This window comes from Theobroma cacao, chromosome 10 (genome assembly GCF_000208745.1).
Source record: "Theobroma cacao cultivar B97-61/B2 chromosome 10, Criollo_cocoa_genome_V2, whole genome shotgun sequence".
Taxonomy (NCBI): domain Eukaryota; kingdom Viridiplantae; phylum Streptophyta; class Magnoliopsida; order Malvales; family Malvaceae; genus Theobroma; species Theobroma cacao.
This window is the reverse complement of record NC_030859.1, coordinates 18926267-18998355: the sequence shown is the minus strand read 5'-3', so window position 1 is coordinate 18998355 and position 72089 is coordinate 18926267. Positions and strand designations below refer to the sequence as shown.

At 33.2% G+C, this 72089-nt stretch overlaps 5 protein-coding genes and 3 pseudogenes across 6 annotated transcripts; 5 read left to right on the top strand and 3 right to left on the bottom strand.

Moving 5' to 3' along the window:
* Positions 3534–5506, bottom strand: LOC18587213 (annotated as a pseudogene).
* Positions 9404–11501, bottom strand: LOC18587212 (annotated as a pseudogene).
* LOC18587210 lies at positions 26783–29323 on the top strand (annotated as a pseudogene).
* Positions 31927–39168, top strand: LOC18587209 (putative amidohydrolase YtcJ). The gene is made up of 15 exons (XM_018128567.1): positions 31927–32035; positions 32158–32324; positions 32664–32765; positions 34089–34161; positions 34677–34783; positions 34872–34995; positions 35547–35741; positions 36163–36248; positions 36400–36507; positions 37028–37123; positions 37211–37309; positions 37453–37527; positions 37895–38026; positions 38147–38262; positions 38660–39168. Exons 1-15 carry the CDS (start codon positions 31957–31959, stop codon positions 38832–38834), a joined length of 1734 nt encoding a protein of 577 aa, XP_017984056.1. The 5' UTR covers positions 31927–31956; the 3' UTR covers positions 38835–39168.
* Positions 41600–46379, top strand: LOC18587208. 2 transcript variants are annotated; one of them, XM_018129583.1, is made up of 9 exons: positions 41600–41880; positions 42665–42949; positions 43327–43386; positions 43488–43506; positions 43627–43697; positions 44346–44464; positions 44550–44647; positions 45564–45688; positions 45773–46379. In XM_018129583.1, exons 1-9 carry the CDS (start codon positions 41656–41658, stop codon positions 45932–45934), a joined length of 1164 nt encoding a protein of 387 aa, XP_017985072.1. In that variant the 5' UTR covers positions 41600–41655; the 3' UTR covers positions 45935–46379. The 2 variants fall into 2 exon arrangements, with proteins under 2 accessions (XP_017985072.1, XP_017985071.1); XM_018129582.1 differs by having other exon boundaries at positions 43488–43697.
* Positions 47387–49354, top strand: LOC108663650 (vegetative cell wall protein gp1-like). Its single transcript, XM_018128887.1, has 2 exons — positions 47387–47392; positions 47479–49354. Exons 1-2 carry the CDS (start codon positions 47387–47389, stop codon positions 49198–49200), a joined length of 1728 nt encoding a protein of 575 aa, XP_017984376.1. The 3' UTR covers positions 49201–49354.
* Positions 52798–56894, top strand: LOC18587207 (protein SHI RELATED SEQUENCE 6). The gene is made up of 3 exons (XM_007010906.2): positions 52798–53692; positions 54167–54472; positions 56460–56894. Exons 1-2 carry the CDS (start codon positions 53161–53163, stop codon positions 54454–54456), a joined length of 822 nt encoding a protein of 273 aa, XP_007010968.1. The 5' UTR covers positions 52798–53160; the 3' UTR covers positions 54457–54472; positions 56460–56894.
* On the bottom strand, positions 59300–64404 carry LOC18587206 (phosphatidylinositol 4-phosphate 5-kinase 6). The gene is made up of 8 exons (XM_007010905.2): positions 62674–64404; positions 62326–62493; positions 61902–62067; positions 61444–61560; positions 61143–61336; positions 60558–60679; positions 60408–60462; positions 59300–60048 (listed from the first exon to the last, which is right to left on the bottom strand). The coding sequence occupies exons 1-8, from the start codon at positions 63789–63791 to the stop codon at positions 59760–59762; spliced, it is 2229 nt and encodes a 742-aa protein (XP_007010967.2). The 5' UTR covers positions 63792–64404; the 3' UTR covers positions 59300–59759.

Here is a 72089-nt window from a genome sequence, read left to right as displayed (position 1 = left end):
CTTACTCTACATACACCTTCCAAGTGCAAACAAGAGTTACGTAAGGAAACAAAAAATAGGTTATCGAAAAAAGATTGCAAAAATTATAAGGATCAATGCGCAATAAGTTGACATGAATGTTAAACAACAAAAAGCACTTGTATTCCATGGGAATTTCTTCATAATTTCATCGTAATATACCTAGCGAATGAAGTTAGTATTATGGCGTTAGCAATCTATGGGATGGTTACATTTCTAAAGGTTTTGGGACATATCAAGGTAGTAGTAGTGAATTTCTTTGAGCAAGTCAAAAACAAAATCAATCCATCATTGACAATTTTAGTAGAGATTTTTAAATAGCTAAGCTACTATCGACAGAATGGAAAAGGGCATTTGATCATATGTGCGTAGCTATTGCATGTATGGTTTAAGAGCAACTTTGAGTGTGTAAAGAGTAAATTTCGAGCACCATACCTTTCTACCAATGTTCCTATTAGCAAGTTTTGCAAGAGTGAATGGCTTATGAAAAAAACAAGCATGAATCTTGAAACTACGAAGCCTCACAAGGCAACAAGTGGTATGGAAGGCACATGGATGGCATTTCAACAATGTTGTATAGTTGTGGAGACAAGATGTCAATTCCCCTTTTGGGATTATAAGGACCAATCAATTATGCTCCATTTATGGTACAAAGACAAGCTAGATTTGAATAATTTTGTTAGAAAGATAAGCTTAAAATAAAACTATCAAGAAAGGGGTGAATTGGTTGTGAAAATGAAAATTCTCCCTTTTTCGAAATGCTTTGAAGATGAAGCAAATATTTGATAAAATAGAACAACAAAACAGAGTATGAACAAATAAGTAAAAAACAGAGAAACAAAGAGTACTAAACAGGACGTTTATAGAGATTCGGTCTTCCAATGCCTACGTCCCCTCCTTTGATAGCATAAGGAGTTTGAATCCATTATCACCTTACCTTTTCAATAAGATCAAGTGTAACATTTACAACATGCCTTTTAACAAAATCAGGTGCAACTTTCACAACATGCCTTTTGCAAGACCAAGTGTAACCTCTACTAAGACTTTGCCTTTTTTACATTCAAGCATAACCTTTACACAAGATATAACCTTTTAAAGGATCAGGCAAAACTCCTCTACCTTTTGCTTAGAGGGATAACCAATACAACATTGGATTCTAAAGAATTTCTAATTCAAAACCTGTAACAAGGTTGATAAGGAAGTTTAGGATTAAAAAGATTAGAGCTTTCTTAAACGATATGAATGATCAAGGAAGGTTTAAGCTTAGAAACTATTAGCTAAAGGATAAAAATGTGATCTTCAAGTTTTGCTCTTGCTCTAAAATAGGATTTTTCTACTCACAGTTCTTTCTCTTGTTTTTTTGCTCTTTTCTTCTTCAAAGATGATTCAAATTTGTTCAAGTTCCATACTTTAATGTTCTTAAGGAAGGTATTTATAGCCTCTATGATTTCTTGCTCGTTAAAGTGATTTAAATCACTTCTCACACATTCCAACCAGCTTGCATAATTTTGTCACATATGAAGAATCGATTCTTTACTCTTGAGTTGTCGATTGTTCATAAAGTCGATTGTCACATATTAAGTTGTTGGTTCTTAATTGTGGTCTAGAGCCAATATTTGAATTTAAGCTTGATTTTTGGCACTCCAATCTTATCTAGTTGTACCATCTCTTTCTTGGTCACCAAGTTTCTGAATCTTGCTTTTAGTGCTTCAAGAACCTTATCTTATCCATATAGAATCGATTCTTTCTTCTTTGTATTTTTGCCTTCTGCATTCTATCCCTTTAGAATCGATTCTTTGTCCCTGAGGTGTCAGTCCTTTTGCATTCGAAAGTATGGTTATACATGAGGAAAGATTAGCACCCTCTGACGCCTGCTCAAAGAACAATACCAATTAATCACTTTGTATCCTATTTTAGCCTTACTTATCGATCTTAAATCTAATTATGTTCTTACTCCCTTAGTTATCATTTATTATATTATATTATTTATCATTAAAAATAATATGTGTTATATATATATATATATATATATACACACACACATAGGTTAACTTAAATTAAACAAAGNTATATATATATATATATATATATACACACACACATGGTTAACTAATTAACAGAAAATTAAAAATCAATATGGTAGTTAGAAATTAATTATAAACGAAAAATGTCATTTGAATTATTCTGATGATGGGATCTTTTTAGGGAAGCTAATAGAAACGAGATATCTCAAGAAATTTCCAAAGTGAAAAGAAATTCTTAAACTTCACCAAAGAGTTGAGATAGTCTGAAAAAATTTCTCCAAGATGAAGATTTCATTCACACATTGACAAAAAATAATAATAATAATAATTTAATAAACAAAAGGAACAAGGAAAATAAAATATATAAAATCCAAAACGAAATAAGAAAAGAGAAACACTAACATAATTCAATGTTGTTATTTGTAATAATAAATATAAAAGAAAAAGGAAACTTGAAGGTTCAAAATCTATGCAACAAGCAATAATTTAAATCCTAGGAGAAAGTTTGAATAGGAGAAAGAAACAATAATTTAGACAAGCAACAAACAATATGGAAAACAGAATAGGAGAAAGATAGAATATACCATGAGAGCAACAAGCAAGATCTGTGCAAAAATCAGTGGCGCAAGGTGGGTGAGGTGGCCAAGTGGATTTAGGCATGTTTGCTTTTGTTATGTTTACATACAATAATTTGCTCTCTTATTTACTACTATTTTTGCCTAGTTATTCAAAAAGAGTAAGACACTCGTTCATGGTAAGTGACTCCTACGTTTCCTTGTAAGAGAAAAATTACAGCCAACTTATAATATAAGGCAAGAGCTTTAATTATTTTTATGACCCCACAATTAATATGATAATTTTGTCCGAATTAAAATACTTATTGTTAGTGATCTTGAATTTGAAGACTTCTCAACCACAACAACTTCAATATAATCCAAATAATTTCATACTTTCTTTTCCTTATTCCTCTCTAGCTTGATACACAAAATTCAAAAGTAGCATAGAGCCAATTTAAGTTTTTTCTTGTACATATTTTCAAAATTTTATTCATGACATGTTCTATAGCACATAACATTATCCTTGCTATCTAATTTCCTTTTGCCAATATCTTACATCTTTATTACTTTGTACTAACAATTTTTAAGATTGAAAATGAGTAAGGAAAGAAGGAAAAAAAGTTTGGAGATATAAATATCATATCCTTTCCATTCAAATTATATATGTCACATAAACCATATTTTTTAAAAAACAAATCAATACTGGTAAACAAAATAGCCCATTCATAAAACGTTTTGACATTTGGAATATTTAACATTTGAGTTGAAATGGTGAGGAAGTTATATTCTTTTAAGAAAAATGAAATCTTTTTTGCTTAAGATTTATTACTAACACAGATGGATTGACCTTGAAATACACTCAAAATACAATAAGTAATTGATACACTCCAAACCATGGCAAGCAGCCAAATAAGTTCATCTCACTTCCATCAAATCAAATATTAATCTTCCTAGCTACAAGGCAAAGAGCATTCTTTTTATGCATAACAACACCAGGTATCACATCAAAGTCCAAGTCATCCTTGTTCATCCCAAACGGCATTTCCCAATCAAATTTGTAAAGAAGATTAGCAAGAGCAAGCTCCACAGTTGCAATTCCCATATGTATTCCAGGACAGCCCCTTCTGCCAGCACCAAACGGTATGAGCTCAAAATCTAGTCCTTTGTAATCAATAGAACTGCCAATGAATCTCGCAGGATAGAACTCTTTAGGGTTTTCCCAAGCTTCAGGATCTCTTCCTATAGCCCAAGCATTGACAATAACTAGTGTTTTCGCAGGTATTTCTTGCCCCCCAATATCACACTTCCTAATTGTTTCCCGTGACAATAATAACGGAGCTGCTGGTTGCAATCTAAATGTTTCTTTTATCACGGCTTTAAGATATGGTAAACCTTGAATATCATCTGCATTTACAAAACCATTGTTTCCGATCAAATTTCTGACTTCTTCTTGAACTTTCTTCATAGACCTAGGATTCTTCAATAGGAAGGTCATGGCCCAAATCACCATTGCGGCACTAGTGTCAGTTCCCCCAACAAACATATTCTGCATGAAAGGAAAAAAATTGCATAAGGTTATACTCTTAGTCTGAAGTTAGAAAATAAAAGATAATAATAAATAATCAAGAAAATTTTATCTACAACCCTAAATCTTTTAAGAATGTTTAATTTTCATCATTGACCTAAAATTTTACATTAATTATTTGCAACCTTTTTAAATTATTTCAAATCAATCATCATTCCCTTAATCAATAATCGTTAGATTCTTCACAAAATTTAACACATAAGTGCCATGTGTATTTGAATTGTTGATGGAGTTAACCTCGTGGACATACACGAGACTGATGTGTCAAGTCGCACAAAGATTTCAGCAGTTGACTGATGGATTGGAAACAATTTAAAAACATTACGAATTGATAAACATGAAAATTTTAAATCAATGGTGAAATGAATCATTCTTTAAACGATCATACATTGCAGATAATAGTTACTTCTCAAAAACAAAAGTAAAAGTTTGAGTGAAGATTGAACCATTAGCACAGCTTTTATGTGATCAAAAGTGAGATCAACTTGAAATGCACGATCCTTCCGAATTTGTAGTAAAACATTAATAATGTCCTCTTACTTAGGTTTTGACCTATTGGGATCAAGATGGTCATTAATGAGTTCTTGATAGAATCTATCAAAATCTTTGAAATTTTTTTCAAGACGATCAAGTAATCCTGATAGCCTATCAACCCAACTCATGAAAGGGAGAAAGTCAGAAACGAAAAAGCTCCCCAACATGGCTTGAGTTTCATTAAGCAACCCACAGAATCTACTTCTTTCATTCCCTTCATCGTCATACCTCTTGCTGAAGGCTATTCTACAAGTTATTGTACTAGTAACATACATCAACGACTGACTCAAATTGATTGGTTTCAAATCATCAGATGATTTGGATATTTTTTCGATCATATGAGAAATTTCATCTTCACGAATCGGATGATAAAGTAGCACTCTATTACGATTAAAGAGATGAACGATGCAAATTTTTCTAATCTCTCTCCAATAAGAATTATAAGGTGAAAAAGCCAAATCTAAAGCATTGTAAGACAACTTGTGCTGGCCAAGGAAACGAGGTCTGCTACAAAAATCAAGGTCATGAGTTTGCAAGATGGCTTTCGCCATTTTTGCTGAAGAAAAAACTAGAGTTGGTCTTAGACCAAGTTGCAAACGCATTAAAGGACCATATTTTTGAGAAAGCTTCCAAAGATAAATATGAGGGGCTGGTGAACTAGTAAGCTGGAGTAAGTTACCGATGAAGGGAAGACCAAGGGGGCCTGGAGGCTTGTGTCTATGTTTTCTTAGAAAGAAGAGGATCAAGATAGGGAGAGCTAGAATAACAAAGAAAAGCAACAATCCCATTGTAAATTTGTTAATTTTTAATCTAGTAATTCACTCAAACTTGTGAAGATCCAGAGGAAGGAGTCCCCTTTATATAGAGTTAGCCCAAACTCAGGTCCATACATTTGACATTATTTTGGAGAAGGAAACGTTTTAAAGTTTACTAGGAATCAATGAGCAGATTCATGCATGATATTAGATAGTCTACCATGCCAACCCTACGTAAGCATATGCTTTGTTCGTATCGCTATCTTTACATTGCTAATTTCAATTTTTGCCAAAAATGGTAAAATGATATCAGTGGTTTCGATAAAGGACATAAGAAAATCAGAATTCTCTAGATAAAGGATGAAATAGAGTGAGCTGGAGTTTCAATATACATCATGTGTATATGTCCATTTCTGGTTTATTCATGCTGACCCTAATGCTTGCACGTACTATTTTGGTAGACTGCCACGTGACTACTGACCTGTTCAACATCCATTTGCTTCATGGTTCCACAGAAGCAAACGTCTCTACATGTTGCCTTGCATGTCTATTGTCTAATCTATCATAATACTTGTATTACTACTTTGAACAAGTGTAATCTCTCAGCAGTGATGGACTCAGAATTTTATAAGAAATGTGGTTAAAGAGTAATTATATAAAATTATAGATTAAATTAATAATTCAATTTGAAACAAAAATTAATCATTTTTTAAATAAAATTAAATTATAATACAAAATTTCTAAAATTTGGATTTAAGAAAGATCAAAGTTAGGCCAATTAATGGTTTTAAACAATAAGTTAGATAGCTTATTACTATTCCAAGACAGATTACTTGATTTGATTAAAGGTGGTAAAATTATATATCTTAAATTTTATACATATAATAATAAAAAATTAAAAACTAAGAGTCAACACCTTCGGTCCACCCATGATCTCATCTTAATATGTTTGAAAGTGTGTGTATAAATCAATGAATGTAAATGAAGAAGTTATGTGTTTTCTACACCCTATGTGGATCCTGTTTACTCATACCCAAAACAGAAGCTACATTCAGTAGCCATATACCTCTTTTCCTCAAAATTACAACAATTTATTAGCAAGGAATTAGTTGACTGTTAGGGTTCAACATCCCCAAATTGATGATTGCTTAAAGTCAGTTTAGCTTCTTCATCACCTAGTAACAACTAATCTGTGAGGCTTAAAGACATGCACAATACTAATTGCTCAGAGCAGGAGTTCATATCACATGAAATATGAGCAAGACTTTTAAAAATTAGAGGAAAAAAAGCACAAAAATTAATGATTATGGTGGGTGCTATTAGTGTTTTTTTTTTTTCTTCTTCTATGGGTCAGAAATTAACTAAAAGAACGTCTGTGGGGCTTTAATTTCTTCATGCAATGATTTTTGTTTTTTGCGTAATAATTAAACAAAGATAGTCAAAGACGAAAATCATCAAGAAATTTATCACTTGTCCTTAGTTTAAATAATTAAACAAACGCCGCTCAATAAGATCAGGTTGTGATCTCTTAAACCAGATGTTTTATGCCATAGGAAGTCCATGCTAATCAAGTAATTGACTTGCAATGGCATTGCTGGTTTATTCGGCTTAATAAATTGCTTTTCAAAAGAAAAAAAAAACATATTTTAAATATCTCTGACAAAATTTTCGTACTAAGTCAATTTTATGCAATTGAGGGAGTGCAAAACAAACAACTGGGTAACTGTAGGCTATGACTTTTGTGTATCAAATTAAGACAAAACTTGTCTATAAGAATTTCAATTTTTAATGTAAATTGGTTCCTTTTCTCATCGAAAAGATGTTTCATGTTTATGATACTTAAAATCTTATTGAGAGATCACTTGGGTTTATGTTGAAAAACAGATAAATTAAATTGCATCTAAATCTCTTCCATATTGTTCTTACATATGAAATCATTTGGGTATCAAATAAAAGAAAAATATCACATTGAACTTAAACAAGTTTGTAATTTAGGGTTGACAATAAATATCATATATAAAAGACTATACGATTACATTTAAAAAAAAAATAAAAAGCTCTCTTTAGTAAGTTTTAAATACTCAAACTCGGCTCATTCAGCCACTCGAGTTCAACTTGACAGTAAATTAGTTACTTGTCAGTATTTTGAATCGGACCTGACTAACTTATATTATATTATATTATATATATATAGTAAAATTAATAGTTATTTATGGTTAGATGTTGGAGACCCATCTTGGACCCTTCCAATGCTTTGGTTGGGGTGAAATCTTCCTCACCTTGACAGCATTTGAGAAAACACGCTTTTCCCTTTGAAGAGGCTCCGTGGTCGGGTTTTAGTAATAGTTGAACATGATGATTTTCAGTTTTGGGTTTTATATATTTTATTTTTTTGGTTCCGTTTTTGATTGAATTATTTTTGTTATTATTTTTTATTAATGAGTTAATGAAATCTTCGTTTTGGAGAAAATTTCTTAGACCATCCTAACTCTATGGTTAAGTCTAAGAATTTCTCTTCAACTAGAAAATTTTTCGAGCAAGCTCATCTCTGCAAGCCTTCCAAAAAAAATCTCATCTTTGGAGTAATTCAAATAAAATTTTTTATTTATAATTAATTTTTAACTGCCATATTATTTTTAATTTTCTATTAATTAGTTTATCATATATACATGCATATATATATATAAAAGATAAAATTTAAATTAATTATTTGAGTTAATGGAGTGTTCGAATATAAAATTAGGATTATTTCAACACATTAGTGAAATCCTAATTAAATTCCTCACCTAGGAAAGTAGACTCGGAAATGTGACTCTTCGCATTCCCAAACAAAGTTCCATTAGATCAACTCAAATAACAAATTTTATTTTTTAAATTTATTATTTTATCATATTTCTTTTATAAGTATGTCTTTTTAAAATTTCTCTTTTTCTAATACATTAATCTAATATATTATGCATATTTTTTCATATATATATATATATATATATATATTATTTTATTTTCTACTTCCCACTATTATTTGTCTAATTNTAATATATTATGCTATTATTTTTCTATATATATATATATATATATATATATATTTTATTTTCATTCCCACATTATTTGCTAATTGAACCAGATACAATGCAAGGAAGTCATGTGCAGGCAACATCTCCTTGCCAACAAGGGGAATTCTTCAAATAAGATTGATTGTCCTCCTAACCAACTGTAGGGACATTGATTACCAACTGTAGGAATTTGTCAAAAATCTGTGAATCCTCCTCTTCCTGGTGTTAATATCCTGACAGTGACTTCAGGATTGTCCTTTTCAATTGTTGATTTAGCTACTTCTCCATTCTTTCCTACCAATTCAGGCCATGTGACTTTGTGTCCTAAAAGAAAAAAAAATAATGTAAATATTTATTACAATTTATTGTAAGTGAACTTCAATTTGAAGAATTTTTAATCTCAACAACTTCAATATATATATATATATATATGATCCAAATAATTTCATGCTTTGTTTTCATTAATCCTCTCTTGCTTGATTCACAAAATTCAAAAGTAGCATGGAGCCAATTCAATTTCTTTCGTACATATTTTCAAAATTTTATTCATGACATGTTCTAATATAGCACAACACATTATCCATCTCATATAATTTCCGCTTGCTAATTTCGTACATCCTTATTACAATTTACTAACAACTTTTAAGATTATTACTAATTATGTGAAAATATATCCTTTCATTTCGAATTATGTCACATAAATTATTTTTAAAAAAAAAGGTTCATTACTATTTAACAAAATACCCATTGCATAAAACGTTTAGCCATTTAGAATATTTGACATTCAAGTTGAAATGGTGGGTGGGGAAATCATATTCTTTTAAGAAAATGAAATCTGTTTTGCTTAAGATTTATTACTAACACATGGACATTGACCTTGAAATACACTCAATACACAATATGTAATTGATACACTCCAAACCATAGCAAGCAACCAAATAAGTTAACCCTACATGCATCAAATCAAACATTAATCTTCCTAGCCACAAGGCAAAGAGCATTTTTTTTGTGCATAGTAACACCAGGTATCACATCAAAGTCTAAGTCATCCTTGTTCATCCCAACCGGCATTTCCCAATCAAATTTGTAAAGAAGATTAGCAAGAGCAAACTCCACAGTTGCAATTCCCATATATTTTCCAGGACAGCTCTTCTACCAACACCAAAGAGTATGAGCTCAAAGTCTAGTCCTTTGTAATCAATAGAACTGCCAATGAATCTATCAGGATAAAACTCTCCAGGGTTTTTCCAAGCTTTAGGATCTCTTCCTACAGCCCATACATTGACAAAAACTAGTGTTTTGGCAGGTATTTCATACTCGCCAACATCATGCCAATATCACACTTCTTAATTGTTTCTCGTGGCAATAATAACAGAACTGGTGGTTGTAATTTAAATGTTTCTTTTATCACAGCTTTAAGATACGGTAAACCTTGAATATCATCTTCATTTACAAAATTATTTTTTCCAATCAAATTTCTGATTTCCTCTTCAACTTTCTTCATAGACCTAGGATTCTTCATTAGGAAGGTCATGGCCCAAATCACTGTTGCAGCACTAGTGTCAGTTCCACCAACAAAGATATTTTGCATAAATAGGAAAAAATTGCACAAGGTTGTATTCTTAGAGTGAAGTTAGAACAAATAAATACAATAAGTAATCAAGTAAATTTTATCTACAACTCCATATTTTTTAAGAATGTTTAATTTTTATCCTTGACCTAAATCTTTCACATTAAATATGTGCTATCTTTTTAAATTATTTCAAATCAATCCATCCTTCCATTAGTCAATGGCCATTAGATTCTTCACGGAATTTGACACATAAGTGCCACGTGTATTTGAATTGTTGATGGATTTAGCCATGTGGACATACACATGAGACTAATGTGTCAAATTGTATAAAGATTTTAATACTTGACTGCGGAAGGATGGATTTGAAACAATTTAAAAAAATTTCGAATAGGTAAATATGAAAATTTTAAATCAATGATGAAAATAATCATTTTTTAAAAGATCATATATTGCAAATAATAGTTATTTCCGAAAAACCAAAGTAAATGTTTGAGTGAAGATCGAACCATTAGCACAGCTTTTATGTGATCAAAAGTGAGATCAACTTCAAATACGTGATCCTTCCAAATTTGGAGTAAAACATCAATAATATTTTCGTGCTCTGATTTTGACCTATAGGGGTCAAGATGTTTATCAATAAGTTCTTGATAGAATAAATTGAAGTCTTTGAAATTTTTTTCAAGACGATTGAGTAATCCTGAAAGTCTATCAACCCAACCCATAAAAGGGAGACAGTCAGCAACAAAAAAGCTCCCAAACATGGCTTGAGTTTCATTAAGCAACCCATGGAATCTACTTCTTTCACTACCTTCATCATCATGCCTCTTGCCGAAGGCTATCCTACAAGTTATTGTACTAGTAACATACATCAACAACTCACTCAAGTTGATTGGTTTCAAATCGTAAGAAGATTTGGACATTTTTTCAATCATGCGGGCAATTTCACTTTCTCGAATCGGATGATAAGGTAGCACTCTATTATGATTAAAGAGATAAACGATGCAAATTTTCCTAATCTCTCTCCAATAAAAAGTATAAGGTGAAAAGGCCAAATCTAAGGCATTGTAAGACAACTTGTGCTGGCCAAGGAAACGAGGCCTACTACAAAAATCAAGGTCATGAGTTTTCAAGATGGCTTCGGCCATTTTTGCTGAAGAAACAAGCAGAGTTGGTCTTAGACCAAGTTACAAAGACATTAGAGGACCATATTTTTGAGAAAGCTTCCAAAGATAAATATGAGGGGCTGGCGAACTAGTAAGCTGGAGTAAGTTACCTATCAAGGGAAGACCAAGGGGGCCAGGAGGATTGTTTCTATGTTTTCTGAGAGAGAAGAGGATCGAGACAGTGAGAGCTAGAATAACAAAGAAAACCAACAATCCCATTGTAAATTTGTGAATTCCTGATCAAGTAATTCACTCAAACTTGTGAAAATCCAGAGGAAGGAGTCCCCTTTATATAGACTTTGCCCAAATTTAGGTCCAAACATTTTACACTACTTTTTAGAAGGAAACGTTTTAGGAATCAATAAGCAGATTGATGACATGTACCAAACTAAAGACTTATAGCTAACCAAGTTGTGCTTGTCATATACACGTACCAAACTAAAGTCAGAAATCTCATATCTCATAGAGATCATTGCTTGTGAAATTCAAGACTTTTACACGTACTAATAATTCTAATCAAGTAAAAGGACGTGCTTGGGGCTTTAATTTCTTCATTCAACTATTTTTTTTTTTGTAATAATTAAACAAAGATAGTCAAATTTTACTACCCGTATAATTGGGTTTGAGATGGGTTTGGGTTCTAGTTTTACTCTCTGTATTAGATTCGAATAGGATTCAGTCACCACCCCTTAGGTACAAGCTAATCGAACCCAATTACATTGATATCTTGGTTTAGGCAGGTACCGGCCCTGATCCTGAACCCTACACCTATTTATATAATATTTTATTGTTCTTTATATAATATATATAATAGATAATTAAATTAAATATATAAAATTTTATTGGTGTTTGAATTTGAACTTGTGTAAAGATGAAAAAAACTCCATATTTTTACCAACTTTACGAACAATTCATTTTGATAGAAATTTATAAATATATTAATGATATATGATTGTTAATCAAATTATTAATGTGATGTCATTAATGTGTTTAAATTAAAAAACTATTAGATTATTAGTTATGTTTAAAACAATATGAATAGCATATCATATTATAAGGAATATAATTACTATTAGATATATACTTTAATATAAATATATTTACTTTCTATTTTGTATTTTACAAATGGTATAAATTATAAAATTATTAGTTATAATAGATATTTATATATGTATATATATCTTTGTTCATGTAAACTTATAATAATATATATACCTAAAAAGTGGCTGGGAGATTAAAATAGTTTTGTAACTTATTTTTTTTTAATTGCATGTAATTAAGGACAAACCTATAGAGTTAATTAAATTAATTCATGAAAGTATGACTATTGATCAACTTGTTATGTCTTTTAATATATATACTTTATATATTGTGTTAATTTATAAATAATATAGCTACTATTATATATATGCTTTTAATTTAAATATACTTACTTTCTATTTTATGTTAACGTTACATAAATTATAACTTTTGAAATTATTAATTATAAATATATATACATTTGTTTATATAAACTTATACTATATAAACTTAAAGAGAGGTTGTGTGACGTGCACATGATACAATTATGGAATGTATGATATAAATCTCAATAAATATCAAATGAAAACCTCTTATTGAGAATATTTCCTGAATCCACCCACCACACCGGTGGAACTCGAGGATATTCTCTCACTTAGGGAATTATTCGAGAAAACTTACCTTCGATCACAAGCTTATCAAACAAATCTCATCATTGGGGTACTCATTTGTGGATAAAAATGATATTTTCATAAATGCAAATCCTAGTACGAGTAAAGACTTTTTTTAAGAACATTCTTTAAACCATCTCATCTTATTGATGGAACCCGTAGGTATCCTTTCAATTAGGAAATTTTTTGAGGGAACTCGCCTTTGCAATTTTCTCGAAAAGTCCCATTATTAGGACCACAACTCGCATACAAAATATATTTAAATGGATGCAAGGATATATAAATGATGTAATGCTGACATGTATTAAATTTTGATATCAATCGTCATTTATGTCATATATTTAGTATTGTTATTATTTTTTTGATTTTATTAATCTCTTTTTTTTAAATAACATTTTATTTGAATTAAAATATTGAGACTTAAAATTAAAACCTTCCTATCATACTGGTGGAGTTTAAATAAAATCCCTCACTTAAGAAAATTTATCCGAAATTGTAACTTCTCACGTCTCGGGTAAATATTCCATCATCGGTTATTTGAATAATATATATATTTTTTATCATCAGTTTTTTAACTATCAGTCACTAACTTTAAAGTCATTATATTCTATTATATATATATATATATATATATATATATATATATATATATATATATNAGAGAGATATATATATATATATATATATATATATATATATATATATATATATATATTACACACCCAAATTTAGAGAAAGGAGTATGTTCCTACACATATATTTCTTTTATTTTACTAATCTATATATTTATCTTGTTTATTTAATATTGTTTGACAACACTAATATTAATTTTATCATTTTCCTCATGTAAATATTTTTCTAAAAATAAATTTAGGAAACAATATTAAAATAATGTATATAAAAATGCAATCACATAAAAGAACTAAACATATAAAAGAAATGGCCCATATAGACTAAATGCAAGTAATCCAACACAAAAACAACCCAAATAGAAAAGCCCAAAGAAAATCATACCCTTTGGACTCTTAAAGCCCAAGTTCAACCGGATCTTGTCAATGGTGTGGGTTCAACCCAATCAAAAAAATTGGGCTGCCTACTTTCTCTCTTTGGGTGGGCCAACTCCAAAAGTCTAGATTCAAAACTTCTTTTTTGGGCTAAACGGCATCATTTCTGCTTAGAGCCTCCCTGAAGCAATGCCATTTAGGCACTACATGGCTCTTTCTTCTTTGTGATCCCACTTTCGTCAAACGATGGTGTTTTGGACACCTTATATTTAGCAAACCCAAATATAACATCTTTTTTTCAGAACCTTTGTTTGTTTTTCCTTATTGTTTCACTCCACCATGTGGCTCTCATTTTCTAAACTCTTTCCCAAGACGATGACAGCCTAATCCTCTTACTCTTACGACGTCGTTCACCATCACTACCACCAAAACCTTACCTACCTCTCCCTTTGGCGACACGGCCATGCAAATCCTCCAAACCCTCAACCGATCCTTCTCGGCTTTTGGGTTTTTTTTGTTCCTTTTTTTTTATGTTTATCTTTTAATTGGTATGTCTATGGTTTGAACTATATTTTTAATTTCACTCTCTCTCTACATTTTTTTAGTTTTTCTAGCTATCTTTTGATATTGTGGCTTTAGAGTTTTTGTTCTTGGAAGGGGCTAAGGTTTTTGGCAGCTTGATAAACTAAGGATTTTTAGTTTCTAGGGTTTTTTCTTCTACGTTCTTGCCTTCAACTTGTTTTTTCACTCTCTTAGGGTTTCTCTCGAATCCTCCCTCTCCACCGAGAGAACAAAAGGCTAGCTTTATGGCTACCCTTAAGGGTGTTGGGAGGTGGCCATTTGTGCCCCTGTAGCAGCCCGCACTCATTTTTGTACAGTGCATTTGCACTCTTCCGTAATTCACACTTAATGTCATGAGCCAACATAGTATGGGGCCATGACAAGGTATAATTGTATACGAGATTAAATCTTTTGTACCTTCAAGGGAGATGTCTCTCTTTTAAATATTATAATAGTACTTGCTAGTATATTTAGAAATGCTTGTTAAGTTTTTAAGAAAAATATCTTTAAGGAAAGAATGTTCTTATCTCACGCCTTATAACGGTTGTTGATGATATATTTGTAAAATCTCGTTAACTTTTTACAAGGGGTGAGCAGTTGGAGGATTGTTAGGCTGCCTCATCGGTAAAAAATTGTTTGTAGCTAACCATCTAAAATTACCCATATAACCTGACGATTGAGCATCTTGGTCCTTTTATACTCATCTCTATATTAATAAAACATTTTCATTACATGGCTCTAATGGTTGCATATATTGAATTTGTTATACTCTATGATTTCAATGTTGCATTTCTTTAAACTAATTTATGGCTATTATTGATGTTTGCTTAGATATAATCAAGTTATTAGCTGACTTGTGTGGAAGAGTCCATCTAAACACTACATAAACTATTGCACACTTAAGCAAACGAGCGTAGTTCGTGACAGTTGATATCAGAGCATGGACGAGACATGCTAAGTGAAAGAGCAAACATGATGACCACGCAAAATGCACCAAAGGCCTATCTGAAAATTGATGAATTAAAGGTTGCGGTGATCGTAATAAAAGCTCAGATGGTCCCACGTGAGGAAATAGATAAAATTGAGACAGTCTAACGAGAACTGTCCCAGATGATAAATACCTTAAGTGATGAGACTATGTATGTGTTAAGTACTTTCTAAGGTGAGTTTGGAGAATTAAAAACTCAAGTAAATCTCTTTATTAGTGCTGCAGGTAATATTAGTGCAAACTTAGGAAATCAAGGAAAAAGGCTAAAGTGCTAGAGCGTAAACAATACGAAACGGTCAAAGATGCAAAAGAGTTGAAAAACTTCTTTTTTGATATTGAACAGTACTTTCAAGTTGTGCACATAAAGGTGGATATGGCCACAATATATTTTACTAGGGATGCGAAGTTATGGTGGTGTTCTAAATTTGTTGAGGGCAAGTGCAACATCAATACTTAGGCAGACCTTAAGTGAGAACTGAAGAATTAGTTTTTCCTTAAGAATGTAGAATATATGACTTGAAAAAAGCTATGAAAGTTGACACAAACTGGGTTAGTACGAGAACTTGTGAGGAACTTATTTACCCTAATATTATATATTAAGGACATGACTGAGAAAGATAAGTTGTTCTATTTTCTAGAGGGTTTGAAACCGTAGGCAAGGATGAAGTTATAGCGAAAAAAGTTGCAGGACGTGACTTTACTGATGCTAGCTACTGAACATCTTACTAATTATAGTGATAACTCAAATAAAAGGAAGGACCATCCATCAAGAAACAATAGCTCGAGCTTTAACAGTGGGTTGAAATTTCTAAGAGTTAGCAAACCCTCGAGTGGGGAAGAGAAAAGAGACCACTCGTTAGGGACACATCCCAACTAAGAACAACTAAACCATTAACCTTTAAACCTCAAGCCCTAATGTCTTGCTTTCTATGCAATGAACTTCATCGGGTAGCCGACTGCCCACATCAAGCAACTCTTAATACAATATGTATTGTTAACATGGAAACACCTCGACTACAAAACTTAGTTGAGAAAGTCGAGGAAGAACTAACGTGAATGGGTTCAATGCATTCCTTAGGTCATATCCGAATGGATATGTAGAAGGTGAAGGCCATCAAAGAGTGGGCAACTCCTAAGAATAGAACTAAACTTCATTAATTCTTAGGGCTAGCCAACCTATTATTGAAGATTTGTGGAAACGTATTCAAAAAGAATGGCAGTACTTACAAAACTGCTTAAAAAGGACAAAAGTGGGATAAACACCTCAATTCCAAGAAACTTTCGTAGACTTGAAGGAAATAATGATGACAGACCCTGTCCTAACACTCCTAGCTATTGAAAAACCTTTCGAAGTACGAACAGATGCGTCAGACTTTGCTATTGGAAGGGTATTACTGCTGTAGACACTGTAATTTTGCTTAGACAAACAAAAAAATTTAACAATTAATTAATTAAATAATTAGAAACGAAATAGTAAAAAAAGAAAAGAAAAAAAAAAGTAACTAGCAGGGCGCGGACGCACCCTGCTAGTACCAGCCAGGCACCACTACAGTGCCAGACATGAAAAACTCACATCTGGCAGGGTAGTGGAACGAAGCCCCTGCAAAAGCCAAAAACCAAGCTTGAAGAACAGGTATAAAAACCCCACTATAGCACAACACGCTAAAGAGGGGAAATCAACAATGAAACAACCCTAAAAAACCCCTAGCAACCTACAAATCAAAAATACCCTAAGCTTTCTAGCAGTCAAATTCCACAATCCACAATAAAAAAAATACTAAAAAAATAAAAAAAATCATAATAAAATAAAGCAAGTGACTATGTCATTTTGGGAAGTAGCTGATCGACGGTGAGAGAGAGCTTTTGGGCCGTCAGTTTGTGAGAGAGATGAGAGGGTTTAGATAACCGATCAAGGAGGAAAGTCTTGGGGTAGTGCTATCGTTTATAGGACAAGGTTTGGGTTTGGGTGCTGCCGGTCAAGGAGTGTTAGAGCTTGGGATTTTGCTGCCGTCGATTAGAAGAACGCGATTTAGGGGGTTTTGTGCTACCGTAGGATAGGGAGAGAGAGTGAGAGAGCCGATCGGTGCCAAAGGGAAAGTTTAGTCGTGCCGCTAGTTAGTTCGAGTAGGGAGAAACTGGAACGACACCGGGTTAGGAGAGAGGAGCAGTGTCGGGTTAAGAGTGAGAATGAAGGCTTTTTTGGTTCTATCTGAGCCGCCGATGGAAGGAAGGAAAGAGAGAGACATAACCCGTGGGTAGCCGACGAAAATAGAGAGAGAAAAAAAATTCCCAAACCGTCGGCGTCGAGAAGAAAAAAGATTTAGGGAGAGAAGGGAGAAACACAGGTCATCTAGAGAGAGAAACAAGAAGGGAAAATGGGAAAAGGAGAGAGAAGGAAAACTTAAACTTGTTTAAAGGGTTGTAAGACGACGTTGTTGTGCCAAGGATTCCCTTCCATCGCCAAACGACGCCATCTTTGTTATCTGGGAGCGATCACACCAAGCTTCAAACGGTCCCACTCCGAGGTGGGCCAGGTCCGACAGTAGTCTGGGCTAACCAAGCGCGATTAGGTAAAAAGCCTTATTCTTTTTTAGATTTGTGATGGATTGGTTGTCATGTGGGCTACCTCACTTCTTTTTTTATTAAGCTTTATATTTAGTAAGTTTAAATGGTTTGAGCATGATATTCGAAATCCTTTTAATAATATGTTAGAAGAATTAGATGGACAGAAAAATGTGAAACAATAATGTTAATAGTAGAAGGTAATAAAAAGTTTAATTATTTCTTACTTACCACAATAAATCCTTTGTTTTAGGACAAATATTAATAGTTTTAATAGTATATTAATTGAACCTTAAGGTACCATACTATTAACCATGGAAAGAATACAAAATCATACCGATGATGAGATGATTGGTCGGGACGCGAGGAGTCGCAATCTCAGGCTAATTTTTCCTAGGTTCGAAATCCGAATTAAGGCCCCACCAGTACGATGGGAAGGCCTCGATTTTGAGATTTCGAGATTTTTATTTAAATAAATAAAAATTTTGCTACATAAAAATTAGTTAAAAATTAAAATATATAAAAATAGATGCTATATTTAATTTGTTCAAAAAATAAAAATAATAATAAGAAATAATTAATTTCACAATCATAACATATATTTCTATTGCATCATGCATACCATGGCATATAGGTATTTTTGCTCACGAGTTAAGTCTTGATGATGAGATTTTTCGAAAATTTTACAAAAGTGAGTTTCTCTCGGAAAGCTCCTTAGGTGAAAGGATGTCCTCGGATCTCACCAGTATGATGGGAGGGCTCGGAAAATATCTTTAATAAAAGACTTTTACTCATAATAAGTTCATATTCACGAAAATATAACTTTTGAAGAAAAATGTACGATAACCCCGATGATGGGATTTATTCGTCGAATTTGCGAAAGCGAATTTCTCATATAATTCCCTAGGTGAGAGAATACTTCCGAATCCCACCAGTATGATAGGCCGATTCGGAAAAACGTCATCGATAAAAGATTATTCGTTCGACATTTTAAATCTCACGCCATGCATTTCATCATGCCTCACATTTGCATTTCATTCTAAAATCAAATAAAATAATTTAATAAAATAGGAGATAAAATAAGTGAATAATAGCTAAGGAAATATAATAAATTTGAAGATTAAAGCCCCATTGGATAATCTAAAAAATGATACTGTTCATGAAACTGGCATCCCGAAGGTGCTAATCATTCTCTGTGCGTAACTGTACTCTCGAACCTAAATCTAAAAAAATGTAGATCAATTTAAGATTATTTTGGTGAGCTTAAAATTAATTTAAGACTTCGTCTATTAGAATCGAGTCAATAGGTGGCCAATCACACCTAGAAAAAAGATTGGTGGCGACTTCTAGTTTTTAGAGTTTTCACTCCCTTCTGGTGGCCGGGTTCCTAGACTTGCACGTTACGACAACTGCAAGAAGGACATCTAGTCGCATTTGAAAGTCGAAAGCTAAATAAAGCTGAGAATAGATGCATGGTGCAAGAAAAAAAGCTCTTAGCTGTAATTCATTACTTATGGGCATCGAGACACTGCTTACTAGGGTCCTAATTCATGGTTAAGACAAACAATACAACAATCAGTCAGTTCCTCACTCAACTAAAACTCACAGTTAAACAAGCAAGATAGTAAGAGTTCTTAGTCGAGTTTGATTTCTACTTGTAACATAAGTTTAGAAAGGCTAATCAAGCGACAGATGCCTTAGTAGAAAGGTTGAATTCATAGCTCTCAGAGTGATAACTCTAATCATAACAAGTAGAATAACTACAGACATCTGTAACCTTATTGAAAAGAATTTGAAACGAAATCCCTAAGCCCTTACCATCATGAAATTAGTAGAGAGCAGGAAGTCCAAGTATTTTTGAGTTGAAAATGGACTCTTACTAACAGAAGGTCCATGGATATTTGTCCCAAAAGTTAGAAAGTTGAGACAAAAATTGATGCTGGAATGTCATGACACTCTATGGGTAGGACATCTAGGTTGGCAGCACATTGTGGTATTACTAAAACAAGATTATTGTTGGCCCTATATGTAGGAGGATGTGATGGATTATACCAAGACATGCCTTATTTTTCAACGGGACAAAGTGGAGAGACAAAAGCCGACAAGAATGTTTGAACCACTACTAGTACAAAACTGTGGGAAAGCATGACTTCATAGTAAAACTTCCTAGGGTGGGAGATACGACAGTAATTTTGGTAATAGTGGATCATTTTCAAAGTACAATACATTTATCTCGGACAAAAGTTTGGCTTTATAGAAGAAACAGCTTGTACGATTGTTAAACATGTGGTAAAATACCAAGGTGTTCCTAAAAGCATTATTAGTGACAAAGATCCAATGTTTACTAGCTTTTTTTAGAAAGAGCTTTTCAAGCTGTTGGGGTCAGAACTCAACATCTCCTTCAATTATCATCCACAAACAAATGGTCAAACAGAACGATTCAACAAACTGTTGAACGAATATCTGTGACACATTCTACAAGCAAACCAAAAGAATTGGCATAATCTGCTAGATGTGGCTCAACTATGTTTCAATTAGTAGAAAAGCTCTGCCACAAACAAAACCCCGTTCTAAATTGTCATTAGGCAACAAGCTAAACTTCCCCACACCTTGATGGAATCCTATAGCGGAAATAGCCCCCAAGCCTTTAACTTAGCTAAGGAGTGGAGATAGAACACTGAGATCACCCAAGCTTATCTAGAGAAAGCCTTCAGCTACATGAAGAAATGGGCAAACAAAGATCGAAGAGAGCAACACTTTAAAGTGGTGGACTTTGTCCTAGTAAAATTGGTACCTAAAAAACTCAAATTCTTAAGGAAAAGAGATAGACGACTAGTGCGAAAATATGAAAGCCTAGTACTGATTACGATTAAGGTGGGGAAGACCTCCTACAAGATTGATCCACTCAAGTGGATGAAAGTGCAACTAGTGTTTCACGTCAGCAATCTAAAGCCATTTCATGCAAATCCAATAGATGCAAGTAAAAGTCAAGCCACGAAATGTCCCCCATTTAAACATTGTAATAATGCTTGCTGGCGTATTTAGAAATGCTTGTTAAGACTTTAGATAGAAGACCTTTTAGGGAAGGAATATTCTCATCTCATGCCTTGTAACGATTTTTTGTGACATACTTGTAAAATCTCGCTAACTCTTTATAAGAGGTGAGCAACCAGCGGATTATTAGGCTACCTCACTGGTAAAGGTATATTTGTAACTAACTATTTAGGGTTGCCTCTATGTCCCGACGATGATGTATATTGGTCCCTTTGTACTTATCTCGATATAAATAAAATATTTTCTTCACATGGCTCTAGTGGTTGAGTATATGACATTTGTTATGCCCTGTGATTTCAATATTGTGTTTCCTTAAACTAATTTGCAGCTATTATTAATGTTTGCTCAAATATAATCAAGTTATTGATTGGCTTGTGTGGAAACATCTGTTCAAGCACCACACGAACTATCGCATACTTAAGCGAAGGAGCATAGTTCGTGACAATAGATATGACTTTGTTGCCATGCCCAGCTGGGCATTCATCTTTTTCTTTCTTTTATTAATTTTTTCTTTTTTATTTTTTTGATTTTTTCTAATCTTTAATTTTGGTTATTTTTATTTTTCTTTTTAAAAAAAATAGTGTCTACAAGGAGAAAATATAGTGAGCTGGAGTTTCTATATTTATCATGTATAGATGTCCATTTCTGATTTGTTTATGTTGACCCTAATGCCTGCATTCACTACTTTGGCAGATTGCCACATGGCTACTAACCTGTTCAATATGCATTTTCTACATGGTTCCTTAGAAACAGGCACCTCTACGTGTTGCCTTGCATGTCTATTTTCTAACCCATTATATCGATTGTATTACTACTGTGAACATGTGTAATATCTCATGTATTGACTTATTCTGAGGAGTGGCTAAAAGATGATGATACAAGGTAATGGATTGAGTCAATGATATAATTTGATGTAAAAATTAATCATTTTTAAAATAAAATAAAATTATAATATAAAATGAGTCTAAAAAATGTTGAAGCTAGCTAGTTAATGGTTCTAAACAATAAGTTAAGCAGCTTACCACTATTCAAAAATAGATTGATATTGGTTTGATTAAAAGTGACGAAATTATATATCTCAAATTTTATAAATATAATAATAAAAAAATAAAAAACTGAGGGCCACCACTCATAATCTCATGTTAATATGTTTAAAAGTTTGTCTGTATAAATCGACGAATGTAATGAAGAAGTTGTGTGTGTTCTGCACCTTTACTGATCCTTGTTTTTCATACCAAAACAGAAGCTATTTTCAATAGCCATATACCTCTTTTCCTCAAAATTACAACAATTTATTTACAAGGAACAAGTTGCATGTTAGGCTTCAACATCCCCAAATTGATGGTTGCGTAAAATCAGTTTAGCTTCTTTATCATCTAGTAACAACTTATCTGTGAGGCTTAAAGACATGCACATTAATAATTGCTCACACCAGGAGTTCATTCATATTACATGAAAATATAAGCAAGGCTTCTAAAAATTAGAGGAAAAAAGGCATAAAAATTATATTAATGATTATGGTGGGTGCTATTAGTGTTTGTCTTTTTTATTTTTTCCCTTCTTCTATGGGCCAGAAATTAAGTATAAGAACGTGCGTGGGGCTTTAATTTCTTCATGCAATGATTTTTTTTTTTTTGTGTGTGTGTAATAATTAAACAAAGATAGTCAAAGACGAAAATCATCAAGAAATTTATCACTTGTTTTTAGTTTAAATTATTAAACAAACGTTTTATGCCATAAGAAGTCTATGCTAATCAAGTAATAGACTTGCAATGGCATTCCTGGTTTATGTAGCTTAATAAATTGTTTTTAAAAAAAAACATATTTTAAATATATATTTCTAACAAAATTTTCATCGAATGATTAGTACTAGTCAAATTTATGCAATTGAGGGAGAGCAAAACAAACAACTTGGTAATTGTAGGCTATGACTTTTGTGTATCACAGACAAAACTGGTTTAGAATTTCAATTGTTAATGTAAATTGGTTCCTTTTCTCATCAAAAAGATGTTTCATGTTTATGATACTTGAAAACATATTGACAGATATGTTTACAATATTTTTAATGTAAATATACTTTTCTTTAGTTTTTTAGAATTTTCCTTTTGTTAACTAATTAGGAAAACATCTAGTATTCTTTTATTAGTATCTATTTCTCATTTCTTCCCTTTGATTTTGACATTTGCAAATAGTTTAAGTAGCTTGTAAACTTTTACTTTACCGTCAAAATTAAGTACAACCTCCTTAACTTAGGGTTTAGTCGTTACAAACCAAAAGAGTAAAAAAGAGGGGGAAAATGAAGTTCAATTTTCTATATATTTTGTGTGGGTTTTGGCAAGTTTTGAAGCTACGAAAAATCTAATTTTGACTCGATATAGTTTGATCGGGTCAGGCCGAATCTACTCAATTTTATTCTTTTAACTTATTTTTATTTTTTTAAAAAAAATTCAATTTGAGTTTAACATGATTCGTTCATTTAACTATTATTTGTTATTAAAATATTTAAACATTATTTATATTATTTATTAATTTAATAATCTAAGTGAGCCGAACCAAATTCAAACCTAAAATTTCATACTCAAAACCTTACATTTCTTCCACATTTGACAATCTAGAATTGGCCTAATTAATTAGCTAAATTGCTATAATTATCAAGCTAATTTAATCACCTCTAATTTGTAGGTAGGCCACTTATGGAGGATTGCAAAGGGGATAAAGGACAAGAATATAGGTCCAACATTGCTCGCATAACGTGGATGATTCAGATGAAAGAAAGGATGAAAATGACAGAATACTTAGTTCTCTTTCAATTTTAGTGTATTTTAAATTAAATTTAAAATTTCTTGTATAACTGATGATTTTTTGCTTTTAGGATGACTTTATTTTCATACACGTTATTTTCTTCTGTCACGTAAATTAATCACCTTTATTAAAGTTATAATAGCAAAGTCGTATAATATACGTTCACTTTCTAATCATGTCTAATATAAACAAGCTATACATAACATGATCAAGCATGCAACTCAACTTTCCATAGCAAGATTAAATAGCTAGTTTATCAACATCAAGTGTGCTTATATTTACATTACCAATCTCATGGTCTAATTACCAGCAACATACTTCACCACATTTCATCATACATATTTAACAAAATTTACCATTTTCGATTATATATAAACACAATGGTTTGGTCTTCTAGGCAACATAATTAAACATCATTTTCCTTAACAATATAAGCATTTATATCAATATTTTCCAAGTCATATTCTAAGTGATTAGCATCATAAATTGTTCAAACTAAATCACCAAATAGAGAGGATTTTGAAATAGACGCTTGTTCCCATGCAATACATAGTAGTATGGATATTTAAATATACTTCCATATTCTTAACATAGTTTTGAAAGCATGCTTTAAAACATACATTTTCAACGATCTAAGACTCAATAACATCTATTCAATATCAACAAACATCAAATAACCATTGAGCATTTGAACCTCACTTTTCATGCATTTTAATATCAAAACTAGTTTTTGATGCAACCGATCCACAAGTTTGGTTGATTTTTGGCACTTAGGTATTTGGTTTATTGATTTGTGCATGATCTCCCTACATAAAGAGTAAAGTTCGAATCTCTCTTCTTCCAAAGAAAAAAAAAATCGATTGATTTTTTCCTTTAATATTTGGTATTAAGAAAGTGTGAGCATGTTCCCTACAATTTGCCTAATTAAATTACATTATAGTGTTTATTTTATAACAAACCATTGCAATGTAAAATTACAATACAATCTCATTATAGCCAATGGATGCAATATAATTACAATCCAAAACCAATGTAACCAAATTACATTGCACTCTACAATGTTATTAAAAACATTTTTACCTTTTAACTTTGTTACTTTGTTAAAAATATTTTATAATATTATAATTTATTTTTTTATATAGATTTCAAGGATGTATTTTTATTATTTTCAATAGTCATAGTAACTGTCAATAAAATTTATATTGTCTTTTAAAGAGAAAAAAATTAAATAAAATATATAATATAGAAAATTATATTAAGAAATGAAAATAAAATATATAAGATTATAATAACAAATAAAAATAAAATATATAACTTTAAAAATATATTTAAGAGATGCTATTACAAAAAAAAATAACAATAAAAAATAAACGTATATTTAAAGTTACATTTTAATAAACAGGGGTACTTCTGAAAATTAGCATTACATTCTCAGTAAAATACTTGTAAATCAATCGTGTTATCTTCCCTGCATTTTAATAATTACTTTGATTATATACCAAACATTGTAATGTTATTTTTCTTACAATCATATTACTTGCAATCACATTACTTGTTAAGAGTGTGCAGCAGTCGGTTGCAACAGGGCAACTGACCGCAACCGTCGGCTATTGTAACCGATGGTTACAACTGACGGTTGCAATAGCCACTGTTAATTGTTCTGATCGACCTCGTCGGCGGATCGGCTTGATCATCTCGGGGGACTCTTTCCCCTCAAACCGACCGATTAACAGACCGACAAGCACTTTTTTACTTTAAGGGGGAAAATAAAATATTACATTTCAATAAACCCACCCCCTCCCCGCCCTTTAAAGCAGCAACACATCTACAAGTTGCTGCTATTCTTTCCCCCAACCCCTCTAATTATCCCTTCCCTTTTCGCCTCTCCCTCTCATACTAAACCCTAAACCAGCAAGCACCAACCAAGTTAGTTCTCTTCCATTCTTCAACCGGTGCTTTAAATGTCAGTCGGTTGCTAACAAACATCTTTCACAGCCCATGGATCCATTATTATTAATCATCTGTTTTGGTGTTTCTTTTTCTGTTTGAATCCTTCACAACCCAAGTCACACCATAAAAATCAACCCAAAATCGACCGAACCGAAGCCTCTTAAAATCGATCGAAATCAACTTTTGATACAATGCAATTCGATCGATTAGAAGAGATTAATTTTTTGATCAATTTTACAAAAAACAGAATTGAAAATCGACCGAACCCACTTTTACTCTCTCTTATTACCTGTAATCACATTATATTGTAAAATAACAAACGTCACGTAAATTCTAACTCGTGACATTTGATATCAGAACAAACTTGAATGTTCATTGATGTGAGGCCTCCATGAGAGATACAAAAGTCGGAATAGTATAAGAGTCTCTCTCTCTACAAGTAAAAAGTCAGTGCAACAGGAGCATTACACAATTGAGTGAAATAAAATGTCACGAATCTCAAATCAATGAGAGATAATGGGATGGGTCTTTGATATATAAGCATGGGTTTCCTACCACCTATCAAACATGTCTTTTGGATTAAGAATGTAAAACCGTGATTTATAACCTTACTTAAATACGAGGTTGGATTTAAATTCTAGTTCGCGACAAAAGAGTGATGTTACAATACTTAAAAAATCTATTGTCTAAAAGTAGAAATTTTATTGATTGTGAGATATTTACTAAATTAAAAAAAAAAATTAGAAGTTGGAACTAAAGACCTCCTTGAACCCAATAAAAGGAAACTATTGTATATTATTTGATTGGTTCAATCAATTTGATTGAAATTTTAGGCATTGAAAATTAATCAAAATAATTGATTAAAATTGAAATTGAAAAACTCGAATCAAATTAATTTCGACTGAAATCGACTAATATGATTGAATTAATGGCTATTGGAGAAGTTCTTTTCTTTTTTCTGCCTCTTCATGGGTCGGTAGTTATGATCTCCTTGGGGAAAGTGATTCTACTAACGCCGTCAAATGGACGCAAAATCCAAAGGATTCTCTATGGAAATCCAGTTATATTGTGAGACAGATCGAGAATCTTAAACCCAAGGTCGGCAGATGAAGCATCAAGCATCATCGTAGATCTGGTAACGTTTCTGCGGACAAGCTCGCTAAGGATGGGATTGGTGGGACCGATGATTTTCTGATTATCCACTCCTAGTTATGCTCTGTTATTTCTTTCCTCTGTTCTGGTCCTCTCTGGCTGCTTTGATCTGTTCCTTAGCCTCTGCTGGTTGTTGCCGCTGCTTCTGACATGGATTTATCTCTGCCTTGTTGCGGATTCTTGCCGGTTATTGGACATTCTTGTATTGTGTGAGCGACATTGTTGCTGTTGATGTCCTCTTTCTGATTCGTTTGATGCCCCTGCTTCATGGTCTTTCTAATCTTCTGTGTTTAAATGGCCTGGTTCCTTTTTGCGTGTCTGGGGTGCTCCTTTGACTATGGTCGCGCGGCAGGCTTTATCTTTCCATGATCCTTCTTTCTTCTGGTTGTTTTTTTGGTTCCTTTCTGTTGTTTTATCTGGAAATCTTCGTGTTCTTGTATTCTCTGTTGTGAGTGTCTGGTTTTCATTGCCTTTGGTCTGATTATCTCACTCCGAAGGCTGAACCTGTCTGTATTTTTTTCCCAGGATGGTTTTTTCGGGTATTTATGAATTATTTTATCTTTCAGAAAAAAATTTTGTTTTGATCGATTAGATCAATTTGATAATAAATTTTAAATATAAAAAATCGATCAAAATAACTAATCGAAACCAAACAAATCGAATCAAATTCAATTGATTTCTATCAATGTACTCAACTAGAATCGATTAATGTTCACTCCTATCACGTTTTTCATGGGCATTGGATAGTATTAGGCATGTAGAATTTATTGATGACACCTGAATATGCAGAAGTGATGAGTATTGATCCATTAAAAGTCATCGTTAATGGATTCCAATCAACCAAAACCAACTAGAATGCTTTGAGCTCCTAATGATACAGCCAAGGGAGGGCAAAACGAGGCAAAAGCGTAAAACATTCATTGACAAAAGCAAGGAATAAAACATTCCCTGTAACTTACCATCAGAACCTGCAATCCAGGAGCTCAGAAGAAAGCATCAACCGAAAAGCAGAAAATATAGGAAAAAGGGGAATTCCAACCAACCACGCGAAAGAAGGGATCCCAAAACTATACAATCACTGTGAAAACAAAACTCAACATGGAAATTTTCATCACAAAAGAGTTAGGCAACCAGGAAACCATCAGCAGATCAACTTATCACAACCAACCGCAACATAACCGGCAGCAGTGAAGAAGATAACATCGCATAACAGACAAAAGGCACCAGAATCACAAAACAAATGATTCCACAACGTCACAAACCGAAGATACGGTAGATCAGAAAAGCATACAATCAAATCACAAAAGCCTCAAAAACCAAAAATCATATCAAGGAGAGCACTTTTTGCGCCTTTTCCTCCGGACAGTGAAGGGTGAAATATTATTAATTATAGCTATAAATAGAGACAGGATGCCATACCCACACCACGGAAGTAAAGCTAGAGCTTAATCATGGCATACAATGCAATTTCATTCTTCTCATTCTTCACCCTCCTTATCCTTCCACTGCTGTTTCAGTCTGCTTTAGCAGACTCAAAAGACAAAAAGCCATCCCCATTTTATTTGTGATAAGCTTAAGTATTTGGAAATATTCGGTTACCTGAGCTATAGCAAGAATAAAACTCATGCCAATGATGATTATTTCGATGATCTCCTGGAGTCTGCCATCAAAACGTACCAGCTTAAATTCCACTCGAATTCCGATGGAGTTTTGGGTGCCAAGATAGTATCAAAGATGATGATGCCTCGATGTGGGGTAGCAGATATCATCAACGGTCCATCTCGGATGCGTTCTGGCAAGCAAAAGGGGCCCCACTTTTACTTCTTCCCAGGAAACCTCAGATGGCCCAAGTTCCAGCTCACTTACGCATTTCTTCCAGGAACTCGTGAGGATGCCATAAACCCCGCTGGAGGAGCTTTCCAAAAATGGGCTGCAAATACACAGTTCACATTTTCGAGGATTGACAATTATACAGATGCCGATATCACAGTTAGCTTCGAACGTGGCGATCATAATGATGGACACCCTTTCGAAGGCCCCCATTATGGAGACCTAGCTCTTGCTACGGCACCAACTGGTTGGATATTCCGCTATAATGGAGAATGCCAATGGTCTGAAAGTGTTACCCAAGACAGCTTTCATTTGGAGACTGTTGCATTGCATGCAATTGGACACCTTCTTGGTTTGGAGCACACCTCGGATGAGATGGCATTATGTACCCAGGCCTCGGGCTTGGAATATCCAAGGATTTGGATCAGGATGCTATTGAAGGAATCAAGGCTCTATATAAGGAATGACGAGTTATCAAGTGAAATTTTATACATTTATGTTGGTATTCATCGATATTGTCATGAGATTTTAATTTTCCAGTCATATAGGAAGTCTAGTCCAATAAAATATTTCATTTTTGACAAAATAATTACGGCAGAAAAAGAAAAATCTTTGTATTTTCTTTTCTGATTTGTGTTAAAATTATTTTAACACACCTCACTTTATTTTCATCCATATAGTTTATTTATTTTATTTTTACATTATTTATTGGTATTTTATTTTATTTTTATATTATGCTATTAGATCAAGCTTGACTGTAAATTCAATTAAAATTGAGTCATTTTGAACTTTTTAAGTTTAAAATCAATCTGAGTTTGATTTTTAATTAGATATTGTTAACTTTTAAAGCCAAAAAAAATAAAATTTTCAAAAATTATAAAATAAGAAAAATCAAATAATAAAAAAAGGGACAAGGCCAAAAGTGGAGACACTTAGCGGCCGTGTCAGCGGAGTGCCCTCTCTCCAAGAAGAGCAGGCTCAAGCCCGTGGGAAGGATAGGCCTGAGGTGCTCCTACTGGACTAAGCCCACTTGATTAGGCCCAGGACTCCACTTGGATTATCTCTTTTTTCTTTTTTTGTACATTTGGGTTTAAACTTTGCTTGCACAAATTCATTTTAAATGTTTAATTTTGTTTTGTTAGCTGTGTCTATTAACAAACAATGGAGGAATGAAGTTAAAAATATATATATGAAAAACTATGCATAATATTATTGATTAATGTATTAGAAGAAGAAAAATTTTAAAAAAGTCATACATATAAAGAAATATGATAAATAAAATTTAAAAATAAAAATGTGTTATTTGAGTTTATCCTCTCATAAAACTTTGCCCAAAAATGAGATTTCGCATTTTCAAATCACTTTTTTAGATAAGTAATTTAATTAAGATTTCACCAAAGCATTGACGTAATCTTAATTTTATATTTCAATACTCTAGTAACTCAAATAATTATTTTAAATTTTATTTGTTAAAAAATAATATATATACATAATTAACTAATTAATAGAAAATTCAAAATCAATGTAGTAGTTAGAAATTAATTATAAATAAAAAAATGTTATTTGAATTACTTTGAGGGAGAATCTCTTTTGGGATGTGAAAAATTGTATTTTCAAGTCGAATTTCTTAAGTGAAGAATTTAATTACAATTTTGACTAAAATGTTAAGAAAATCTTAATTTTATATTTCAAAATTCCATTAATTCAAATAATAATTTTAAAATCAAAAAGTAAAATAACAATTATATTATAGCAAAGTTATAAATCAAATATTACATTTATAAATGCAAGCATTTTGCATCATCCATAATTTTACATTGCATGCGAGTTATTTTTTTTATAATTAGAGAAAAGAAGATTCAAAACCTACTTTTTAGATAAAGAAATAATGCACTAATTAATGAATTAAATATTCGAGTGCATGCGAGTTAATTGTTTTGCAAATGAGTACAAAATCCTTAATGATAGGATTTTTTTGAGAAACTTGTAGAGACGAGTTTTTTCGAAATTTTCACAAGTGAAAAAAACTTCTAAACTTTTATAAAGTATTAGGATGATTTATGAATAATTCTTTTAACACAAAGTTTTTTTTCATTATTTAAAATTAAAAAATCATATTATCATTTCATAGTTGCATTATGAATATTAATAACATATATCCGATTTTTGAAAAACAACTTTGACCATAGGATTTTTTTGGAAGGTTTGTAAAGATGAACTTTCTCAAAAAATTCTATAAGTGAGAAGAAATTGTTAGACTTCTTAAGAAAGTTGGGATGATTTAGAAAAATTTTTCTGAGATAAAGATTTTATTCACATGTCAACAAATGATAATTATAATAATAATTAAAAACAAGAAAAATAAAATATATAAAATTGAAAACCAAAAATCATCATGGTCAAGTGTTATTAAAGCTCGATCACATAGTCTATTCAAGCAAATAAACGTGTCTTTTCGAATGCTCCCGAGGTGTGAAGAATTTCAAAAACCCCCTATAGCATTGGAGGGGTCTAAGAAAGGTTTCCAACATCTAAAGATAAATAAGAAAATAAAATATAAGAATTGATAACTAAGGCAATAAGAATTTAGTTAAGTTTAATATTAAAATAAAATAACAAATGATTAATTGGTATTTTTTTTAACGTATATTACAAGGATGTTAATCCTTTCCATGTATAATTGTACTTTTAAACTTAATTTCAAATCATATAAAACAAACTTCTTTTTTTTTAAATGAACTTAATGCAAGTTTAAGATCTCATTAAAAAAATAAATTTAATTAAGTAACTAATCACATTTGAATGAAATAAAAAATTAGTGACAATTCTAAACTTTTAAGTCGAAGAGGACGAATTCCTAAATTCGTATGTAGTTATAACTTGAACTTTAACACTAAAAATACAAAATTCAATTACTAATTTCCTTGTAAGCTGAATCGAAATAAAAATCAAAACGACTCAAATTTAGAACACCTGTTCGGACTTTCTAAAAAATCATGAATAGTAATTAAAACTGTTTCTTATTTAATTTATTAACTAGTAATTGTTTAAACTCAACGGTAAGCAAAGCTGATACAGAGGGAAAACATACAAGAGAAGCATGAATCGTTTCATTGTCATCTCAGCTTCCATCGCCATTTTTCTTTCCATTCTCTTCTTCCATCTCCTCGATTCCAACTGTAACTAAAACCCAACACTGTTATTATCCCCCTAATTTTCTACTTCCTTTCACAATTCACCAACTTGGGTTCTCCTTAATCTTGTTGCTTAACTAGTTTTTTCCTTTTTTTTTTGTGGTCAGATTGGTTGAAATGGAGAGCTTCATTGGTTCCATCACCTAAATTAGCAGTTGATTTGATTGTTAAAAATGGGGTCATTTTCACAAGTGACCCTTCTTTTCCTTTTGCTGATTCCATGGCTATTCGTGACGGTAGAATCCTCCGTGTTGGCAACTATTCCTCTCTTCAGGTTGTTTTTATTTTTCTTCTATTTTCTACACCTTTTTTCTTTTTTTTTTTCAATTTTGCATGTGGGGTTTTTCTTTGGCTACTGGCTCTTATGCTTTCTTCTTAAAACTGTGGACTGCAGGGCTATTCTTTGCTATTGTAGTGACATAAGTTACATTATTGTTTTTTTGTTTTCCCCATTTATCAAGCTTGTTTAGCTGCTTTTCTTGATGAATACTAGTAGTATTTTCAACTTAGATTTTTATTTTGAATAATACTATACATTTGAAATTAAAAAATTACAAACTTGTAAGTTTGAAAACCATCTTCCTGCTTAAATTTGTTAATTACTTGAATGCAGGATTTGTCAGGATATGGCACCAAAGAGCTGAATCTTGAAGGAAAAATTGTGGTACCTGGATTTATCGATTCTCACGTCCACTTGATTTTTGCAGGACTTCAGGTTTTTAGAAATTCCATCTACTGAAATGGGCTTTTTTTTTCTTGCCTTCTATATTTCCTGTTCTTCAATTGAGGGATCTTTTCACTTTCACTAAGCTGATATTATTTACATTAGAAGTTTTTCTGGACTATTTTTTGTTTAAATTTGGGTTTTGATGAGGGGAGTACTTTGAAAGGTATTATGCTACTATGCAATCATTTTGCTCTATGTACAGTAGTCCGCCTTTTCATTTGATAAGTCTGACAAAAACATAAAATCAATGTAGTAATTACTTTTACAAGCCGTCCATCATTCATGTGGTTAATCTGTGTCCCCAGTGAGTGTTGGTGTAGTCGGACAAGCATTACTTAGGTTAGGACTTGGGATCATAGCCTATAGGGTCAGGCCAAATGTTTTGTCCATGTTGCTTTTTGTTAGCATGGGTTCATTAATAACGTAGAAAGCACTTTTCAGTTTGTTACTATCTAATTAAAAAATGCTACAGAAGCTCTGCTCCTTGGAAGGTTATATTTTGTCCTGGAGTTTATGAGGAGGAAGAATGTGGGACTCTCAAGTGATTGGAACACTTCAGTTTTGGAGTTTAAACTTAGGTTCTTGAGAAGCCTTTTCTATTGATTTTTCCTGTCTCACAATGCTTTCTTTTGACCTCTCTTGTGATGTTTATTGATATTCTAGAGCTCTTAGGTAGTGTTTCATATTTTATATCTTTCTGTTTTCTTATGGTTCCATGCGAGAGCTCACCATTGTAGTGTTTCTTAATAAGTTTTTATGTGTTAAAAGATTGTGTCTGATTTCCTTTATTTCTATAGAGGGTCACGATCTTAGCTAACATGAAATAGTGTATATAACATGCTTGCAAGCAGCCGCTGCTAGATAGAAACAGAAATTTATAAACAGGCACCGTTTCTAGATCTTGATACGTGGTGGAGCACAGCAGCTGGTAGTGATAGTTAATTTCTGAATCCTTTGGTTATATTAAAGGTGTCTTCTTTAATAGCTGGCCATGCTGTTGTCAAAAAAAGACAGAAGAAGAGTTCATTGTCGTTCATTGCCCCTTTAGGTTTCTTTATGAATTCCCATCTTCATCAAATATTTCCCATAGATAAAGGATAGGGGTCTCACACCATACCCTTTCATTAGCAAACTTCCAAGCCATAATTAATTTTCTGGATAGCTTCCTCAAAGTTATGCCTCCAAACTTTGAAAGTTGGTGCTTTGCTTCAACTTAATCTTTCTCTCTATTACTGAGAGCATCTGCTTCTGTTCCTGTAGTTGTAGTTTATATATACCTATGCAAAGTTGAGATTTTCTAGTGTAAAACAGATGGCGCGTGTACAACTCCAAGGTGTCAATCAGAAAGATGAAGTTGTGAGAAGGGTGAAAGAAGCAGCACTAAGTATCTTTCTGCTCTTTAATTGTTTTGTAGTAATTTTGTATTTTACAAAAGAACCATCCAAATTATTCTTTAGCTTAACATAGTTTAAGACCTATGTAAGACCTATGTATTTTACAGCCTGAAGGTAGCCTCTAGACAGTTTGGAAAATTAGTTAATTTCCTTTTGCACATCTTTTTTTTCTTTTAGAAATAATGCTTTATGTCTCAAAATTGTTAATCATAATGCTTACAGTGAAGTTTAGATTTCAGCTTTCAATATGAAAGTTGAGGCTAAATTGTGGACTACAAATATACAAACCTCTATTCTAGTCCCAAGATACATAATTAGTTCTGTTTTTACACACCCACTAATGGCCTGTTATTGATATCGTCCATCCCTCTGAAACTGTCAGAACTTAACCGTGGGGAGGTGGATTCTGTTCAATAAAGTTATTTTAAGTGTTTTTGCTTCTTACATGCTTTTCTAAATCTCATAGAACTTCTTTTACTTCCCTGGTTCTTACAAACAATTATAGAAGCCAAAAGGGGTTCATGGATTTTGGGTGGTGGATGGAACAATGAACTTTGGGGAGGAGAACTGCCAGTGGCATCTTGGATAGATGATGTCACATCTGATAATCCTGTAAGAAGCTGTAGTTTGATTTACATTAGCTATTTATATCAGCATAGGGGGCTCTCTTTATCAAGCATGGTAATATATTATTGTGCAGGTTTGGCTAACAAGGATGGATGGTCATATGGGCTTGGCAAATTCAGTGGCACTAAAGTTGGCTGGAGTCACTAATTTATCTAAAGATCCAAATGGTGGAACAATTATGAGAACTTCTGATGGAGGTGTGTCTATTTAGTTGCTTCCGGTTTTAGGGTTGATATTGCTTAGTGGACACATACAGCATTTTCCCCCTTGAAAGCTAAATAAAAACTTGAATATAGTTTAATCTTCTTATTCCTTTTTATCAGATATAATGTCCATTTTTTTATATCAGATATTAAAAAGAAGGTTTGATTCTTTTGTCTCAACAAATTTTGTTCTGCTTCTCCATGTATTAATAAATAGGCTGCTGTATGTTCTTCTGACTGTGTAGATTCTACATAAGTACTTTCTATAAGTTCTTTCCCTGAAATTTTTGCTGTGTAGAATCAGAAATTTGACAAACATTGTTTTAACCAGATCAACTGTCATGGCAGGCATATTTTTAGTAAATAAAGCCTGGTATGTCATATAATTTTGTAAATATGAATCTTACAGGTGCCTCACATGTGCTTGTAGTTTGGTAATGTATGTAATGCCCAGCTATGAATTTCCTTAGGTTCTTTTTTAATGTAACTAAGTTAACAGTTTACAAACTTGTTGCTTAAATGAAATTGCCATCATGACTATGCAGAACCTATAGGTCTGCTGATTGATGCTGCGATGGAACTTATTCTTGCCAGGATTCCAGAGGTCTCTGTAGATGAAAGGAGGGAAGCCATGCTTAGAGCTAGCAGTTTTGCCTTGACAAGGGGTGTCACAGCTGTTGTTGATTTTGGGAGATATTTTCCTGGGGCGCCAGTTGAGCATTCCTGGCAGGACTTTTCAGGTTTCACTTAAAATAGATTGCGGGGTCATTGTAAATATCAAATTAAATGAAACTATTAATTGTATTTCCTGTCCTGCATGTTATTCAAAACAATTTAGCTCATTATGTGAATAGCCTCATGCCATTGCATTAAGATAAAAGACCTGTTTTAAAATTTGTTGTGGAGAAAATAATAAACCAATTAAAAATGATATGAGAAACTTCAAGTGGTATTTAAAACGCCCTTTATGATATGATGTAACAGATCGGCATCAAAGTATCCTCATAATTATTTCCTTCATCCTTTCCAGGATTTAAAGTCGATTTTGGCATATGTTGGCATGAGCTGAAAGTTGCCCTAAGAAACCTTAAAATGCAAACCTTTGGAAAATGATATCACCTTTTGCCAATTTATAATTGTTCTTTTTTATTATTTGAACAGATGTGTATCAATGGGCTGATTCTTCAGGGATGATGATAATAAGAGTATGCTTATTTTTTCCAATGGAGACCTGGTCACGGTTATATGTATGACCTCTCATCAGTTTCTCTCTTTATAGTGCAATAGCATGTCCTGTTAGAGATTAAAGTTTTTTGTACCCTTCTGTTTTACATCATACTCTCAGATTTTTTTCTTTTTCCATGTTGGTTTTTTTATGAGGCTTCTTTGTCATATCAGGACGTAATTCGTAAAGCAGGCCATGCCCTGAGCAATTGGATTTACTTTGGTGGTGTTAAAGCTTTTGCTGATGGATCTCTGGGTTCCAATAGTGCTCTCTTCCATGAGGTGAGAACCACGCAACTTGTGCTCACTGACCTTTTGGTAAATCATATTGACATATGCAGACGGTTTATCAGATGTCTTTGATAGTTCTTTAACACAAAATATCTGAATTGATGATAAATTGAAAAGTATGTTACTGAAATAAAGGATAAGCCAAGTGGACACATTAATGGGTAAAAGCAATGAGGTATTATATCTTATTGATTGACCGACTGGTTGAATTAGTTAAGGTGCTTTTCAAGTGAATCAGTACATTGGTCTAAGCACCTTTAATTTCCCTTTTGTAAAAACTAGATATTGTGAAGTCATAACATGAGATACATTTGCTTCATTACTTAAACCTCAAAGAGGAGCCTCGTGTTTGCTTTTACTAGCATCTTTTATTATTTTAAGGAGGTGATTTGCAGAAGCTGTATGATTAAAGTTGATCAGCTTCTCCATCTTCTCTGGCATTAAGCAGGAAGGACGGTTACCTCTTCTGCAAGTTAATATCTAATGCTATCACATTTTTCTTATATTGTAGCCATATTTTGATGACCCTCACAATTCTGGCTTACAAGTTGTGGAATCTGAAAGTCTTTTCAACATGACAATGGCTTCTGACAAGTCTGGGCTTCAGGTCACCCATGGTTAATAGTTCTAACTCTCTCTCAGGTGAACTCTTTTATCAGTTACAGAAGCTTACTTTGCTTTTAATTTATTTCAGGTCGCTATCCATGCTATAGGTGATAGAGCAAATGACTTGATCCTGGATATGTATGAATCAGTTGCCTCAACAAATGGAAAGAGGGATCGGAGATTTAGGGTAATGGTTGAAATCTCAAGAATTTTTCAGGCCACATGCACACTCAAAAGCTAATTTCAGTTTCAATGGGATTGGGTTGTCTCCTTTTTAATTAGGATTATTATAAATCATTGGTAGTTTATTTTGGGCACAAATGCTTTCAGATTGAGCATGCCCAGCATTTGGCCCCTGGGACAGCAGACCGGTTTGGCCAACAAGGAATTATTGCATCAGTACAGGTTTTAATTCTTTTCATCACTACCTTTAGATGTTTATTATTTATGCTAAGAGGTTGCTTATGAAATGTGAAAACATATTTGTTTGGATTTTTTAACTGCTGTGCGCTTCATGTTTGAACCATGAATTCCATCTGCACTTTTGCATTATGTTCTCTTATCATCTGCTAAAAACTTGAAATTTTAGATGCATCCATGTGAGGGTGATCAAATTTCAATAAAAAGGATGCATGAAATATATGCCCTACAACATAAATGATAGCCACAAAATACTCTTATATAATGCTACTGGAAATAATTTTGGTTTGATGATGCTTTGTTTTTCTTTTTTTGAAAAGTGGTTTGATCATACTTATACTTTTGTCAACAGCCAGATCACTTGCTCGTTGATGCTGATGCTGCAATCAGAAAGCTTGGGGTGGATAGGGCTCAAAAGGGATCATATCTTTTCCAGTCACTTCTATTAAGCAATGCACTGTTGGCTCTGGGTTCTGATTGGCCTGTGAGCAATATCCTCTCATGAATATTTCTTTTCTAGTAGTTTCCACCATTTATTTCATTTTCTTAGAAAGCATTTTCAGTATGCTCTTTACTTAACCTCTGATCATTGCTGTTGTTTCAGGTTACAAGCATTTACCCTTTGCAGGCTATAAGAACAGCAATGAAAAGAATTCCTTCTGGTTGGGAAAACGCTTGGATTCCATCTGAGTGTCTTTCACTGAATGATGCTGTAATTGCGTAAGCAACACTGAAACCACTTTATCGCTTAGATGCATACTTATATATTTTTTATATATTAAAAGCTTGTAGCCCAATGCTTAGTATTGGGGCCTCAAGAAAGAAACCATATTCCATATCATAATTGAAATGAATGCAGTCCTTAGTGAAGGTCATTCAAACCTTTAAAAGAAAGTGTCCAAGTGCATGCGCTTGATTATCATTCCTGCCTTTCTCTTTGGATTTTGCATTGCCTTTCTCATTTATAATTTGCTTCTCATACTGTAAATGTTAATAATTATCTTTCATTTTTCTTTTGTTTCCTTTTATTCCTTTCGGTTACCTAATACTTGCTCCTCACTCAATAGTTTTAGCTGATGCTTTCCCCCCATCAGTAATTACACTTTTACCATGACAGGCACACCATTTCAGCTGCACAGGCATGCTTTCTCGAGAACGAAATAGGATCTTTATCAACAGGCAAATTGGCTGATTTTGTCATTCTGTCTACTGATTCATGGGATGAGTTTGCTACAGAAGGATCTGCATCAGTTGAGGCAACATATGTTGGCGGTATGCAGGCGTATCCATGAAAGCCTTTGATGCCAAAATATCGATAAGCTACATGCCGTTAATATGTACCGGACAGTTCATACAATGAATAGCTCGTATAGGCAACCTACTAATTGTGATGAAAACCATGGAATGCAGCAGCATCTTGTCTGATTTGGAGAAAATTTTGCAGCTTAGTATGATATCAGTTAGAAACTTTGGACTTCGAAAATTGCTAGGGTTTGTAATGATCCTACCAATATAATGCTGTATTTTTCAACTTAGGGTTGATGCTGGTGAAATCATCTCATGCTTTAACATGATAACTTGTTTTATTAGCAATTTAATCCCTATTAGGTGAAGTCTATTTTCACACATGTTTTTGAGTTTTTCAATCAAATGTCATGTTTATTTTCACACGTCTTTTGAGTTTTTCAACCAAATGTCATGTCTATTTTCACACATGTTTCGAGTTTGAAATCAAATGTCATGTCAAGTATCATACAATGAGATAAGTGAGATTTATAAATCAATAGACGTGATTGATTTGTTTTCTTAATTTGTCTTAAAAAAAATATGCTTGAAAATGAAATTACTTTAAAAATTTTTATCTGAAATTATCTCATGCTTTAACATGATAATTTGTTTTATTAGCTATTTAATCCCTACTAGGTGAAGTCTATTTTCACACATGTCTTGAGCTTTTCAATCAATTGTCATGTCTATTTTGACACATGTTTCAAATTTTTAAATTAAATATCATGTCACGTGTTATACAATAAGATTTATAAGTCAATAGACGTGATTGATTTGTTTTCTTGATTTATCTTAAAAAAATGTACTTGAAAATGAAATCATTTAAAAAAAAATTTATCTTAAATTAAAACTATCAAAATTTTAAAAACTCTTTTATCATATTTTGATTTTTTCAGTCTAAAACATTAAAATTAATTTACGCATCAAATCAATATATTTAAATTTCAATTATTGATTTAAGTAGTAGAAAATATACCTTTACTATTGAATTTCAATTAGCATTAGTCATGAATAATTGAGTTTGAGTCGAGAATAGATCATTTCAAGCAAAACCAAAATTAGGTTTGGGTTAGGTTTGGATTTATATTCAACAAATTTCCAAATTCACTTAATTTTCATTTAACATATAAGTTAACACCTAATATTGCTAATAAAAATTTTTTTTTGATAGGTATAATATAGCTAATAATAATTGAGTTTGAGTCAATAGTAGATCATTTGAAGTGTCAAAATTGCGATTGTTTGGTTTTTGGTTTTTGTTTTTTTGGACAAGGTTCCAAATTCAATTAACTTTTCATTAATTAACCATTTTGATATTTTCATTTTTTTTAGTCGAACATACTGCCAACCATGTGTTCGGAACATAAAAGCACGTGACAAAAAAAGGAAGACAGAAAGTACAACGTGACACTTCTTTTTTTTTTTTTAAATTTAGAAAGGGGAATCACGCTCGGGTGAAGTGAGATGCAAACAAACTAATGGTCGGTGGGTGGTTTTAACTAAAATAAATTACCGCTTGGTGTAATCATGTGTAATTTATGTATTTCAAGTGTAATGAGATATTTATTGTGAAAACCAGAGTACCTTGCTCTTGCTGTTAACATGCTTTAAAAATTCAAATTTAGAATGAGAATAAATTGTATATAACATTATAATAATTTGAGTTTTCATCTTCGACTTTGTTTTCTCCTCTTTCATTTTCTTATTACACATTTGGTTTACCTTGATTTATCTCAAAATAACAAAATATTTAAATTATGATAATTAAAACATGCATGAAATTTTATAGTGTATCTTGTATATATAGTTAAATCACATTTTATGGAACCATTATATGCATTATAACTTAGACGAGAAATATATACTTTGTTATAATAATTTTTATATCCTATCATAATGATATATATTAGTTTAAAGTAATTAAAATATCTACAAAATGTACATTATATTATAATGACTTGTACCTACTTTTATCAAAAGATATTTTCAACAATTTAATTAAATTTTTATTACACTCGATAAGGGTTAGATTATGTCACGGATCTCATATTAGCAAAACATGATATAGGTCTTGGGTGTATAAATAGAGATTTTTATTCACTTAAGAGGCATATCTTTCGATTTTGAAATGTGAATCCATAATAAATGATATAAAGATATACTTGACTCTTTACTAATATGAAACTCTTATATTAAAATCGAGATAGATCTGAATCAAAATAGATCTCTTTTATCTATATATAAAAGAGCTAATGCAACGTTTTTATTATATAATTAATTAGGATAAAATGTCATTGATATCATATTAATAAGAGATGAGATTAATTTTGAATTTATAAATAATGGCTTTTTTCCTTCACATGTTTTTTTGGTTAGAAGTGTGGGCTGTGACAACTACACTTGTTAACATCATTACAATATCCAAAAATATTTTTACAAAAAATGACTGACTATTAATTTATTTTGATACCATCATACCCAAGTGTAATTTTCCCTATAAAAAACCAGTGCCTTCCCATAAATTTTCCTGGTTGGAACCTTCCAATAAGTCCTCTCAAAAAAGATAAAGCCAAAGTGCTAAAAATTAAAGTAAAATTCTAGTTTTTTTTTTTTTCATTTTCATCCCTCAATCATTAATATCCAAAACGTCATTTTCTTACTATTAAACTAAAATTCTAAAAAAAAAGAAAAAGAAAAATATTTCGTTCCAGTGTAATTGTCAAAAACAAATTCAACATCAATCGTTTAGATATTCTTGATACTTTATTTATCCCTCCTATTTTGTTTTGTTGAAAAAAGAAAGAAGGCTTCCGTAAGGAACCAGCGATGAGCTCAATAACCGCAGCTTCTTCGTCGTCTCTTTGGCTTCTTCCCAAGCCTTCTCCTTCTAAATTCTCCAAATTCCCACCGTGTCCTTCCTTTTCTCCCTCGTCTCCACCGTGTTACCGTGTGGTTTGCCGTAGCGGATCCCCTCAGCGCGCTTCCACCGACCTCAGTTCCGCCTTGCACGATGCTCTCGACTCCACGGGAATCGATACCTCTCACGCCAGAGTACTCTCTCATTTCTCTTACGATTTATTTCTTTATTTTTAAATTGGTTAATTTTTCCAGTTTTAGGAAAAATCTTGATATGATTGTCCTTTTTTTGCCTCTCATCTCATTGTTATGATGAATTTACTGGTGGAGTTATTTTCCATTATTATGATCGAATTTTCTTTTTTAAATTCAGCTAAGTTTTTTTTTTGTTCTAATCAATGTTGAATAAATTGTAAATTTTAATTTTAATTTGGAAAATTTTTTATTTAAATTCTCTCTCTATTTTTCTTGTCTCCCTGGTAGATTTGAAGAATATTCGATTATGGTAAATTTGATCGTTCTTGTGGATATTTTGGCATGATTTTTTTTTCTTTTTAAGTTTAACAATATGGTAATTTTGTTTTGGGTGACATTAATCTATTTGGATATTACTAAAGACCTGTGCTTTCCACCCTGACATGCCATTAATAGTAAGAAGAGAAACGTGTGTGAAATAAAATAAACTATTTTAGGAAGGTTTGTAGTGATTTTAGAATGCAAGTCTAAGGGACAATTGTAACAATTAGAACTCGAAATTTTTGATTTGAAGGTTTTAGCTTTGAATCTTGGGGAGCATGGGTGTGGGGATTTATTTCGCGGTTCTTTATTGAAGTCCTATGGGCTTTCATATGTATTAAAAGAAAAAACATAAGACTTAAAGATCAATGGCGATTTTGGTGATGTATTAAGTTTGAGCTTGATAGTTACTCTTTTAAAGTTTGTACCAAATATTTTGTAAGTTTAATTGATTTTTGAGCAGGAGGCGAGGAAGAGTTTCGTTTTGCAAATTCAGAAATTATCTGATATCGAGAGGGAAACTAGTATTAGCATAAATAGATGTGTTGATCTGGGGAGAACAGCACTTTACATAGCAGCGGAGGATGATTCTCTAATTTCCCACTCTTCTGTTCCTCTGCCGGTGGATGCTTTCCTTGAAAGATTGGATGATCTTTCCATGGGCTACTGCTCTCACTATAACTCATCATGTAGATCGTCACAGGAGAACTTTTTGGAGAGCATAGAGAAATATTTATTTGTCAAAAAGGTACTTACAAGAAAATTTTTAAATGCTCATAATTTAATGTCTTAATTTTATTAGTGTTATTAGTTTCACTTTCAGGTCTATTCGCTATAACAAACAAAATTTTTCCAATTCTACTGACTAACTAAATCAACTCTATTGAACTCAAGGAATTATGCAACATTTTGGGTAACACAAACTTTTTCTTCAGTAAATGTCATGTGCAGAATGTGTTGTATTTTACACTGTTGCCACTATGCTTCTTTAGTTCTATATACCAAAATGAAGCATTCCGTCTTCTTTAGTTGCAAATCAATCTAATACTTTTAACTTCATTTAATTCTAGCTATTAATTCAATCATATTTTTCTAATTGGTCCATGGATTCACTTTTTTCTTTAGGGCTTCCGAAGATCTAGTGCAAAGAATCAAGCAGAGCCACGAGCCCTTTATCTTCACTCGGTATGAAAGATAGCCTTTTATTATATGAATTTATGTTCTTTTCTGAAGGGCATGCCATTTTATAGGGATTGTTTTGTTAATGAATCTTAAATTTTGAGCAGGTTTTGACACATCGTTCAGGTTCTGCTGTAATGCTTTCTCTTATATATTCAGAGATCCTGAAAATGCTTCGCTTGTGGGGCCTTCTGGATTTTGATGTTGAGATTTTTTTCCCACTTGATCTTCATGGTCTTCCTACAGCCTATGATAAGCAAAAAAGCAAAGAGTCTGATCAGCCACACATAATGACAGTACAAATGTTAATGGAGGAGGTGACATTTACACTTTTGGCCCTTATATGTTTTTAACTTCTTACTTTTATCTTTTAGATCCTATCTAAGATAAGTGAAAAGAAAATACTAGTTATTGATTTTCCAATACGTTTTTACTGTATCTTGTGTATTGTGTTTTCACTTTTGTTAATTGCTACAATATGGGGACAAAAGAGGAACATAAGTAGAAAAAGTGGATGCTAAATTGGATATCAGCTTTGTACTATGTCTGCATGTGCTTTTTACAGTACAATGAAGTGAAGAAACTGATATGTGAAACGATTGCAAACTATTTGATTAATTCTCTCCTTTCTCTTTTGCAATTCTTTTCTCCTATGTTTTATGAGAAGCTAATGGTGGCATTTTTGAGATCTCAACAACATTTAAGTGATATTATAACTGGTGTGGTAGTTTGGTTTAAATTTTGATTATGTGGAATATGAAGAGTTCCAATATAACATTCATCTTGTGGGTTATCTGTTTTCTTTTTTGGTACTTGTGGGAGATTTATTTTCCATATATGCAACTTTGGCATTTTTCTTTGATCTATTTGTCATGTATATTGCATCTTCTCCCTTTTTTGTTTTTACTTGGTTTTACTTTTTGTTTTTGTTATTTTGTTCTTATCAAATAGTTTCATGATTGCAGATTTTGAGAAATTTGAAGGATGCTTTCTGGCCATTTCAACATGATCAGGCTGATAGTTTGTTTTTAAGGGCAGCACATGCTGCTAACTGTATTGATAAATATAATGGCATTCAAGAGAGGTATTTGATCTGTGTTGCAATATAATCTGTGTTTATATGTGCTTTTGAAGTTCCAGATTATCATTTTACAATTCTTTTCTTGTAGTGGCTATCAGCTTGCATCTGCAAAGGCTGCTCAACATAGGCTAGAGCGGGGTGTTTGGACCAGTGTGCATTTTGGGGATATGAGGCGTGCTTTGGCTGGTATGTATTTAGAAGATGATGTTACAGGAGTAAATTCTTTTTCATTTTAGTAATAATGTTAGATCATGACAGTCTAGAGGTGGCAAAAGCTAACCTAAATCTAATACCCAAAACCTGACCCAACCTAATCCAAATCTGACTTAAAAGGTGAATGATCTGAACCCAACATAGCCCAAACCTGGCTAAGCAGAAAATCTAAGAACAAGTGCCTTCTCTAGGAAGGCAAAAGTAAGTGTACTCAAACCAAAATAACGTGATGCAACCCCCCATGAATACCCAAATGGCCTTTCCATAATTGACATGGAGTGTCAACAACCTGAGTGCAGTTTGCACTGAACCTGGCACTAAATTGGCCAACTCCCTTGTACATGGTAAATGAGTTTAATCTGAGGATTTGGTATGCTTTTTATCAGCCAATCTGCAATAATTTCTTTTTTAGAAAAATAAAGGAAATAGGAATATGATCTGCCTCTTTTTTCTAAGTTGTTGGAGTTAGAAATAAGGACTTCGTGGAACCTATGGATAGGATCAATTTGTGTCAATTGAGATGAACATGTTATCAATGATCAATAAAATGGGAGGATAGTTGAAGCGTGTTTTGGTGCTTGCCTTCTATTGTCCTCTTCTCTTGCGATGGAAAGGCTAAGAAGACTATTTGCTCTATTTCCAGTCTAAGCATTTGATCTTCCTTCGCTTTTTTCTTGTTGGCTCAATGTTTTGCTTTCCTCATTTATATTGTTTGTCCTTTTCCTCTGCTTTAGAATTTATTTTCTCCAACCTGCTGTAAGAAAAATCTTTTTATTTCCCTTCTCCAATGGTTTTTTCTCCTGAAATTGTTTGCCTTGATACATTTGAAATGTGATATTGAGGTTAATGTACTTACTTTATTATTATGAAATTGTTACTCTTGTTGCAGCATGCGAACGTCTTATTCTTCTACAAACCGAGCCAAAGGAAATGAGAGATTACAGTGTTCTCCTTTACCATTGTGGATTGTATGAGCAGGCTCTGAAATATCTCGAGTTGTATCAAGACACAAAGGTAAATTTTACAGTGTGGCATAATATCTGAATTTTAATTCAAATTTTATGGACTGGATTAAAGAGATTTAATAAACTATTGCAGAGTTCTTCCTCAGAAAACCAGCCAACGAATTCAGTAAGCAACCTAGAAGAAGATGCTGTGCAGAAATTGATTGTACGTCTCAATCTCATTGCAATGGAGGAAGGTTGGACCCGGCCATCTTATGTCAGAAATTTTCTCGGCAACAACTCCGAGCCATGGTAACGCCTTAGTACGTTGTACCACATTAAAAACTGTTACTCATCTTTTCTCAGATGGATATTTAAATTAGAGTTTAGTCTACAGAACATAAGTTCACATGTCTGGAAAAGGGTGTGGGATCCCTAACGGGGTCCTAACATAAGCCGGCACAGAGCCTAAGATGGATGGACCCGAAATTAGAGATGCAACATAGGCATTGACACTTGAATATTTGAACATGGTTGGAACATCACCAACCAAGCTAGTTCATATATGAATTTGACAGAGGGTTTCAGGCTCAGTAGTTCTTTATCCCTGTACAGCACCAAAAGTTTTGTTTCCAGAAACCTTTGTAAATGCCTGTATCATTTTCATGCTGTTTGTATTTAGCAAAGTAATAATAGAAAAAAGTCTGTGTTTAATGAGTAATATATGCAATTGTTGGACCACAATTGATGTACTTCAGTTATCTCTAGAGGTGTTCATGGATCGTGTCGGGTTTGACAGCATGATCCGTTTATTTAAATTATATTTACATTTAAAATATTAAAAAAATAGTTTTCTATTTTGAAGTATGTTGTAGACTTAAAATTAAATATTTATTAATATAATAATATTTCAAGCTGAGCCAGGCTGGAAAATCCTGTCGAAGCTCGAAGGCCAGGCTTGTGAAAATAAATTACATAATTTTTTTTTTCTGATAAATGGAGATTAGAGGGAAAGAAATAAAGGAGCCCCAAACTTGGTGGGAACAATAATTTATTATTCCTAGAATCATAAATATCAACTCAAATTTTAATTTTATTTTGTGTACAAAATAAAAAATGCCAAAGATGATAAAAACCTAGTTTATTATTCTAGAATTATAATAAATATATATACATATATATATCAAAACACTTGAATTAAAACTATTTTTTATTTATTTGATCATCTCTCAACCAATAAAATCAATATAGTATTTTTCTGTAAAACATTATTCAAAATAATCACTATAGTTTAGATGACATAAATCATGTGGGAATTCATATTATTTTGTCTTTATCCTTTTAGAATTTAGTTTTTGAGATTATATATGCATGTAAATATTAATTAAAAGAAGAGACCCAATTTTACAAGGATTGTTACAGCTTTATTTTTGTATCTAAAAAATACTAATAATCACATAAGTTAAGCCCAGATTCTGGTCGATAGTATATATCAGGAGACTAGATAAATAACATATTGATATCTTGAGATATAATCAGGTAAAGATGAAAGCACAACGTGACCCCAATAATATATCATTAGATATGCATTATAAATTATATTAATATCATATAGAAATTTATTGCCTAATATTAATTACCTTGGGATAATGATAATTTTAAGCTTAAGATTAAGATTAATCCCAAGTCAGAAATGAAATGAAAATGGAATTGTAAAGCAAGTGAAGTGCTTTGGAACGTGGTCTATAAAAATGGGTGCTGCATTACCATGGCGGCATTGTCAATGAAGTGAAAGGAGTGAGGGAAAAATGAGGATGCAAGGTTTAGTTATTAAATTATTGTTTGTTTTGTTAATTTCAGTGTCATTGGTGGGGGCTCTCACCCCTGAGGCACCAAGTCCATGCAATCAAAAACCACCGTTACCTCCATTGCCTCAACCTCCATCGCCTCAACCTAAACCTCCTCAACCTCCTCAACCTCCATCACCATCGCCTCAACCTAAGCCGCCTCAACCTCCATCACCTCAACCTAAGCCTCCTCAACCACCATCGCCTCAACCTAAGCTGCCTCAACCTCCATCTCCTCAACCTCATACCTCAACCTAAGCCTCCTCAACCTCCATCTCCTCAACCACCATCTCCTCAACCAAAGCCTCCACAACCATCTCCTCAACCTAAGCCTCCTCAACCACCATCGCCTCAACCTCCATCGCCACAACCTAAGCCTCCACAACCTCCATCGCCTCAACCTAAGCCTCCTCAACCTCCATCTCCTCAACCACCATCGCCTCAACCTAAGCTTCCTCAACCTCCATCTCCTCAACCAAAGCCTCCACAACCACCATCTCCTCAACCTAAACCTCCTCAACCACCATTGCCACAACCTAAGCCTCCACAACCACCATCTCCTCAACCTCCATCACCACAACCTAAGCCTCCTCAACCTCCATTGCCTCAACCTCCATCTCCTCAACCACCATTGCCTCAACCTAAGCCTCCTCAACCACCATCGCCTCAACCTAAGCTTCCTCAACCTCCATCTCCTCAACCACCATCGCCTCAACCTAAGCCTCCACAACCACCATCTCCTCAACCTAAGCCTCCTCAACCTCCATCTCCTCAACCACCATCTCCTCAACCAAAGCCTCCACAACCACCATCTCCTCAACCTAAGCCTCCTCAACCACCATCACATCAACCTCCATCGCCACAACCTAAGCCTCCACAACCTCCATCGCCACAACCTCCATCTCCTCAACCACCATCGCCTCAACCTAAGCTTCCTCAACCTCCATCGCCTCAACCTCCATCGCCACAGCCTAAGCCTCCACAACCTCCATCGCCACAACCTAAGCCGCCTCAACCACCATTGCCTCAACCTCCATCGCCTCAACCTAAGCCTCCTCAACCTCCATCGCCTCAACCACCATCTTCTCAACCGAAGCCTCCACAACCTCCATCGCCACAACCTCCATCTCCTCAACCTAAGCTGCCGCCTCCATCCCCTCAACCACCATTGCCTCAACCTAAGCTGCCGCCTCAACCTCCATCAACTCAACCTCCATCGCCTCAACCTAAGCCTCCTCAACCTCCATCTCCTCAACCACCATTGCCTCAACCTAAGCCTCCTCAACCTCCATTGCCTCAACCACCACCAGCTCCTCCTCAACCTCCATTGCCTCAACCACCACCAGCTCCTCCTCAACCTCCATTGCCTCAACCACCACCAGCACTTCCTCAACCTCCATTGCCTCAACCACCACCACCACCGCAGCCTGGTTGCCCGCCTCCACCAGACTGCAATTCTGATTGCGAGCATCCCCCAGAACCTGATTGGCCACCTTACGAGCCATGGGTTCCACCTCTCATAAATCAAAACTGGAAGTGTTGGCAGTCACTTAACTCTATTGGAAATTGTATAGAAGAAATTATAATATCAGTCCGTACCGGCAATATTGTTGTTGGTTCAGCTTGTTGCTATGCCTTCAAAGACATCAGTGATGATTGCTTTAACAGAATGTTTGTTCCTTACAATCCGGTGCTTCCGCTTGCTATCAGAGAACACTGCTTCAGCCTTCCTTAGGGATATTAAATCATTAGAAATTTTGTAATTTGTTATGGTTTAGGTTGAATAGTTTTATTATTTTAACGTTTTTTAGATTTTTTTCATTCTTTAAACTGATTTAGGAAGATTGTTTCCCAGTTGCTTCAATGAGACTTGTGTTTTCTTTCATATATATTCGTTTGTCTTTATGCTTTGATGGCTTCTTTGTCATATTTAACATTTTACATACACATGATGCACAATTATTGTACATGGTTGATGTAGCTGGAACAATGCAGCATATATAGCCCTTCCCTGTACTTGCAAGGCTGCACCATAACTGATATTTCTAACTCCATGAATGTCTTATCAGAATGATTTACCATATGAACTAATGACTAGGTTGCTGGATTCTGATTGAATGGAATCCAATGATGTCAATTCTGGTGATCTTATGAACTCATGCATGCATGATCACATCATGCAAAGTGTTTGCAGATCAACAATGAGATGGATAAGTGACGCAAAACAAATGTTTGGTGATATTTGTTAACCTCTCCCGATTGCATGACATTGAAAAACTTAACAATAATGCTAGACAACAGTCCTTGGATTATCCCTTTCCACAGTGATTGCTGCTTCCAACTCTCTCTCTCTCTCTCTGGCTTCCATTGTGATACTTCATGTATTTGTCAAGTCCACAGTCTCCTTTTTCTAGGTAAACTTGGTAATATTTTCGTTCAAATGCCATAGTCAGCGTGCATATGCAGTGTGCTGTACAATTTTCAACGTCCTTTACATTTCCACGTACTGGTTATCCAGACTTCTAATAAGATTATGTATGTATGTGATATGTTTGCCTGGCAATGAACAGGATTCAAACTGCCCAAATTTTGGTTCAATATACACACATACTAAGATTACGTACAAAGCATACAATCTCCATTTTTTTTACCATTTAATGAAAAATGGGATGTCATTAAAAATTTGGGTAGATTTCTTGTGCTAGAAGAGAGACTGTTTATCTGCTAGAAACCCTTTCCCTGTGCTAGAAGTGAGGAAGAACTAGTGCAACAAAAACTTCAAAAGATCTAGAGGAAAAGCTTGGGGCAGTGAAATGAATCCATTGCAGCAAGCTGCAATGATTAACAATACGATTATAATTAAGTCATTAAACTAATTTAATATCTGTCGTAACTTATGAACACGTATTACTCCTCTTTAAGCGAGTTAGAGGTCTAAAATTCGCATATGAACTCTCTCTATATTCCTAATTATTTTGGAAAAAAGAAAAAGAGTAGAGAGGGATTTAATCAAAGATATTAATTAAATTAAATTCAAGCTTTCGTTACTTTATATTACCAACATAAACAACTATTTTTTGTTCGTTGTGTACAATAATTAGCAAAAAATTGAGAAATAGCCACAGTCTCAATTCTAGGCAAGGAAAATGCAATTAGCTAGCCACACACAAACTTTGGTTATGATATGGGAACTCCAATAATTGTAAAAGGGTGCTTGTCATTGTTACCAACATTCTCTTGCTTCATAAAGTTAAAAATATTAAGTTAGTGAAAAAGCCTAATACTCTACCTATGCATATATTTTTCTTTTTAAAGCCTATACCTATCTAATATATAAATATATATATTAAATTATTTCCATTAGGAACGTTTTCCACCTTTTCCTCATTACCCAACTTGGATAAGTATGAATTTTTTTTATTATCAATTTTTTTGGGAAAAAATTTACTCATCCAAAATGTTTAATATTTCAATATTATGAGAATTAAATGTATGGTTTATACCTTTAAAAAGATTAGAGCAATATCTAATCATATTCACTTGAACATATCTATGAAAATTGTTACAAATCAAGTTTTTTTTTTTTAATTTACTTTTGATAAGGCTAAAGTTCTCAACTTAGCTTAACTATCTGATGAATTTTGTAAAGTGTATCATGTGTAGATAAACACCTTCTTCTTAATTTTTTTTTAAATATAAAATTTGTAGTTAATTAATCATTTACTTGTACATACGTGTGAAAATTTTCACAAATGTTTGTGAATGCTTAGATGCTATATCTATATGATATAAGGCTAAAAGATATAAACTTAGCTTAATTATCCCTTAAGTATACGCAAACCCTTTTTTCTCATAAAAATTTATCTGAAGAAAATAAGTTATTTAATTTTGAAATTAAAATATCAATGGGTAATTTTTTTACTTATTTCACTAAGAGATTTATATTTTAAATAATACTAATTGAAAGATTATCGATATTAGCCTTGTTTCAATTAATTGTTATAATTGCTAAAATAATTAAATTGAAATCGAATTATTCTACTTAGTATTGTTAAGTAAATTTAGTCATTTACTTGAAGAGAAGCCCCTCGAAGATTCAATGCAGTAGGGAGGCTCCCTGCCTTTGCACAAAAGGTTTGTGCGAGATTAACCCACCTTTTCTCACAATTAAAAATTGAAAATTAATTATTATCAAAATTAAAAATATTTTAATTAAGTGGGGTCATTGTTAAAGATAGGAAAGAGAATAAGAGAGAGAAAAATCAAAGGTACCTTGGTCCACAAAAATGTCTATACCTAGGGCTAGATGTATAGGCCTCTAGGGGTAGAATTTAGGCTAAAGGTTTAGACCCTAACCTTGACCCATTGGCTTAGACTGGTCCACAACCCTATCATAACTGGGGTCTACGATAGACCCAACAAAACTCTAATGATGTTCAATTCTTCACCTAACCCTCTTTGGCCGATTGCCACAAAGATTACTTTTGGTTGCCATTCCCAATTTTCAACCCTTCTGCTTTCTTAAACAATAAGATTTCCATTATTTGATATAATGAAAAGCATTTCTAATCCTAATGACATTTGATTATTTGATTTTAGAATGCTAAGTTAAGATATCAAATGAATCATTGTCATATATAAAGAACTCCACTCAAAGCTATGCCAATAGAATTCCATAATGGCAACTATTCATTATTATTTCATGTTAGGTTTAGATTTAATTGTAAACAATGTATACCACTTAAGATGAATAGCTCATATAAAAAATTAGCATCTTGTAATAATAATAGAATTAGGGATATCAATGGGGTAAAATATTTGTTATTTTTAAAGTATACAAATTCATGATGAGTAGTATTTTTACTATTCAAATTTTATCAAAATTCGATTAAAAGGTATTTTAATTTTACTTAATTGGGTTTAATAGTGTATGGTACTTGATTGTAAGATACCCATTGACATCCTTAAATAGAATTTTATAATTACAAAGTTATTTCCCGATCGAGAAATATTTTTCATGAAAATATAAACTTGTGCATTTGTTCTTTTAATAGTTAAGGTTGGGAGATGGATTTTGATCCTTGAATCCAAAAAATCTCACTAAGGGGTAAATGCCATCATATTCCTATAATCACCTTGATTATCTTCAATTATTTTAATCATTAAACTATTCAGCCAACATTAGTATACTATTTTAATCAATATCATGATCAAACTAAGACTATAACTACCAATCTACATATAGATTAACCAAAGATTAGAAAAAGAAAACAGAGAAATTTCTAGAAGAACACATATACATTAGGAAGCGGGAGGTTGGGTTTTAGTAGTACAGTTTGCAGGTGGCAGATTCATTCAGCAACTAAAAGGCTTTCTCTTTCTCCCAAAGATCTCCAACTGTTGACCCGACTGTCAGATACTAACTGCTTCAACTTTTCACACATGAACAAAATTTGGTTTTGTTTTCTTCAACTCATTCATTCATTTTTATCACAAACTTTTTAACTTTTACTCTTTCCTTATATAGTATCTTTCCTTACAATTTCACTCCAAAGGCTTTCCAATTGTGGCCACCCCAACCAACTACACCACCCGTAAAACATGGCCACCACCACTACCACAGCCAGCTAGGCCACTGCTACCACCACCACCCCATGATCATCATCATCATCATCATCATCACCACCCCAGGAACATGTTAGGCCTGCATAACATCTTCCTTATAGCTCCACCACCATCACAGCAAAATCAACAACAACCAACCCCACCACCACCACCACAAGCCTTTAACCAAGACTGCAACTTGAGTGACACAAATTTTTGGACTTTAAGGAAGAGCACCACCCAAGAATCACCAGTTTGCCAAAAGAAAGATGGAGTCTTGCATAGTGTTGAAGATGGTGATGGTTGTTTCAAGGTGTGCAGAGACTGTGGGAATAGAGCAAAGAAGGAGTGTGGATATAGTAGGTGTAGGACTTGTTGTAAGAGTAGAGGATATGATTGTGCTACTCACGTGAGGAGCACGTGGGTGCCTGCTGCTAGGAGAAAGGACCGGAAGGTGGTGGTGCTTGGTGATGATGATGGTGGTGGTGGTGGTGGAGGGTCTTCAGGGTCCTCTTCTTGCGGTGGTAAAAGGCCAAGAGTTTTGAATTCTACATCAAATGGTACTTCTAGTTCTAATGCTGCTTCCAAGTCTTTGAATTTTGAAGCCGGCACTTCTCAACAGGGTCTGCTTTCCCTTTCTCTACTAATGATTAGATTTAGTTTCTTTGTAATATCTCTCTTTATGTTCATCTTTGCTTCATAATCTTTCCTTTTCATTTTTCTTGATCCAATAATCAATTTTATTGATTCCATAGTGGCGAAATCATTGAATTGAGGATGAACAATGGTGGGTATCTTTGGTTTAATATAGGTAGAGACACAATGGGATTTAAGAATGATTAAAATGAAAAGGATTTGTTGAATTGTTGAGTATTCATACGAGTCTGATACTCTGTTTCCACTTCAAAGGATAGTTGTCTGATTGTCATACAAGTCTTTTGTGTACTAATTATAGAGACGTAATGGAATTGAATGATCTAAATGCATTGAATTTGTTGAATTATTGTATATTTATCATAGAAGTTTGATGCTCTCTTTATAATGTTGTGTGATGTTAGAAAGAAATTAAGGACTGGGTTTATTTTGCTAATTCCCAGATTCAAGATTCAAAGAATCATTACCAGGTCAGGTTCGAGCACCGGCAGTGTTCAGGTGCATTCAAGTGACAGCCATTAGTGATGGTGAAGCAGAGATTGCTTATCAGGCTACTGTGAATATCAGCGGCCATGTCTTTAAGGGTTTCCTCTATGATCAAGGAGTTGATGTGAAGAATGCATTTCCTTGCATTTCGAAAGTGCTTTTCGAAAGCAGCAGCAGTGGAAGGGATAGGGATTCTTCTTCTCCCAATGTTGATCCACCAAACACCTTTGCAGCCTCTGGTGACTGAGGACTATCAGTTTAAGGTACAAGCTTTAGCATTCGACATCTGATGATTTTGCTTTCGGGACTAATCACTGGTTAAAGAGCAAAATCTGATAGAAATTTTCTTATCAAGTAATCCTAGCTAGTGATTGTCAAAAGGTAACACAACTTTCTGAACATTTTGGTTAACTTAATGATCAAATAAGAGGGAAGAAAGGGAAAACCTTATATTTTGTCATGGCTACTTCATATCCAGTATCTCATAAGATTACAAGTTCTTTTTCTTTTCTCTTGCCTATGTCTTCTTCGAAATCAAAGAGAGTATCAGAGTGAAGCGTCATGAACAAGCAGGGTTTCTTGTTCCAGTGTCGCTATCCATCTTTGTTAAAGAAGCGAAAGCATCGCATGTGCCATGATCTGCATCCACTTTAGTGTTTGATACATTTCCACCATACAGTAGCACATTAATCACATAAATGTACAATCATTATGTTCTTGTTTCTGCTGTCAGTCATCCTCAGAAATTCTCTTGGGGCCCAATGGCAGCATAGGATCCCAACATCAGTACAAGAAATTTCATCCAGTTCACGTTTGGAATTTCCTCAATAAAGTTTGTGTGACCTTTTTGTCATGTACCAACACATACACATCTAATATGTTTGGAATGATTAACATGTGTGCAGAAACTACGAAGTGTTACACTTCTGCTATGCATTGATAAATTAATTATTAGGATGTTGCATACAGTGCATTTTCATTACAAGGCCCTACCTGGTGCAATCAGTCTTTTGGTGTCTTTGCCCTGTTTCAAGTTTGCTTACAATGATGATTGCAAAGTTGATGTTGGCTGAGAAATGCAGTATAGCTCTTCTTCACACCTCCATAAATAACTGATTTTACTGATTTCATCTTGAATCTTTTAATATTATTTTTTCCATATGAAGTATAAAATGTTGGAACAAACTTGGCATATGAGTTGAAATGAGGACAATTCAGGATGCTTGTGACAGTCGTCTCTCATTGCCCCCTTTGACTCCTATGAAAACTGGTTAATTTTTTCTTCTTTTGTCTAATAGTCCCAAAAATGGAAATAACAAAAATCAACTAGCAAAAGCAACAATCAAATAGTGCTTAATATATTGAGCAAACACAAGGAAGGATGTCATTGCTACAACGGAGGCTTTTGGCCTAGTTGTTTATTATCTCCACCAAAAATCCAAAGCACTCCTGTTTCTTAAATGTGCCTATCCTTTGTGCTTTTCTTCTGTGTGTTTGCACATCTCTTTTTTTCTGCATGTTTCTGAACTTTGCATCTCTAGGTTGCTGGATTCTGATTGTATGGAGTACTAAACTTGTAAATTTTTCACTCAATTTCTTTTTGTGACTTTACTTTGGAACAGAGGACCAGTGTCAAACCCTTTACCTCTTCTTTTAGTTCGCCTTTCTTAGCAAACAAATGTTTAGTGATATTTAATAATCTTTGTTGATTGAATCTGGCAACAATGCTAGGTAACAGGCCTCAATATCCCTTTCCAGGTTCTGGCTTCAACTCCCCCTCTCTCTCCCTAATGGCTAGTTAAAGTTCTTAAGTTCAATCATGAAGAAAGTTGAGATTGGCTGCCATAAATCTATTTGTCATAGTTGTCAAGTACATAGCCTCCTTTTTTGAAGAACATGGCAAGATTTCTTTCAATTTTGAGTTATTTTCCTGATTCTGCTGCTAAGCTATAATCAAATATATCTCAGTCCAAGCATATTAAGCTTTGAGACAGTAAAATCAAATTATTTTCTTCTTAGTGATGATCTTGTAATAGAACAGTTTGAGCTTTATCATCTTATATAGTTTTCTTTCTGGTTTACGTTTTGGATACCTGGTACACATATCAGTACAATGAACTTTTTTCTGTAGTGCTTATATGCACTGTCATATTGAAATTTCAATTTCCATTTCTCTTTGTGTGCCTTTCCACTTGCTATTTTTATGAGATTTCTTTCTTTACTTTTCACAAGATTGTGCGTGTATGCTAGGTGATGAACGGGATTCAACGGTGCCAATTTTGGTGGAATGTACAGATACTCGACTATGTACAAAGTATATGCTTTCCTTTTTTTAACCACTTGAAGAAGTGGGATGTCATTTTCTGTTCTATGGAACCTTGCAGTCATGGCAGGTACTCCATCAACTTTTGATAGTTACAAGCACTGCTAAGTGCTTTTTGCTGTTCTTGAAGCTGGGTTCAGTTGCCTTCAAGCCTTCAGCAACCAAGAGTGTTGGTATAAAGACTAAAGCTGTCAATCTACATAGAACATTATACTGAAAGTTCATTTTCTTTGATTTTGTAATGTTAATTTGAATGAAATATTAGTGTAAGGATCTTAAGGCATTGGAAGGTTAAATTCAATGTTGTACTTAATGAGAACATTTTAAATAGGTGTATGTTCTATGCTTGTTTCTAGCCTGTACCAATGTTGTTGGCAGATTTCTTGTGCTAGAAGGAAGACTTTGATCTGCTAGAAATGCTACAAGTATGGAATAATTGAAGAACTAGTGCTACTAAACACTTAAAAAAACCAGATGAAAACCTTGGCCATTGAAACTAATACATCTAAGCAATGGTGAGGAGCAATATGAATTATGGGAACTTTTATTATTTGCAGAACTTCTCAGTTATCAGTCTACAGCCAGCCCAAAAATGCTATGCTGCAGGCTATTGGGCAGTGGTGACAGTCTCTTGCAATTGAAATTACAGCATTGCATTTGCTATATCAGTTTCTTTTACCTTCTCTCTTATAACTGAAATTTCCATTGGCACTGGGGCTTATAATTTTGTTCTCAAAATCCCCATAGGTATTTTCATTCAAAGGACTCCATCTATACTACAACAACCTTTCACTGCACACCTCAAATGGGATTCCAAGAGCATCAGACCAATATTCACATTTTTTGTTGCAGTTCTTACCTTTCAGACTAACAAGCGTAACCAATCCATAACTTGTTTAGGAATCTCAATGTGTGAAACATATTTTGGATTTGGATTGACTGCATTACTCAATGTGTGATTCCGTCATTCTCAAGAACAGAAAAGGCCAACTCAAAATTCTTGGTAAAGTTTTTTTTTTCCCCTGATTTGATCCTACCACCTAAGTCTAACTTGTTTAGGAATCTCATGTCAATAAGGGTATCAAATTCTGCATACTATTATTATAATAATTATTATTATTATAGTTCTAGACCTCTTTATATAGTTCTATTTTTGTTTTTTAATGACAAGGAATTTTTATCGGTAAAATCTGATACCTGCATCATCCTACAAGTTATAATTTCTTACATCAGGAATCAAATCCAAAATTTATTAATTTAGGCCCCATCTATAGTCATAGAATGACAAGTTTTCACATGTGTTTTATTTGCTGTCTGCTGTCTTTGATTCAATGCTGTTGTACAGGTTTTCTTGTTTCTGTAATCTTTGGTGAGGCTGAGTTACTTCTACGATTACACCAATGAATAATTGGATCTTATGGACAAATTACACGAATGACTTGTTCTGATTCATAAAGTTGGAGCCCATTAGCATCAATCAAATCCTACTATTGATCAGATGGTCATGCCTACAATTTTCCACCATAATGACTCAAGTACATGGGGGCTGGGGCAATGTCATAAATGTCTGGCTACGACCAAGACTGGCTTGACAGCCCAACCTCCTTGACCTGGGGACTTTTGGCACCCATCAAGCTAATTAAATCTGTCAAACTGCACTGATTGTTTGAATGGTCCCTTCTCAAGGACAATGGCCTTCGACTTGGTTGCTGCCTCAAGAACAGACAACTTATTGGCATGCTGTAAATGTATTAGACTTTGATGTACTAACATAACTGAAGTAGGCCAGGTGTGTACTGGAAAAGCCCCAACATGATGTGCTTCTTTGTTCTTCTTCCCAGCTGCAAATACAAAGGTAGGTTTGAGTTGATTGGCACTGGAAGGAGACTGATGGTTAGTTTTAGAATAAACAGAGTGGTAGGTTGATGCATTAAATTTCTCAAGCAAACCTGTAGGTAAGAATCACCCTTGGGAGAATAATTCCAAGATAGTTATACACACTGCCCAAAGTCAGTATATAAGTTTTAAGTACTTCAAAAGTTTAACCCCATCAGTCATCCATTTATGGCAAGCAGATGAATTTCACATGATTATTACTAAAAGAACAATGATAATAAAAGCAAGCAGGGGTTACTGGGATAAAAGAGATTCAGGTATATGGTCAGCAAGTTTACAAATATAATACCTGTCAGCTGATAAACCAATCTCACGTTAGAATTTAAGGGAACTCCAATCAGGTGATTTAGAACAATGATTTTTCAGCATTTAAATAGGAAAGTCCAAAATTCAGGTAGCTGCCATTAAATGAATTTCTAACTTGGAATAAATCAGCTCCAGGGGAAATTCTTTAGCCTGACAGTGGGCAGGGAGCATCATACCCCAAAGATCAAAATGGGGTATGATATATTCTTGGTATGCCCCAGCCCCTAGATCATCCCCATCTTTTAATTGTCTGTTGCTTGGCTACCTGGAAGGCTTGAAGTTGCAGTGCTGACTCTGTGAAGCTCTGGACTTCAGGCTCTTCTTGCAATGTACAAATATATCAGACTATTATTGTTGAAGAGGAAAACTGATTTATCTGCAACCCAGTTCACAACTGACCTTCCTTTCTCAGACTTTGACCTTAAAATAAAAACTGAATAGAGAAAAAAAAAATGAACTTTCTTACAAAGAAGTATGGCTTGTAGATTTCAGCGTAGATGTGATACATCAACTTCAGATGTCATACAAACACCAGAAACAAAGAATGGAAGCAAAATTATTCATCTTTAATAAAAAATGAATTTCATTTAATATAAACAACTAAGAGTTAGTTTCATTCCAATCCCTTTCTGTACATTATTTCAAGCTGAACCCCAGAAAGTCCTAACCTTCTGGGGAAAAAATTATAGGTACAAAAGAATCAATTTCGATGCAGGTTTCACCATCTGGTCAATTCATTTACATTTGAAGCAAGCGTTAGTAACTCTGATTACAATGTTAACCTACACCATTGACTATAACATATCATATATCTGCAACTGTAAAGTGAGAGATGAAGAGCTGGTGAGAAACTAATCCTGGATTACAAAGGCGTGTCCGGCGCTGCCATAGATCATCCTCCATGGCCATGTCAACGACCAAAATGTTAACTTTTTTGCTTTTAAGCACTCACATCTCCAAAAAATGATCGAATGTACATGAATGGACACTGGTTCCAAGTTGAAGATCTGGTCAAAGTATAACTTTCAAGTGTCCTCTACAAAAATTCTGAAAATAAAATCCCGAAAGCGTTTTGAATATTGCTTTGGATCAACAGCAGAAATTGAAGTTGGATCATACTGCATTGATTTATAAGCATGCTCAAGCTTCTTGCTAATATCATAGTCCTGTAGAATGTCTATTATACCAAAGAAGAGGATGACATCATATATCACCCCGGTTGATTCTCCAACCAGCTGAGCTTCACAATCACTTTTTCTCAGTGTCTTTTCAGCCCGAGCAGGCATGCTTATACCTAATCTAATGGAAGACAACCTGCATTGTCAAATTGAAAGATCATCAGTAAAACTAATTATCACTTCCTATAGACATCATGTAACTTATTTCGATCTGTTACTTCTCATGGTCATGGTGATTGATATCTATTTTTTTTTCTTTCCTCTTTTTTTTTTGTTGACCAACAGAAAAGGAAGAATACACAGACACACACATTAGTACACACACAAGTGAGATTCCCATAGTCAACAGTTTAGTTCTAACAGCTTAAGAATAATTATTCCAGTGATATGATAAAAGCGGGAGACAACAGTAATGCCTACTTAGCTACAATGCCAATGTCTGAAGTACTCTGAAAAATATAAATGAGAATCTAAAAATGAAAAAGTTCATTTTACCGAGAGGGGCTCAAAAGAAGCTTATCCTTGTCAGCTTTTTCACAATCTCCATTTCCTGCAAGGTAATTGCAAAACATATCTTAATCAGTTGAGCAACCACTGATGTCAAAGTCATGGAAAATTTTAATTCCAGAGATGACTAGAAGTAACCAGTAGGTGTGCAAACTCCAGAAGTACAAGGTGTGGAAACTTCTCGAAAGTGAAAACCAATCAGCAGACTGTAGTCCATAATTCTTTCCTGTTCAAGAAAGTCACAATCTCTGTCCACTTGCCTGCATGAACGGCAACTTAGATTAGAAAAGAAAAATCACATAGGACCATACTCCAAGCTTTCTTCCAAAAGTTCCATGTTTATCATGCAATTGTGCAAAAAAGAAAAAGAAGGCATATATCTCACCTAAACTTAAAAGCTACAATACAATGCCTCGTGCAAAAAGAGATGATAATTTTATTTTCTAGGAAGCAAAAAAGAAGGAATCAAGAGATCTACTCAAACATTTGAAGGCACAATAGAATTCAACTCTCTGCACTCTCCTACAAAGGTTTGATCTTGCTAATTGCAGCTTTAATTAAATAGAATTTTCAATAAAATCACCCCTAGTAGCAATTCAGACGCAAGTAACAAATCAAACAGGAGGAACCTGGTAATGTCTTGCATTCCCATCTTAACAAATAGACTATTGTAGAGAATGATGACATCTTAAAGAAAAAGAGGTTATTAAAAAAGATAATCACCTGCAAAACTCTTGGTACCATAGTTTCTGCAATCGAAATATATAATTGAGATCAAGGTCTTTGAGGGTAGTTGTCGAATCAATTTCTGATTCAGGTTTAGCAGTTGTGCGGCCATGGGAAGAACCTTTCAAGTCAAAGCGCCTATGAATGCTATAGTCAGTACAGAACAGATTCCCCATTATAACAAATCGCACCTGACTCATTGATCCCAAATGAACAAAGTATGAGATTGATTTCTAAAATTTTATGACTTTGAAGAATATTTTTGTTTGAAGTTGAAATTGTGAAACATCGATATTACCTTTTTCTGCGCTGCCCCAGTTAATTTTACACAATGAAGACCATAAAATTTGGTGACTAGAGTGTTTTCAAAGGACCGAACATGATTATAGTAGGCTGGAAGCATCCTTATGAGGACCTGCAACAGTTTGGATAGTGAATATTTAAAGCCAGGTAAAGCAATGCATTTCCAGAAGAAGATAACTTTTTCTGCCATGATTATTTAGTCATCAAGAGTGATTTGTGCACTTCATAAGTAATACAAAAATTGTCTGAGAACTTGAAAATTCATGAGCTAGTGAATTGTGAGCAACCAATAATGGTCATCTAGAAAAATTTTCAGGATGTACAGTGGATAGCTTTATGAATCATGACAGATGTGCTTGTAATAAAAACCAATGAGAAATTGCAAATGAATCTAAAGCTAGTTAGTTCCTAAATTTAACTGGAAAATCCAATGGAGACAACAATAACACTTACTTTTACTTCTGCCTTCTTCATTGTCTTTATCATGTATCTGTCGTCATTGGTCAAGTAAAAAAAACTTCCACTTTTTCCAGGGGATGATAGTTCCCGAAGGGCATCATTCCCGCATATTGAAATCATGTAATCAGCTGCATCCACATTGAACAATTTCCTAAGGGTCCTGAAAATGTAAACAATGATATGTCAGGAACAACTTGTAACCATAAAATGATAGTATAAGATCCATATCATAATGTTATAGTAACATTATAATGTAATGAATTGGCTAAAGTGAAACCGGTGTGTTTAGTAAGTTTCCATTGGCATACAATTATTTTCGTAAGTGCATCATATTGTTATATTATAGCAGCACAGTTAACACACATAGTTCTGCAAAGAAGGATTCTGTTGTGAACAAGTAGATGATCCAGTCTCTAACCTAAATGCAACTGGACAGTAATCCTTCCACTTGAAGTCACAAGACTGATGAGGTGGAGTGTGCTTGGATCCTTCAGGTGGAAATTTGGTCCATACTTTTTCCTTAGGATCAAAAGCTGAAGGCTTCAGATCCAGGGTTATAGCCGGACCAGGCCTTCCAACAGAGTGTCTGCAATGTAATCAGAGAATCATTATATGCATGGTTAGAACACTGATCATTTGACCTAAAAACTAACATTAGTGTTCAAGGTAAGATTCAGTTTTATTTAACTGGGAATAAACTATACGTTCAATACCTAGCAAACAACATTCAAACTAATAACTAGAAAAAAAAATACACTAACATTACCTGATACCCAGTTGCAAATTGAGCATGAGCTCATAATTCTTGTGCCCTTTCGATATCGTCAGCCCCTGCTTCTTCATTGGCATCTTGAACTGTGGCAAACTCCCTCTTGTATCTGAATCTTCATGATGAAGATTCCCAACTCCTTCATTCTCATCCCTCAAATCCCCTTCACTAGCAGCAGAAACATCATTTGCATCAGAACTCCAACTATAATTACCTAACCTAGCATCAGATGATCTCCTAGGCCTCCCCCCATTCCCTTTGCCCATTCCAGGCCAATGTGGCATCTTTTGTGACGGAAATATTGACACCTTCTCACCCGGACATATCTTGCAATCTTTCAAATCCTCCAAAAACAACTGTTGAGGATCCCAATCTAGATTCCCACTATGAGAACCAGAAGGATAATAAGTTCCACTCTGTTCCTTACCATCCTTACTCCAAACACCGACATAAAAACTCCCATCTGCCCATCTAAACTTCCCATTCCCTTTAGGGAAACCATCCTCCCAGAAACCATCATACCTATTCCCGTTACTCCAAATCATTGTTCCATTGCCATTCATCATCCCATTCCTCCATTGACCAATATAATGATTCCCATTCTTCCATTGGTACCTCCCATGTCCGTCCTGGAATCCGCGGCGCCATTCGCCTTCATGGTAATCCCCATTGGCATAGCTTTGAGTCCCTTGCCCATGTTTAAAGTTCATAACCCAAGAACCTTTATAAGTATCTCCTGAAGAACCTGTGTAAGTCCCTTTACCATCCATAAAACCACTCTTGAATTCACCTTCATAGGTAGCACCTGAGGGCCAACTAAACCTGCCTTTCCCCATTGTCTTTCCTTTAAGCCACTCGCCAACATACATACAACCATCAGTCCATAAAAACTTTCCATTGCCGTGAGGCAAACTATCACACCATTGGCCTGTATAAAAGTCCCCTGTTGAAAGGACTTTTTCAACATGGCGAACTTCACCAGGGCCAGGCTCTTCATCATCAACATGAGCTACAGACATTGCTGTAAATATGCTGATTGCTTTCTTCTTTGCCGCTGCTTGTGATTTCTTTACTTTTGTTTCCAGGGCCTTTCTAAAGCCAAGCTTTTTGCTCATTCTATGTATACTAAACAAATAAAAACTGTATCTTTGTTCAAACTCTGCATTCCTTTTCCTTTCCTTTCCTTTCCTTTCCTTTCTTTAACCAAATAATAACCCAAAGATCAAAAAATGTCTCTATCCATCCCTCTTTGTCTCTTCTCTTGCGTCAATGTGGGGTTTTCAGGAAGACCAACAAAAACAAAAGCATTTCTGAAACTGACCCTTGACACAGAAAAAATGGAGGGAAATGGAATCATCAAAATAAACAAAATCCAATCCTTTTTTTTTTCTTTTCTTGTGAAAGTTCTGAACTTTTTGAGCTTCTAAGCTTGTTTAAAGAAATGGGTTTTTTTTCAGATATTGCAAAAACCAAAATTTACAAAGAAATGGGAGCTGTTGGATTCATGAAGAAAGCCAAAAAGGATGAAGGTTGGTATAATGAGTTCTGGGTTTTTTTTTTCATTTTTTTGTTTTTGGTTGGTTTGGTTGGGATTGAACAAAGAACAATTTTCCTTTTGATCCCCGGATTTGGCTCCTAAAATAACTAGCAGACCAAACAGTTGGAGGGAGACTAGAAAGGGCGGTGGTGGTGATGATGATGTGATTGCCATTTTTAGTGTCTGAAATGTCCATTTACCATTCACCACTAATTTTAGTACATTACTCTCTTCTCAATTTGTTTCTGCTTCTGTTGTCTAAATTGAATATTAATTAATCTTCTTTTCTATGTTGATTTTTGCATTTTCGTCCTTTTGTTTTCATATAATTCCATAATTTCTCTATGATTTCTATTGGAATTCAATTTTGTCACTACTTTTGAGTTATGACCTTCAATATTTCTTTTTCCTGTTTAATTATTAAGAAGTTACATTAGAAAAATGATGTATTTTCTTCTCTTTTCTTCGATTCCTCAAATTTAAAGAAAAATCCTATGAAAATTCTTTATTAGCATTTGTATCTTATTTCTGAAATCGTCGATATTTAAATTGTTGATTGATTATTTAATTTAAATTGAAATGAAATATTAAATTTTGTATAAATGCAACTCCCTGTCCTAAGAGAGTAAACATTCTTGCATTCCTTATTTTCCAATTTAATCTAATGTGAGTAATGTAATTATAAAACAATGACATATAGTGATTCACATAACTCCAAATCATTGTTCAATTCCCATTAATCATCCCATTTTTGCACTTTATTGATCATTCTAAAAGTAATTATATATAAATTTGATTATCATTTTTAATCAAAATATAAGTAATCTTTTAGATTTTTTGTTACATATATTCAGACTGTATAATGTAATGTAAATAGAGCATTACATAAATAAGACTCGTTAAATTAAAATGAAAGATTGAAAAGTTTATCATAAAGGGTACAAGATGAAACACGACAAAAAAACACCCAAACATTCAACTCGATGCTACATAGGGTATATATTTTCATATTCAAAGAATTGAATTCAAATTCTTGTTTTCTTGTATCATAAATCCGATAAATAAAATAACATTGCCCAAAACAGAAAATGTGAATACATGAGGGGACGAAGTGAGAATATGATAAAACTTGGGACACAAAAAGAAAAAGAAAAGGGTTAATGGGGTTTCATAAACTTGGATTTGGCTGGCCAACGTTGCAACGCGTCTAGCGGTTTTTGTTCAATAATCGTGCAAGCCTTGCTGTGTGTCCTGTTCCAGCTTCAGACAAGGTCAAAACATTACAAAACCCTAAAACCTGCGGGACCCATTTCATGGCTGGATCCGAAAGCTGACACTTGTCCCTTTCTTACACCATTGTTAAAGCAAACTATCTTAGTGCTATCCATTTTAGATGTAAGATACATTTATTCACTTTGTTGGTATCTTCCAAAGTTAGCATTTGAAACCCTTTTTTTTGTTTTTTGTTACTTTTTCCATTAGATTTGGATGTCTCAAGCTTTGCATTTTATGACTCTTTAGAACTTCAAAGTCTCTTACTTTAATTGAATACACTTGCTTTAAGACATATATTGTAAGTTATTTATTATTTTTTAAATATTTGAATTTAAATTTTATTATTTGATAGGGTATTCGAATCTTGTAAATATCTGATTTAATTTTTTAATTTTTACTTACACTCATACTCGAATATCTTAAACATTTTTTATTAAATACCCATAATGAACCCTAATCTTATTTAATTGAATCGTATAGTGTAAAGCACTCGATTTCAAGATATCTATTGCCATCTTTAATAATAAAATAAAATAACCCGAAAAAGAAATTTACTGGAAGAAGTAAAATTCTTAAGAGCAAGGATAGAACAAGGGCATGACCATTGTCGTTGGGATGCCTCCTAAACCAAAATGGTAAGGGGAGACAAAAGGGTTTCATAGGTTGTGTGTTGTCAACATAGGCATGGGCAAATGCAAATGATAAGGATCACACAATGCCCACCCCTGCGTCAAATTTGTGCATTGAGAATATGTATGATGTTGCACCATGTTAAGTCTTGGTCTCCCTTTTGGGTGGCTGACGTTCAAATGGAATAGAATTCTGTCTCTTCTTGGCTTATATAGCCTCAACCTTGAGTAGAGACAACAGGGAACATGAATTTATGGCTTTGGGTTCTCCAAACTTGGAAATTTAGATAGTTCAACACCAATCTTTTTCATAATTTCTTCTTGATTTTGACATGGGTGTTAATCTCTAATTCTCAAAACTATATGTCGGTTTTCAAATTATAATTTATGGCTTGATGTGGCTAATTTGGGAGCTTTATTTTTTTTTTTCTATGCTGTCATGTCTGTGAAATTATCCATCTTGAAAATTTTCATCTTTGGAAGCTCAATTTTGGATGTTAAATTTGAACTATTATCCATAGAACCATATATCTCTCTCTTAGATTTCAATTCTTCCCTCAAAATTATACTTGATTTCTTGGGGTGTATAAAAGAATTCAAACTTTTAGATCAATTTTGATTTTTATTTAAAAATTATAATAATTTATTGAATTTTTAAGACAAGTATTTAATTTAAAATCAATTGACAATAAGTAGAAAAATTCTTGTTATATTTATATGGTACTCCTAATTTAACAAATGTAAGATTTTTTTTTTATCACTTCTTCAATACTCTCCTCATGTGTAAAGATTACAGACTTATTGCGTAAAATAAAGTAACAAAAAAAAACCCACAAAAGAGCCAATCATTGGCGACATCACTTACTTGAATATCATATTGAATTTTAAAATGGACATTTAACCTAAAACTAATTGATTATCAGTGAAGACACTCTTAATTTAACAAATGTGAAATTTCTTTTATCATCACTTTGATTCGATCTTTTGACCAAATCTAGATTATTCGAAATTATATTTAAGGTATCCATATTCCAAATCAGTCTACACATAAGATATGCTTGCATAAACTAGGTATATGTTAAAAAGGTAAAAAAAATTAAGAGGCATTATTCCTAGAGTATCAAATTGATGTAAGCACATAACCATATTTTTGTACATTGAGTGGTAAGAAGGACATGTTATGGATTTAAATGGCATCACTTGTTGACATTTTGTCAAAGGCATCAATTCATGATAAAGATTTGATGCTTATAAAAGCATGATGTGTGTGTGTGTTTTTTTTTTCCCTTAATTAAGTTGGAATGGATGTGCATGCATACAAAGCATGATTGTAGCTGATATGGCAATCATGTAGTGTGATGCTTCTCAATAAATGCTATGCCACTTCTTGATGGCAAGATCTATATTTAGATTTGAGTAACTTACAAGTGACAAGAGGTTAGGTGACAACAAATTTAGCAATCAAGGGAGAATAGCTCTATATAGGCAAGTTAAAGTAAAGTTTTTTAGGTTAAGTTGGTGAAAAATTTTATAAAAATTAATTAAATAAAATATCCAAATCGATAGACTGAAAAGTTTCCTTACATGGGTAAATTGTATAAAATTTAAAAAAATTATATATATTTTTTTAAATTAGGTATTTACACTAAATTTTTTAATAAAGTATTTACGGTTCAATAAATATGGATCAATTTTTGTGTATAGATAATATTTTGAGTAAATATTTTACATATTATTGATTTTCTTATTAAATTTTATTAATTTATTGATTTTGATTTTTGAAATTAATTTTAATTTGATCGTTTTTAATAGACAAATCTCACGAATTTGACTTAAACAACTTTATACAATCTTTTACCCGAATAGCCTTGATTCCTAACTCTTAAACTTAAGAATTTACCGTAAAGTTTTTATTAAAAACAATTATATGAAAATTAAAATAAAAAACCCAAATATTATTGATTTCTTCATTGAACTCTATCAAGTTATCGATTTTGATTTTCTAAATTTATTTATTTTTATTGTGTTTAGTAAGAAATTTCATGAACTTAACTTAAAAAATCTTACAAAGTTCTGTTGGGATAGCCTTGTTGATTCCTATTTTTTTAAAAAAAATTAAATACCTTTTTCTTTATTATAAATTTATTTTTATAATTTTTTATTTTCATTTTTAAAAGTATTTAAGATTAATATCATAAAAAATTTTAATTTAATCTCTATAAAATTCAAATGGGAACAAGCATTAAGTAGGGACTACAAAAATTGAAGAGATTCACTCCTCTGAAAAAACATAAATATAAAAAATAGTTAAAGAATTTTGGCTACTAATTGCCTTAAAACTTAAAAAATACACATTAAGGTTAATAGTTCACTATAAATTAAAAGTAAATATTTTCTTTTCCATCGAAAATCATCAAATTACTTGTCAATTATTGGTCCCTTTTAGCACAAAATCATATTAAAAAAATAACTATAAGTAATAAATTTTTTTAGAGCTCATACCATAATTATGAAGAAGCAATGTTACATTTAATTAGACATTCTGTATCATTTAATTCTTTTAACTAATTGTGACTATTGGTAGTTGATGCATATTTTGTTACTTCTGCTGAGGGCACTGACATAAATTGAACTATAATCATAGATTCATAGGTAAGAATGTCTACAGTAGGATGTTCTTCATTCTTCAGGTAATCTTATTATTTTATAAGGTATATGAATTCTATAAATATTATATTAAAATTTTGAATTATTATACAAATTTTTTTTCTAATATTCTAGGTATTACCCATCAAATACCCGTACATGTTAAATATTCAATTAAAACAAATTTAAAGTAATTTTTATGTATATTATTAAAAAAATTCAATTAATAAATAAAATTGATTCATAAAAAATAATTTAAAATTTAAAATTATATTAAAAACAATTAATGAATTTTAGTAAGTATTATATTGATTATAAAAAATTTAAAAACAAAATATATATAATTAAAATATAATATAAAAATTATTATTTATAATAGAGTTCGATTAATGGATATTCAAAAATCACTATTTAAACCCACAACAGATGGTCATTTCACTACCCAAATTTTATCTAAACTTAATTTTAAATATTTTAATTTTATTTAATTGGGTTGGGTATTGTATGAGTACTCGATTTTAAGATACTCATTGACATCATTAGGCATGCCATAATTTATTTTTTTTTTTGAAATGCGGTAAGTTTCATTAAATCAGAGGGCATGGACAGCCCTTAGATACAAAAACATGGCCCTTAGACACAAAAACATGGCCCTTAGGCATGCCATAATATAAACTTAAGATTCTTTTATGTGTAAGATAATTTGATTGAAAACTCAAAAAGGGGATGTTAAAATGCCAAAAGCAAGATCTAAACCAGGAGATCAAGAACAATCCCAAACAATTTTTGAAGAAATATGGTTTGATTGTTGAACGGTCAGGTGATTCTGAACTTCCTACTGTTCTACAGGGTTTGAGCAATGAAAGCAAAGTATCAATAAGAAAAAGCAAACTGACAAAGCTTGTGATAGAAAAGGGTAGCTCTGCCCAGTTTCCAATAACCTTATTGTTTCATTATTTATGTCACCAGTTACTCTTTACAAGTAAACTGGGCTGCCCAACCACGATCGTTTGGCAGCCCCATTTTCTCAGACATCAGGCGGCTGAAGCATGCAGCAATTCCAGGGTGCAAAACACCCAATCTAACACCTATGTTGTAGACTAGCTCTCTACTCTGTAGGCTTTTTCCATGATTTTAAGATTTGAGCATATCTAAGTTCACCAGGCATCAGCTTTTTTACTGTTTTCACCTTTTTTACCTTGCCTCAACTTGTTGACCATTCCATTCCTTTTGCTTAGAAGCCTTACACTGAGACACTGTATCGATTCTCTGGTTTTCAGCCAATTTTTCCTCCTTACTTTTTCACTTGTGTCACCTTTCAATTTTTGTGTTGTTTCTGACTTCGACTGTCTAAACCTTTTTAGACTGATGCATCAATTGGGGGGCCATTTACAGAGTAGCTTTAGCCCATATGCTTCTCCTTTCTGGGTAAGCCCAAGTACCTAATCGCAAAATGGATATGTCCAACCCTTCCTTAGAATCTCTCTCATGGAAAAGAAAAATGGAGGGAGGCATGAAAGGTTCATGTGTTGGCTGCTGATAACAGACAAAGTGCATTTGTGTCTCATAACCTGACTTGCACTGATGCATTGAAGACAATAGACTATTGTACCATCCAAGTGGTGTTAGAAATGGACATTGAAGTTGAATATCATAGGCTATAAGAAGAATTAAAAGCATATTTGGATCTGAATTTAAGCTGAAATCTTATTTTTTATTTATATTTAGATCATTTATACATTTGATATTTATGGATAAAGTTATAAATTTCAATATTGTAATATGTAAAAGAAAAAAAGTGACAGAAATTTGATTATTTTAATATATAATCGAATTGACAGTACATATTTAATTCTCAATTATTTTGATTGTTTTTAAAAATACGATTGATTTGATTATTTTTTCTAACAAATTTGATTAATTCGGTTTTTGTTTATGATACACCGAGTAAATCGAACCAACTTTATGTTTAACTTTATTTATAATATAAAAAATTAACTTTTTTTTGTTTCATAATTGGAAGTAAGGTATGATTACCATTGAAATTATGCCTCAACAAGTTGGAATCAAGTGTTTTTGGACTTAAGTTTGGAGTCTCCAAGTGAACGAATGCAAGGCTAGAAGAACTTCCTTTTAACTTCTCTTTGGCCTAATGCATCAATCGAGTTGCCATTGCTATCAAACTTTGCAGGAGGCTTAAGTGCTTTCAAGTAAAACTATGGGTTTATTAATGAAATGAAAATCAAGATACACCCTGATTTGGCTAAGATGATACCGTGCCTGTATTCCATCAAAACTTCCACTGGCACTTACAATGGCAGCAGCTTTATGAGCCCAAGCACAGAAAATGAAGGTCCAGTGCTTTCTTCAGATATGCTGGTGCAATGGAAAAAAGGAGAGAATTAGAATGCAGAAATATCTCTAAACCAGGTTATTCAATGCAAAACCTTGACATCCAGGTCTAGAAGATGTGATGTAAAACACAAGTTATACAAAAAACTTTTTAAACTGAGACTGTTGAGCCTTATTAAACTTGAAGAGATGATAAGGCAGTGTACTTAAACAAACTGGATATATAGATTTAGCAATCAGTAGTTCATAACCAATTTATTAAAAGAATTATATCCGCTCCAATAAATAGGGATAAATGAACCAGTGCCATTGTAGGAGGGGAGGGGACACTAGCCATCAGTGCATCAGAAAAAACAAAAAAGCCTTTTTTAAAATAATGTTTCTGTCAATTTCACATTTTTCCAATCAAGTGTTTTTTTTCAATCCTCACTCAAGTTAATGGCAGATGTTAACCACTAATCACTGTTCCAAGTGCATTCTAAAGGATACGAGTGGAAATTTTCTGCCTTTAACAAAGTGGTAGGCCTTTAAGATGATTATGATGACATGATATGCATTTTATGCAAAATCTTCTGCATATAATTGCTTAATATGTATTTAAGCAATCATTATAAACTATATACAAATCAATACAAACATATTAGGAACAAAACCCAGTGTCCAAAAAAAAAAAATAGTATTGATCAACAAGATATGCAGGGAAATGAGAGAGGATGATATACGAGTAACAGAGTAATTATATTCAGGTAAAGCAAACAGGAAGCAATCAGCTTCTTTATCCTTCAGGGGAAACTCATTAACAACAGTTGGATAAGATCCTGCAACTCCAAGATCCCTGACTAGCATTGGAAAGTGATGATAAATCTGTTGTAGTTTTAGCTAAATTGCTGCCAGAATACATCCAATTAATCAAATTAGAAGCCCCAAATTTGCCACTAGGGTGAATTAATGAAGCAATGATTAACAAAAGTTCA

Excerpts from the sequence above, each read along its gene's own strand:
- LOC18587209 (XM_018128567.1), top strand. The coding sequence starts at position 31,957 with ATGAATCGTTTCATTGTCATCTCAGCTTCCATCGCCATTTTTCTTTCC. Across the intron at positions 36,508-37,027 it reads ATAGTGCTCTCTTCCATGAG|CCATATTTTGATGACCCTCA; the intron begins GTGAGAACCACG and ends CTTATATTGTAG. Across the intron at positions 37,310-37,452 it reads AGAGGGATCGGAGATTTAGG|ATTGAGCATGCCCAGCATTT; the intron begins GTAATGGTTGAA and ends AAATGCTTTCAG.
- LOC18587208 (XM_018129582.1), top strand. The coding sequence starts at position 41,656 with ATGAGCTCAATAACCGCAGCTTCTTCGTCGTCTCTTTGGCTTCTTCCC. Across the intron at positions 41,881-42,664 it reads TCGATACCTCTCACGCCAGA|GAGGCGAGGAAGAGTTTCGT; the intron begins GTACTCTCTCAT and ends ATTTTTGAGCAG. Across the intron at positions 43,387-43,487 it reads GAGCCCTTTATCTTCACTCG|GTTTTGACACATCGTTCAGG; the intron begins GTATGAAAGATA and ends AATTTTGAGCAG.
- LOC18587207 (XM_007010906.2), top strand. The coding sequence starts at position 53,161 with ATGTTAGGCCTGCATAACATCTTCCTTATAGCTCCACCACCATCACAG. Across the intron at positions 53,693-54,166 it reads AGCCGGCACTTCTCAACAGG|ATTCAAGATTCAAAGAATCA; the intron begins GTCTGCTTTCCC and ends GCTAATTCCCAG.
- LOC18587206 (XM_007010905.2), bottom strand. The coding sequence starts at position 63,791 with ATGAGCAAAAAGCTTGGCTTTAGAAAGGCCCTGGAAACAAAAGTAAAG. Across the intron at positions 62,494-62,673 it reads AATTTGCAACTGGGTATCAG|ACACTCTGTTGGAAGGCCTG; the intron begins GTAATGTTAGTG and ends ATTACATTGCAG. Across the intron at positions 62,068-62,325 it reads TACTGTCCAGTTGCATTTAG|GACCCTTAGGAAATTGTTCA; the intron begins GTTAGAGACTGG and ends TTACATTTTCAG.